Raw genomic sequence first — 70,355 nt, 5'->3', positions numbered from 1 at the left:
TATGTTTTCTGCTCTGATGTTTGCATGTCTGGGATCTGGTTCAGATTGATCATTCTGTCTTCAAATCAGGGATATTTTATTTAAAATTCTGTGGAGAATAGGGAGCTTGAAAACTGTTTTATTATGGAAAACTCATCTACAATAACCCAGTACATGAAAAACCTCTCTATTCCCCAGTATGTGCAAAATGCAGCAAAGAGAGAAAAAGAGAAGGAACATGAAAATGTAAGGAAGAAGATGGAACAGAATTGCTAAGCAGGGAAAAGGTGCTTTGGGTTCACAGTTTGAGATCTGTTGCTCTTGTCAGCGAAAAAGTGGCTGTTTAATTTGTATTAAAACTAAATATAAGATCCTTCTCACAGCAAAACTTCCAAAATTGCTGGGAGAAACAGCTTGCAAGAGAATAGAAAATAAAATGAAGGAAGCCTTTTAAGAGTAGCTGAACACTGAGCCTGTGAAAATTGTGTTTAGCACAGGCTCCTGTTTCCCTGGTTGGCAGCAGCTGAGTTCTTGGTCATGTTGATGAGCTCCAGGCTGATCTTCATTGTCATCTCACAGTCCTTCATCTCTTGAATTTCTCTCATTTGCTGCCACAAGCAGCCACCTGTTTACAGCTGCTGTGCATGAAATTTTTGAAGGTGGTAGCTTTGGTGACAGCAGACACTGTGTTTTTAATACAGATATTTAAATCTTGAAACTCTGTGTTTTTTTCCCAAAGTGAGTTTGAGAAATATTCTTCTGCCAACATCCAGCAAAAGCACTAACAGTCTTAGAAAAGTAATTTCTCCTATACTGAAAGCCTCAAGTATCCTGATGCCACCTGGTCATCCATACAGATACTTATCAAATTATATCCATTAAGAATTAAGGAATAGATTGTCCTTAAATTACACAAATTTTGGGGCAGTCATTTTTTTCAATTAGTACCTTCTCAAGAGAAGATGAATATATGCCACTTCCCTAATAAAAGAATATTATTGCTCCCCATAGGTACGATACTGGGAAAATCCTATTATCAGGGATCTGGGGGTTTTTAGCACAATGAAGAACAGAAATATTATATGTAGACGGGTCATGTCTAGTAAAGTTTGCAGACAAATGCATCACAAAGTGAACTTTGCATTTGTTGAAGCAGAGAAAATATATCCTTGCTCTTCAGAGGAAGAGAAACAGACTTGCTTTGTATTCAACCTGCTGTCAGCACGTTCATAATTTAGGAAAACCACCTGGAAGCTGTGGGATTGCAGCACAAGGAGCACTTGCTCTGGGATGGAGGTACAGAAATTATCAAAACAGACCAGAAGCTCAGCTGTAATTTTAGTGGAATGAAGTACTTTTGTTAGAATTGAAGATATTTGGCTTAAAGGGAAATTTGTTTAATTGTTTCATAAGGGAAAAAAAAAGCAATCTGGTTACACACGACAATATTTTGAAATAAAGGTTTCTTACTCTCACAGTTTATGTCCTGTTAAGAATGCAGGTCATGAAGTTTATTATTGTAAATACACCCTGAACTGGCTTCAAAGTGAATATATTTCATCCTGCCTCATCTCCCAGGAGTCCTACTCTGGAGAGGAGAAAACATTGCAAACTGAAATCATCCCCAGTGCCTGCAGTACAGGAATCCAGGGATTCCTTTATGGCAGAGTTTCAGGGGAAGAATCCGAAAATGTTTTGCAGGACAGAGACAGAGTTACGTTTTCTTGAGTAAGAAAATCCAGCTTAATGCTGCAGATTTTAAATTCCCCAGCCCCCATTACACACTGGAAAAATCTGCCTTCTTAAATTACCTTATACAGGGTTCTTTTTAAAGGTTATTTTCATATAATCTTGTCTGGAGAAAGTCGTGGTCAGGCGCTTCCAAATATTATTTGAGTGAAAAAATCACCACACATTTGTGCATTCCTGTAAATTTGAGTTCACAGATGCATTTCTTATAGTTCTACTCTGTGACCCCATGATGAGTGAAGTTAAAAAAATGTAAAAATTCTCTAGTATTTTATCATTTCTGAATTGTTTCAACACTCATTGGGTTGTTTCAGGCCTGGAAGAATACGGTGTATCCCTGTAGAAATCCTGGATTTCAGAGATGTCTTAGTCCTGCATTTTGTTATAATTCCCACTTGAACAGAAATCATATTTCTGAGGGATGAGATGTCTTTCACTGATCAGAATCCTAAAAAGAATTTCAAGTCAACTCCCAAAGGTCTGTTTTTGTTGGGATTTTTTTGTGTGGGTGTGTGGGTGGGTTTTGATGGTTTGCTGTTGTTGCTGTTGGTTTTCTAATCTGCCTTTGTTTTTCTTGTGGTGAAGAGAGGAAAATAAAAAATGGAAAGATAAATAAAAAGTACATAAAATCAAGTATGGTAATATTGCCACAGTGTGAAAGGCCTTAATGTATCACATGGCTAAAGCCAGTCAAACTCTCTCCTGAAAATATGAGAATGAACTAAAACATCAGCTATTATTATCTCTCTGACATCCACTGCATGTTGCAAGAGTAGTTTCACATTTTAAAGAATCTTCCTTAAAGAAAAGGATGTGAACATTTTAGAAAATCACCAGTAAAGCAAAGCTACACCTCTCTGCAATATTTTCACTGAAAGGGAAAAAAACAGATGGATACTGCTGATGTTACAGAACATAAACCAACATATACAGCTCAAACAGGACTTTAAAGATAGAGCTTTTATTCATGGTTGGTGAGGCAGGGTCTGATCTCTGCTAGAACATCTATTTTTTTTAAATGGACTCTTCAGAGGATGATTTTCATCTCTGTGGGTTCATGGCATTTGTCTGTTAATAGATGTAGTATTTCAGGCAAGTCATTTCCTACCCTGAAGACACTTACAAGAAGAGGACACTTAATGTGTCAAAAGTGATGGGTCTTAGGAGGATTTTTACCTCTACCTTACCTTTATCAGTGATCATAAAACTTGCTTTTTCAGCACTATTTCAAAGGCAGATCAAATATTGATTGTACTTATGGGAAACATTTACATAAGCTCTTTAAAACCTGAAATCTCAACAGTAACACACCACCACAGAAAAAGTATTAAGACTTATTTGATTTCTTTCCTTAACGTAGTGCCCCATGAGGGAGCAGTTTAAAGTGTGAAAAACAGCCCTGGCAGGAGTCAGCTGTACTGAAGAAGAAGCCCTGGTGAGTTCACTGACCACATATTTTTCTCTTTCCCCTGGTTCCCAGGTTCTGGACTCTTCTCCACACTGGTTTGCTTTCAGAGCCTTTTCCAGAGTCATTTGTCATCCTTTAACCAAATCTCAAAGGCCATCTGTTATTCTTTCCTCCAGGATGCACCAATGTCCTTCCTCTGCACGCCCAAGAGCCACAACCTGTAAAGCACCATCAGTGAATCAACTTCAGAAGCTGATTTTTAAAATATTTGTATTTAATATTTGGGTTCCAGCAGCTCTGTAGAATCACTCTCTCTCTGACACAAATCTGTATATTTTTTTCTGCTGCCAACATACAGATTGCATAGATGATAATTTTGTTCTGCCAGACTGCTGCATGATTTTCTGGTTCTTAAAGACTGGTTCCTCGGTGATCATTTTTTGTTTCATCCACAGTGGAAAAGTGGAAAATCCCAAATCGAATTGACTGGGAACTCTGGTGCACTTAAACCTTGTGTTCCAAAAATCGCATCTTTTCTTCCTGTGATCAATTTATAATAACTCCAGAGGAAAAAGGTCCATACACAGCTAGAGGGGAGTCACAGGTCATCACTGTGCTAAGAGGAAAAGCAAGCTCTGTGCATCATTTTCCTTGAATTTTCCTGGAACTTCTATGTCTTGCTTCTCCACTTAATATTTATCAGTATTTCAAAGAGATCAGAGCATTTTCTGAGTCACTTTGCAAAAAAAGAGCAGTAAGGTTCACCAAAGAACCCAAATCCCACGGCAAGACATTTTGTAACACTCTTAAAATTTATTTTTTTAGGAAAAAAGAGAAATTATAAAGCTGCTTTTGGCACTGAGTATGTAATGGCTTATCAGAAACTACTACCTGAAGCAGTTGACACCTCTCAAAGGGACTGGTGGGAACACATCCATAACCTGGAATAGCAGGGGTCTGTATCCAGCCAAGGAACTGCCAGGAGGAACATCAAAGGTGAGGAACAAAATCTTATTTTAGTGTCACTGTCTGTGTGTTAATGCTCTGTGTTTACACAGGGACTTCTTCTTTCACAGGTCGCCTCAGCCTTTTATTTGATTCTTAATAAATAAAAATTTATAAAGGTTCTTCATAAAATTTATAAAGATTTAAAAATGTCTTTGATTCTTTATAAATCAGAGCAACATTTAACACCTCTAGTTTCCCTCGAGCTTGTAAGAGGCTCAAAGTTCCACAGTCTCACTTAGTCATAAACCATTAGAGAACAGAATTCACCCCCAATTTTGGGGATGATCCACACCCCACTGGTGTAGAAATCATCATGGTTCAAGTAGCTGTGCTGCCAGGCTGTTTTATTCCTTGGCACATGCAGATTGTACTGCCACATATTGGATTACACACAGTTATTTTCCATGGATCTTATCCATCTAAAACCTTGAAGGAGGGCCACACTTTGTCATTGGCTGCCAAACTTCACTGGACACTGGAATCAAACAAGTCCTAATATATAATTTTCCAAAGAATGTGAAATTTCTTTAAAGAAAATATTATCCTCATGAAATAATTAAGGTTTGTGCACTCATAAGAATAATTTTTGGGCTGTATCCGACATTAAATATTAATGTGTAGGATATATTACATGCAGATATTAATAACACTTCACTGGGTATTCATGGTTACCATGGTTTCTTGACATTTAAATTTTTGAATTTAGTTTAAAATAACCTGCACAACCCAAAACATTAATAACACGGATTAAAACTTTTCCCTTCCATTTATTATGCAATATATATGAGGACACTTCTATTTCTCAATATGCACTTTATCAAATTCAGTAAATGACTGTGTTCACAATTTCATTAGCTGTAGTCATGAACTTGTAGAAGGCTCTTAAAATCAGTCTTTACTTCATTTCCCATTATTTTTTCATTAAGGATATCTTCTTAGAGACTTCTTCCTCCTTAAACATTTATGTCATGGAAGCCTAAGTTGTCAGGAACACTGATTGATTTATCAGTGTTGAGTATACTGCATTGTTTCACAAAAATTTCAAATCCCAGCTTCACATCACTGTCACTCTTATCCTGTATCTTAGAGCAGAATGTGCTGACGCTGATAAATTACTTATTAGCTACAAAAAAACACTACTTCATTACATACCTAATAAAATAATAAACAAATGCTTCCTCAGGTTGCTAGGACACTTCCAAAGCTCTGAAATACTTCAAGCTTGTCTCCTTTAACCCATTCCTTGGATTATTTAGTGGTGTGGGTATTTATTGCACGGTGTCCAGCACCCCTCCACACTTACCTAGAGCAGAGCCAGGGGCTGAGCTCTAGCAATAGTCACCACTAAAAAAAGCTCAGGGTTCTGTTAGTGGAAATTTTGATTTCACTTCTCAGCAAAAAACCCGATTTTTGAAGCCAAATCAATCAACTGGCCACTGGATGTGGCTACCTGGGATCAGCATTCTTTGTTCCCTCTTTGTGTCTGAGAGAGATCACACATATTTCAGGTCTATGTCTGTTTATCTGCTGTGTCTCTCAAGGGGTTTTTGTACAGGATACCACAGGATTGATGGGTACACTGTTATTCCTTTGCCTTACTGTATTTACATAGGGCCTCTAGGTTGCAATTAAACTCAGTGCTTCCCTGAGTTCTGAGCACCAGATGCTGTACAGCTGCAGAGTGACTGAGTAACCCTGTATCAAGACCTCCTAAAGTGAACAGGTAAGAGAAAATGGGAAGAAAAAAGTGCTTCCTTATCTCATACTGGGTGGGACTTGAAAAAAAGAGATGTAGATTAGATAAACTCACTCTCCCTGGGCACTGTTTAATGCATGGCACTGCATCAGTGGCAAGTAGTTGGTACAGCTGGACTGAGCTCTCTGTCGTACTCATCAGCCCTCTCTTTGTTTTGTTTAAGTCTTTTCTGGCAATGTTTCACTAAATTATAGAATAATTCAGGTTGGAAGAGACCAGGTAGTTCCAACCCCCCTGCCATGAACACTTTGCCTTGGACACTTCCAGGGATGGGGCAGCCACAGCTTCTCTGGGCAACCTGTGCCAGGGCCTCACCACCCTCACAGGGAAGGATTCCTTCCCAATATCCAACCTAAACCTGGCATCTGCCAGTGTGAAGCCATTCCCCCTTGTCCTGTCACTACACGCCCTTGGAAAGAGATATTTTCAGAAAAAAAGAAAAACAGAACAGCAGACCACTTGAGAGGGATTTCTTTTGGTGACACTTGTTCAAAACAAAATGAGCCTGCAGGCACATCATCAGATCTCTCTTCATAGTTTGCTGCACCACCTCTGAGAGTTTAAATTTACATGACCAGTGGAACTGGATTATGCTCACTTGGAGGAGAGTTTCTGGATAATTTTAAACTTTTGAGTTGAAAACATTTGGGAAGGGAAACAAGTATTTGAGTCTTTGATTAAAGCCATCTGGTTTTGCATCAAGCTGATAGAGTTCTAGGTGCTAAATATTCCACACTCTGAAATTCATATATTGATTTTATTTTTATGTTAATTTTAGCAGAACTCCGAAGTCTCAGAAATAGAAGCTCTTTCATCAAATCCACTTATTTAATTTTTTTTCTGAAAATACAACATGGAATTTAAAGATCCCTATTAGGATTTTAAAGTTAGACTGGGATTAAATGAATCTTTACTTTAGATACACCTCCCTTTGCAAATATAACCATGGCCCATAGCAGGTATGAATTGGTTATACACCCTGATTTCAAACTGGGGTTTGTATAATGGAATGCAACACTGCACAGGCCCAGAATGTGATGGTTCACCAGTGGATCCCTGGAGCTCCTGGAGCCATGGAAATTAAAGAGGTCCCAGAAGGTTTCACAGGATTATTCCTGCAATAATCACTATGTAAAAAAGAAACCTAAAAGAGGGAGACATCTCTCTATTTTGGTTCCACTTCTTGTTCAAACTCACAGAAAAATTATTTACAGTCATGAGCCAAAAGCTAGATTATTAACATGTTTTTTACATGATCACCCACAACTTTATTCTCCATGTGTACTTTCTCAGGACCACTGGAGCTCAAGCTGTCTGGAATGAAGTCTCTCCCACTGGGTTTCATATCTTGGACATCTGCTAGTCCCAGAGGTTTTCATGAGTTTAATGACATTACTGACTACATAATTAAACAGCTGTAAGCTTAATATTTATTTTTCATGCAACAGGCAAAAAATTTATCACTGTATTTACAGATGAGTGAGAGGACTAAGTGCTTTGATGTATTTTTGCATTCTTCCTCATGTCCTCTCCATCCCTCTGATGAATCTTCAGTCTGTATCTGTCTGGTTTACACCCCTTATTTTCACCCTACTGTCTGAGCCTGAAAACCAATCTTAAATTCTTAATTTTTCAGCAAATTTGGTGACACAGCCCTCATTTCGTCTTCCCCCCCCCCCCCCCTTTTTTTTCTGGTATCTGTCTTTATCTTCAGCTACCTGAAGTATCTATTTCTTTTAAGCATTTCATGTATCTCTTGTTTTTCTGATGTCAAGAAAATGGACAGAAAACTGTTGAGAAGATCCTCTGGTTCTATTGTGCAATGAAACTTTCAAAGGACCATTCTCAAAAAAACCCCCAATCCAACAAAGCAAGATCTCAAAATCCTCCAAAAATATGAGCAGCAGCAGCAGGTTGGCCAAGGACACTGAATAAAAACACACAATTAGCAAAAAATAACTAAAATCAATGAAGATGGTGCCTGCTTGGGCTTTCACAAAGTTGAACTCTGGAGGTGTAGATCATGTTCTGAAAAGATAACAAAGGAAAGGGAACAAAAAAGTCCTTTACTTCTCCAAACAGTGAATTTTCAATGTTAAGAGTAAAGAGAGATCTTTTGGGATGAGACGGTTTTGAGAAATTAGTTCCAATGTTAAAGTGACCCAAAAAATGGTACTGAGCAATGTATTGTGTCTCAAGAGCAGCTTTCTTTAGAAGAGAGCTGGAAAAGGTGTCAGCTGCAGGTTGTTTCTTGAGTTCCCACTCGCACAAATTCAACTGTGATTAGAATGAGAAGAGGAAAAAAGAGGATCAGTATTACCAAATCTTCTGTGACAAGGTGACACTGCAGCATGGTAAACATGTGTGGCTGGCATTACATTCTTGCCATCTTTGGCCATCTAGTGGCATCTTTTTCTCTACAAAATATAACAAGCAAATAATTATTATTATTTTGAAGAGAAACAAACCCCCCAACTGCACACGCATTTTAAATAACACGCCCGGAGCTGCATGATCCTGGTCGTCTTATTAATGTTGTGGTACAGAAAACTATTTTGGAAGCCTTACAGAATCAATTAGGTTGGAAAAGGCCTCTGAGATCACCGAGTCCAACCTCAATGCTCTACAGCCTGGTGTGCCCAGTGCAAATGCTCAGTGTTCTTGCTCAGGGATGTGTTACCCCAGGTGGCTTTTCCTGGCACTAGTGACAGCTTGGGGACAGCTGGAGGACAGGTTGCTTAGGTAGGGCTTGGTGCCTTGTGGTGCTGCAACACAATGAGTACAGATGAGGACAACCTTCACTGTCCAAGCACCTGGAGATGGGACAGGGAACCCTGTTCCTGCTGAGGTGTCTCAGGTGCACAGCTGTCCCTGGAGCTGCTCGGCGAAGGCTCACAGGGGCTCTGGCATCCCCACGGTGCCTTTCCCTTCCCATCCGTGTGATGTACAACCAACACAGCACCCTGTCCCTGGCCCTGGTGGCTGTTCTGGGGTGTCCCTGCTGTGTCCAGTTTGGGGCTGTTCAGTACAAGAAAGAAAAGGAGCTGCTGGAGAGGGTCCAGCAGAGGCCACAAAGATGATGAGAGGTCTAGAGCATCTCTGTTATGAGGAGAGACTGCTACAGAGCTTAGTTTAGAGAAAAGAAGACTGAGAAGGGATCTCATTGATGCACTTAAATATCTCAAAGGCAGGTGCCAAGAGGATGGTGCCAGACTCTTTTTGGTGGTGACCTGTGACAGGACGAGGAGCAACGACCACAAACTACAACACAAGAAGTTCCACCTCAACACGAGGAAGAACTTTAAGGTGAGGGTGGCAGAGCGCTGGAACAGCTGCCCAGGGAGGTCGTGGAGTCTCCCTCTCTGGAGACATTCCAACAGCCCGTATTCCTGTGTCACCTGCTCCAGGCCACCCTGCCTTGGCAGGGGAGTCGGACTGGGCGATCTGCGGAGGTGCCTTCCAACCCTAATTATGCTGTGATTCTTTAACCGGGGTGGGCGGGCTGGAACCACACACCCCAGGCACCTCATACACCTCACACAAACACCCCGGCCGGGGCAGGGGGCGGCGGCGGCCCCGGAACGGCCGTTCCCGAGCCGCGGGGCCCCGGCGGAGGCCGGAGTGGCGGAGGAGCCGAGGCGGCGCTTCCTGCGGGGCGGTGCCGGGCAGGGGCCGCTCGGCAGCGGCAGCCGGGGCTGGGGCCGCCCCACCGGGCTCCGCTCCCCGCCGGGCTCGGCGCTGCCGGGGCTCGCCATGCAGCGCTTCACCGTCAACATCAAGCTGCCGGCGCGGACCCTGACGGGCGCCCTCAGCGCGCCCAACCGGGGGGCTGCGGACTGGTGAGGAGCCGCGGGCGGGCGGGAGGGGGGTCCCGGTTCTTCGCCTCAGCTGCGGGTCCCCGGCACCGGGCTGTCCGCAGCCCCGCGGCCCCCGCTGGCGGCTGGAGCGCGGGGATAGCGGTGGATCCCCGGGAGAGGCCGCAGACAGGAGCCCGGGGAGCTGCTGGTGTCCAGCGCTGTGCAAGAACAGAGCCATGGGCGAGCACGGCCCAGGCCCTCCCGGGTTCGGATTGGAGGAGGTTTAGGTTAGATATTAGGAAGAAATTCTTCTCTTTGAGGCTGGGGAGGCCGGGGCAAAGGTTGCCCAGGGAAGCTGTGGATGCCCCATCTCTGGAAGGGTCCAAGGCCGGGGTTTGGAGTAACCTGGGCTAGTGGAAGGTGTCCCTGCCCATGGCCCATGGTGCCTTCTAACCCAAACCGCTCTGTGATCCCCTTCTCTGGGCGGAGATCTTGCTGGTGCGGTGAACTGTAGAGATCAGAGCAGCTTCTTCTGGTTTCTGTTCCTGTTGCCTTCGAGACTTGGTGTACAAAGCCAGTACCTGTACTCTTGTAAGCATTGCTGTGAGCAGTGAGTTCACTCAGCTGGGCTGTAATTCATTGCCCCAACACTGCTGGACGCCAGGCAGCCAAAATGAATGAGCTGGACCAGGGCATGGTTTAAAACTGTAGCGTTTAGGTTCGTCAGCTTACAAAGCAGTGAACATCAAAGTACTCAGAAGTGCTTAGATTGAAACTTTTTCTGCTTTGACTGTTGCCAGTTCACCAGAGCTCGTAGGTGTCATTGGTTACCTGAAGGGAACCTGCAGGAGAGCTGGAGAGGGACTTTGTACAAAAACAGGTAGTGACAGGACAAGGGGGAGTGCCTTTAAACAGAAAGGAAGTAGGATTGGGTTAGATATTAGAAGAAATTCTTCCCTGTGTGGGTGGGGAGGGCCTGGCACAGGTTACCCAGAGAAGCTGTGGCTGCCCCATCCCTGGAAGTGTCCAAGGCCAGGTTGGATGGGGCTTGGAGCAACCTGGGCTAGTGGAAGGTGTCCATGGCAGGGAGTGGAATGAGATGGTCTTCAGGGTCCCTTCCAGCTCAAACCATTCTCTGATTCTGTGATAAACTTCTGAAGTCACACAGGCCTCAGCAGATTTTTGCTGTTACTGTAATAAATGTTTTACATGCTACTTTTTAGTCTCAGAATAAATGAATGAATAAAAGAAATGCAGTTAATTATATAGTGGCAAATATATTTCTCACCTGTGTTCTTACATGTAAAATTTGGGAATGCTCTTCATGAATTCCTGTGCAAAGAGGATTTTTGCAGATGGGCACAAAGAGATGCTTTGTGGTGGCTGAGGGTTCTGTCAGCAAGTGGTTCAGCAGACATGCAGTGGCATTTTATAGTGCTTTTATGTTATTAAATGGTATTTACCAGCTGCTAAACATCAAATATTGTGTCCAGTAGCATACATTCAACTCAGCAAAAAAAAAGTCTCGTACTTGATGTGCTGAGCTTTTGTTGTTTTTCACTTGTTGATGATGATATGTGCTTTTCCAGGGGCTGGCAAGGTTTGATTGCATATGGATGTCATTCCCTTGTGCTGATAGTGGATGCCAATACTGCTCAGACTTTACAAGTTCTGGAAAGACACAAAGCTAGTGTTGTCAAGGTGAGATGTGCATGTTTTAAGGTATATTACTTGATCCTGTTGAATATGTTATTTTTCTAAATCACTGTAAATACTTGACATGATACTGCACTCGATTTTCAGATAAAATGTGTTGTAAAATACCCATATTTTACAAGAACTCTGTTACAGCTGAGTCAAACCATACATGCTGAAATTTGAGCTGAGGTTTATAGAATATATATTCTCTTTATAGAATATATAGAGGTTTTTGAATATCAAGAAAAATTTATTAGTGTTACAGAACACAGAAATGTTTTTAGGAAAGCTTTTAACATGAGAGAATTTCAAATGGACGTTACAAAATATCAAATGAAGCTCTTTGTTGATGCCCTTTCTGATCTTCCCTGTGGTGGGAAGTGCACCATTTGTCTAGAAAATTACTTTTAAGCTTTTTTTTCTGTTCCTACCTAGAGAACAGGAACAATAGCAGACAAAACTGAACATTTATTTTAGTGATATAAACTGGCTAAAATTTAAGTTCAAGTATGGGGCACCTGTACTTTCCTTTCAAGGTCCTTGACTTGAAATTGCAGAGTTTGAGTCAAGTGTGGAACAGGATGTATTTCTTTGATACATCATTTCTTTGATTGTGGGCAATGGCAGATTCAGCTGGGGTTTAGAGGGATGTTTGGCTGGCACATGTAATGTTTAACAGTCCTTGGCACAAGTGCTGTTTTAGAAGGCAGTCAGTAATGTATGAAGAATAATAGGTTCTTAGATAGGGGGATTTTGGTGGGGGTTTTTTGGTAGTAAAAGGTTGAATGTTCCTTCTGCAAACACACTATTTTCTTTAATATCTATTTCCATATAGATACACTAGTACTGTATCAGACATGGCCACTCTGGTATTTTAAAATTAAACACAATTATTTTGTCTTTAGGTTTGATAATTTACTGACTTCTGAGGTATCATGTTATGATGATTTCTTTTTGCACATTAAAGTAATTTAGTGTACAGGAAAAGATTTGCCAATTTTTTGGTGAATGGCTTTGAAATTTCAGGATATTCAGTAGTTGATGTTGTTTATGTATCTTTATATGGTATAATGTATATTTTTGTGCTACAGAGTCCAGTCAAGTGAGCTTTTGAATAATAATAAATGGACTGTTCAAATCCTGAGTGAAAATTTTGTGTAGGGCAAAACTGATACAGGTCCATACAAAGTCTTGGCCAAGAGTCATACAGATAATGACATTGTAGCATTTAAAAATGATTGTAAAGTTCAGGAATTATTTTTGTTTGATTAGAAAGAATTTTTAACTGACTGGCAAAAAAAGGAAGTTATAAGGGTTAGGTTTCAAAACAGATCCTTTATGTCATTTTTTGAGACTTAGATAATAAATTGTAGCACAGATAGTTTTTTTTTTTTATCCATGCATCTTAATGTGTTTTGGTTACATTCACTGGCACTGAGGAGTAACATCATTTCAGTAGGAAACCAAATGCTGAAGTCCATTAATTTTTAAGATAATTTTTCAAAACCACTTCCTGAAGCTCTAGGAACAGAAACATGCTGTAAGAAAATGACTAATTCATGAGGTGGAAGAGTGAAAAGAAATTCCCTTCTACTTTAAGAAGTAGGCATTATATAGGAAATTATTATGAGGTCATGATCACTGCAGATACCTTTACACCTGTAAGAAATTTTCTTTGATTCCTAATTTTTTTTAAGAGTTTATAGGTGCTAAGAGTGTAAATAAGCTGGAGGGGATCTTGCAGAAGTCTGCAGTGTATGTCTGACAAACTCTTTGTAGCAGAGGCTCACACCAGCAAACTCAGTGTTCCAGGGATCTTCTCCTCAAGAACCTGTGCTTCAGTACTGAAAAATGTCAAAACACACACCACATCTGTAATTTAAAAAGCAAAGAATAAAACAATTGGTTCATAATCCTTCTGCAGTGCATTTTACTGGTTTACTTTAAATACTTCCTGGCCTTTGGTTGTCATAACTGTGCCTGGAATAGGTAATGGATTCACTGAGAACTGATCTGTGTTAGTTGTCCATCTGTACAAAAGGTGTTTGCAGGAGACTGATGGCCTTGTACAGAGTGGATTATATCTGATTTTACCTTTAGGAAGAGTACTTGAAAGCGTGCTTCTACAGAGGAAAATCTAATTACAAGAGAAAGGGTTTGATCTGTCACTGGAATGAGAGGATTGACATTCCATTTGTATCCTTTTTGATGTATTAATAAACAGAGATAATAAGGCATTATAAATGAGATGAGGTAGACTGTGAACATTAAAAAAAGTCACCTCTGGTTGCTGTTTCTGACTGATGCTGCTGTATTTTGAAGTCAGGGTAGACAGGCAGTGACCAATATCATAAGAAAATAATTTGTTTTAGCAGAGGGTCAGGTCCTGTGTTGGACCTTGTTGGAGCAGAGAGAAAAGAGATTTATGTCGTGAGAGCACAAGTAAAGATCTCCTTTTTGTTGTTCATAACTTGGTGACAACTCCTCCCCTTGAGAAATGATGTCTTCTAGACTTGGAATTTGCTTTGAAGTAATAAGTCTTTAACTGAGGAATAAATGGCTTTGTAGATTTTTACAGTTACAGTAATTGCAGATATCCTCATGGGTGATTCTTTTTTGAACAGCAGGGAAGCAGGAATTGCAAAAATGAAATTTGTAGGTAGAGAAGAGTCTCTCTGGAATTCTTTGTGTTTCAGGTAGAAACATGCTTTGAGTTTATAACTAGAAAAGGTCTGTGTTTGGCCTCCCCCCTTCTCTGTCAGGTGGTGTGACAGCACACACGTAGTGGAATTTTTGTAGCAGGTAAATTCCCTTTAGCTTTGCATTAAATTTTCTTTATTCTTTCAGTGTCCTCAGTCTCTCCTAGGGACAGAAGTTCACCTTAAAACCAGGTAGCAAAACAACTCCATATTAAAAAGATAAGGGAGAAATCAGTGTTATCTGTGCCCTTTTAATCTGGGAAGACTTGAAGACAAAATATTTCAGATTTCAAGACACAGAGTTTTCACAGGTGTTGCCAACTTGCAAGCCCATGAAGCTTGAAATCCCAAACCAGAAAGTGGTGTGTGGAAATCAGTGGGCTGAAAAGGACTGAAAAGTTAGCAAGTGTCAATAATACCTTCTTTTTTTGATTATTTAGCTATGAGACAACACAGAGATGAAAGACTTAACCTTCTTTCCTCCCCAGTACCATATTACACCTATATTTGTCAGATTACAAAAATGACATGTTTTAGGGCATATATAAAAATTGGATTATAATTTTTCCACTTCCATTTGTTTGGAAATCAGTAGGCACAGGTTTGTGGGTGCCCAGAGAACCATAAATATTGCCACTTAGTTTCCTGTAAATATTTGAGTAAACTGTTTATATACATAAGGTGTATGTTTGGGTTGCTGTAGTTACCTTCAGGAGCAGGGATTGTTGATTTATGTGGTTGGAGAATATCAGCCATGCAGTCATGCAGCTAAGTTGGGACCTACCTTAAATTTATTTGCACAAGTGATGGAAGCTTAAAGGTATTTTACACAGGTGCTGTTGACATTAACTATTACAATGCTTTTTATTGAGTTATTCTTTGTTTATCCATCTGAAAAAATATGAAGTGTGGTGTCTGTGTTATATATGTTTGTCTCCTTTAACCAGTTTCCCTCTGTGTGTTCAGGTTAAATGGGCTAAAGAAAATTACCATCACAACATTGGCTCCCCGTATTCCCTACGTTTGGCTTCTGCTGATGCCACAGGGAAAATCATTGTGTGGGATGTGGCAACAGGAGCAGCTCGCTGTGAAATACAGGAGCATTCCAAACCAATTCAAGGTAATGAGAGTGGATGGGTTTCCTATGGAAGGTATTTTATGGAGCATTTTGTGTACAAATCCATCACCTGTGTTTTATAAACTGTGCTCTGTTCTGACAGTGAATTCTGCTCTTGGCATTGCCAGCCTTCTGTATATTTGCTTGCTCTTTTTATGAGGAAATGTAAGATTTACTGTCTCCCAGAGGAATGCTGTGAGATTTAATTCATTATGGTGATGTTTTCCAAGACAAAAAGTTAGCATCCATTTTTATGGATGTTACTGATTGCAGTAATAACATTTACAGTGTCAAGTACATCTTCCTGCTTTTCAGTTGGGGTTGTGGAGCAGTTTGAATTGCACCTGAGTGCTGCTGCCATCTGAGGGGGTGCAGTGCTTTAACAGCATTACATCTATAGAAATTAAAGGTTTTGATTGGGCACATATATTTTGACAGTTATGTAGATAGCTCATTATGTAGCTACTTCTGATCAAATAGATTGGTATGATAACATACATTTGCAATCTAAGCAGAGAGAGAAGGTTTTTTTGAGCATTTCAACTATTTCAAAAACTTGTGATGATGCTTATGTTATACCCAGTGGTTTTTTTAAACTCCTATTATATAAAAGCCTGCTTATGAAAATAAGTTGTTTGGTTTTTGTTATTCTGGTTTTATAATCCTGTGAAAGAAGATATAATATTGTAAGTCTGATAGTGAGTCACTGCAGTTAATTTTATTAGTTTTATTACTTTTTTGTTTGTGTGTGCAACAGAATTAAAATTCTGGGTTGTCCTCAGTTGCTGATTTGATTCAGCAATAACCTCTAACAAAAACAGCTTCTTTTCCCTTCCTTTCCATGTGTTTCTGAGGCCTCTGACTTTCTCCAAGCTGTAGAAAGTGGTGCAAATACAGAGATTGAGCACCAGAGTGATCTGGTTCTCTGGGTTATCTGCAAGAGCTTTGTGGGATGACAGCTGCAGCCTCAGGAAAAAAGCCTCACACTTTTCTCCTCACTGTTTCAGGGAGGAGGAAAGTGGTGCATCAGTATAAGGCACTCTCCTTTTATTTGATGCAAACTTTGCATTCAGCTGAGAAGGAGTTAAACCTTTTGTTAACTTCCAGTGTAATAGATTTGGACACACCTGGCTGCTCTTTGTCCCTCTTTTCTTCTCTGTGAAACCCAGGGAAAAGCACTTACCAGCTCTGAAAAAGTGTTTGAAGTGGAGAAGACGTTTGTTTCCAAGTCCAGTACTGATACCATCTCAAATATTAATTTTAGATGGTGTTATGGCTCATGGTGTCTTCCCAGATATTAATTGGGATGGTGTATGGTGCTCTTAATTTTAACTCTGCAGTGGTTCTGTACAGTACAATGGGTTGTTTCACATAGAAATTCAGTGGCTGAAAACGTGTGACTTCTTCAGGTAGGACATGGATTTTGTGCATTTGTGTAGACATGTGCAACCCAGTTTGTTGCTGATTGTTAAAAACATAAATTCAGGCTATAATAGGAACTTAGGTTTTGGAATGGTGAAATAGAAACATCCTGTTGCTAACAAACCACTATTAATTCTATTAAAGATGAGGCATGGAAGAAGAGTAGTTTTAAAATAGAACAACTTTATTTTTAAATGAATTTCACTGTTGTTCCTTCTTTTCTTTTGACAGACATGCAGTGGCTGTGGAATCAAGATGCTTCTAGAGATTTGCTGCTTGCAGTTCACCCACCTAACTATATTGTACTGTGGAATGCAGACACAGGCACCAAACTTTGGAAGAAAAGTTATGCTGAAAACATCCTGTCTTTCTCATTTGACCCCTTTGATCCATCACACTTAGCTTGTAAGTTTATCTGTATAAAATACTGTGACCTGGTTACGTGTGACCAGGAAAAATGTTAGGCTAGAATGTTAATATTGAGGTTAAATGTAGTGGATTGGAGAGAATAATGTCATAAATGCCATGAAGGAGTCTCAAAGCAAAGACAGGGAAGTCTTTGGCCGATGTGAAATGTAAAAAGTGTAAGAGGATAGCTGCAGAGGGAGAATCCAATAAGTAGACCAAGAATAAATGTTATTTTCAACAGAAAGGATTTTTTTTTTAAGGAATACAGCGTGAGCATCAGCTTCAGAAGCAATTCAGATGTCAAGAGGGGGATGGAGGGAACATTTATTCATTTTAGCAGAAAGAAACTGAGAGAAATAAGAGAGTCACCATTTTCTTCTGGAATTCAGCTCCATCAGTCCTGATCTCTAATGAGACAGCAGAGTTTGATGCTTTGTAATTTTGGGTTTTTTTCATCTGCAATACCACTCAGCCTTCTGTAGACATCTTAGTTATTCAGCTGAGCCAAAACTTTATGCTGCAGCATAAATAACATGAGTTAAGAATTCTTTGAGCTGTGCTCTGCATGAGAACAAAAAGTGGTGATGCAGCCAATGTGCACAACTCTTCTATTTGCATTGTGAAGCTTAAAGGAAAACAGTTTATGGGAGAGAATAACTGAGTTTCTGCCAGTAATACAGTATTTTTTTAATATAAACTTAATTTTGAAAGGGGAGTTTTGTGGATATTAATTAATTGTAATGTGCCATCTGCTGCTTTTTCAGTAGAATGTGCTAATGGTCTAGAATGATGAGTTTTCTCCCTGATAGAGTATTATTAAAGTTATTACCATTTCTCCTCACTGAGATGTCATTAAACTTGGAATGCCAAAATCAAATTGCAGATTGAATTTTGCTTTTTTACTTTTTTCTTGTTACAGTGCTCACCAGTGAAGGAATAGTGTTCATCTCTGACTTCTCTCCTTCCAAAGCTCCTGCCAGCTCAGGGAAGAAAGTTTACATCTCTAGTCCCCATTCCAGTCCTTCTCACAACAAGCTGGCTGCTGCTACAGGGGCCAAAAAGGCCCTTGATAAAGTAAAAATCTTAATCAGTAATGAAAAACCGAGGTAGGTTGCAAATATTTCTTCTCAGATAATGTTTTGTATACCTGTATATCTTATGGATATAATAGCCTATAAGGTAATTAGTTTAAAAAAAGAAGATTCACTGGGGTAGGCAGATGTGAGGGTAATATTTAGGAATATAACATTGACATCCAGTTCTGCTCATAAAACCCACCATATCATCTCAGCATATTTTATATAACTCAAATGGCATAATTTTCTCCTTTTGCTGACAGATTTTTATGCAGGTGTAAATTCAGAAACAGCTTTCTTAGTGGAAAAAAAAAAGATGAAAATGAGCTCCCATAATTCATTTTGGTTGTGGATTGAGGAGTGATATAGCTAGAGAATAAAAATTATGCAGGTACCTGAGAAGAGTTGTCATTCTAATGTTGTACATGATACTGCAGCAGGAGGCATTTTCTAAATGATTGGTGTATAAATAAAATTAGAATTTATGATTGCATTCCTATTTGTATATTTTCTGCCCTTCTAAAACTTAAGTTGTTGCATTTTGAGATTATATTTTTTTATTAGAAATTCTCTAGGCCGTTTTCTTCCGTAATAATTATCTTTGTATTTTCTATTTGAGCATTAAAAGTATTTCTCAAACCTATGGCAAATATGAGAACCCACTAATCAGGTTGTATCAGTTAGCAACTTGTACTCTGTTATAATAGGGAGTTTAAATTGCAAACTGAGGAGAAGACTTGACTGAGGAGAAGATTTTTATATGAAGTTAATGGGCATGATCTTTTCATTTTCTGTTCTATAATGCCTGATTTGCAAATATTGAGGCAATACATAGGCTGCTGCAGCCCTATGTGTGCTCTGCATTAGCAGCAAACCATCAGAGATACCATTTTTGTGCTTTCTCTTGGTTGCATTTTAATTTAAATATGAATGCTGTCAAAGGTATGACTGGCTTCTCTTTTCTCCCTCCTTTTCAATCCAGAATAGAAAGACTAGAATGAGAAAAGAAAATAGGAAGAAAAATTGTAGCAGCAAAGATTTGTGGGGTTTTATATGAGTTTAAGGAAACTCTGAGGAAAGAGGAGCAGGAGATTGTCAGGAAAGTGCAGACAAAAGGGGACTCAGAGTCCCAAAGGAAGGAATGAGGTGCAGGAAGTGTGTGAAAGGGTTTAGTGTGTGGTGGAATGAGATTAAAAACAAAACCCCTCAAAGGGATCATCCATTAAATGAGTTCAGAGGCTTTGAAAACTGAGCATGGGATGAGGATGATTTTCTTCACCATGACCCAAGTTCCTTGGATTCCATGTCCCTCAGGAACTCCTTTATCTTGCAGCTAATCTCCTGTTCACCTTTCATAAAATGATAAACTTTCCTCTCTTTGCTACTTTCTCTGAATATTTGAAGACTGGGATTCTTGCTACACTGGTTCAGTTCATTTCCAAATAAAGTAATATGCATAACAATATAAAAATTGGAGTAAGCAATATGTTTAAGGGTAATTTCCCATGAATGTCAGTAAATGTCAGGGCAGCCAGCACTGTTCCTAAGTGAATTGCTTTGTATGTGAGGTGTGCAAGAATTACACTTGTTCCATTTGAATGAAATGCTATTTTTAAAATTGCTCTCTAATCTTATTTAGACAAAAGCCAACAGGGTGTGTTTTTGGAGCTCAGTGATGCTCTGCACTGCTGTAACAGTTAAATGGAAACCTGCAGTTGCCTCATGATCAAAATAGAGGTTACTTGAAACAAATGCAGCTGCAGGAGAAATCGTGCTGTTAATTTTATTTTGACAGAACCTGATAAATGTTTATGTGTCTGACATTTTACAGTGCTGAGTCTGTGACACTCAATGACTGTCTCCAGTTGTCATATTTGCCTTCCAAGAGAAACTACATGCTGTTATTGTACCCCAGAGAAATTCTGATTCTTGACCTGGAAGTGAATCAGACAGTGGGTGTGATTGCAATTGAAAGAACAGGCGTGCCTTTCATACAGGTAATGAAGATTTGATGGGTTTTTAATCATTGAAATATTTTATTAAGATCATAGATAAGTTGGTGATCCTCTGAGAGTTGTTTGGTTAGTTCTAGAGAATGAAAATAAGTTAGTTCATCGGGGGGAAAACGTCCTCTGAACCAGCAAACAATTCAAACAAAACCTTTCAATTAATTTTTCACATTAATTGACTTCCTCAGTCACAAATCCTGTACCTAAAAAAAAAAAAATCATGGCAATGTTGCATTAATGGTGACATTTTTTATGACTCGCTTATAGATCAGCAATCAGTGTGTTGTATTTGCAAGTGCCCTTTGCTAAGGTTGAAATTTTGATAATGTGATATAATGTCTCTCTCTCTCTGTGCAGGTAATTCCTTGTTTCCAGAGGGATGGGTTGTTTTGCCTCCATGAAAATGGTTGTATAACTCTGAGGGTTCGCAGATCCAACTGCAGCATAACTGGAACTCCAAGTGAAGAGCCAGGTAAGTTTTGTGTCAAAAACGTCCTGAAATGCCTTTTAATGTCCTTTGATGCCTTTTAATTAATAATTTAACACCAGTATTAACCATCATGCCTCGTATAGGATGGTGAATTACAGCCCTTCTAGTGTTTTTTCTCCCTGTGCATTGAATTTAAATTTAAATTTGTGCTGCTTTTTCCCAAAATGGTTTTTGACTTCTCTGATGTTAAGTGCAAAATAGATTATGTTAATATCCTCAAAATCCTTTTATCACTAAATAATACTTTAATTATAAGCTGGCTTAGCAGTCACAGATACAAGGATGTTATACATAAAAGATGAGTAGTGTGTTCTTTTTATCTTTAAGAATGGACATATTTTTCAGGCAAGCACAAGGTTTTGGAAGTCATTTGGTCAATTGGAAGAACTGATTTTAGAACTAAGATATGGGGTTTAGATTAATATCTAAATTATTAAACTTCTGTCTCTTTTATGAAATATTACTAAGGATGGTCTTCTAAATACAACGGAGCAGATTGGAAAAAAGGGAAAACATAGTTCTGTAAATGTAAATAAGTGATTTTTTTGTGGTTGTTTTGATTTGGGCAGTTTGCTAATTTCTAGTGAGCTACTTTACTGGCCTCCAGGTCTGCCAGTAAACCTGGAATTTTAAATTGTGGAGAGCAGATGAACTTTGTGCCCAGATATTAAACAGTTATTTTTTAGATTTTGCAAGATTCACGTGGAAGAAGATATTTTAAAGCCAAAGTTACACTTTGGAGAACTTTTCAGAGCTGTGCTGTGTACAGCAAGATCAGTAGTTTTTGATTGCTTTTCCCAAACATGGATTTCAGTCAGAGAGCTTCAAACATGCCTCTGATGATTGATCCCATCCCGTGTTTTTCACTCTAATTCTTTGTCCTGTGTGGGACCATTGATGTTACAGATCCAGAGCCAGTTCAGGAGCTGATTTATGATTTAAGAAGTCAGTGTGATGCCATCAGGGTGACCAAAACAGTGCGACCCTTCAGCATGGTGTGCTGCCCAGTGAATGAGAACTCTGCAGCTCTCATAGTCAGTGATGGCAGGGTGATGATCTGGGAATTAAAATCCAGTGTTTCCGGCAGAAATATTCGGAACAGGTAATGGGATTTATTTTTTCTTACCGTGGTTTCAATCTGTTACGTTTATGGTGATGTCCTTCAGTTGTTTTTTTGGTATTGTGACACATGAGAATGAAAGGAAGAGGAACAAAATGTGTCATCCAAAAAGATTAGTTCCCTTTCCTTGGGGAAGTGAAGGAGCTGTATTTCCTCTTCTTTCTTTAAGAGATAATTCCATCCTAAGTGGTTGGAGTAAGAAAACAAAAGATAGAATGAATGTTCACATTATTTTAGGGGAATGTCACCTGAGTCTTTAAAGAACTACATTTCCAGGAGGGGAAGGGTTTTCTGCTTTGTTTGTGTGAATTTGACACTGAACAATATGAAGCTGCACAGCAGGTGACTGGAATATGGTGGTATAAACAATGTTTTTGTGTACAAAGCCTCTAGAATTTTAGACTTTGAGCAGTTTCTACAAATACTTGGTGAAGGAATGTAGTTCTTTGAGCATTCAATGTGTTAAGGTCATTCTGCTGCAATAACCCTTGAAAGTACTGTTGAATAACATAAATAAATAAAATAAATAACTAAAATAAATAACTTACTACTGTAAAATAAATAGATTTCTTAGTACACTTTCAAATGTCAGTAGTACCAGATTTTCAACTTAGACCCTTTTGTTGCTCATCAGTGATTTAATATTTTTATTCTTGGTGTTCTCAAAAATACTGCTGGTTGGATTCCTTGTGCTGCATATCCAGGAAAGCTGTTTAGAATCCATATGTTCCTGGGTTTTACTTCTTGTGTCCTTAAGAGTAATTTCCAAAACATTGATCCTTGTCATAATTATATAACCCCCCCAAAAATGTAATAACATTAGAAGAGCCACTGAGCCTTGGGGATTGTGGGTATAAAGCATATTTGTAATTGGCACAGAGTCTTTAATGGATTTTGAAGGAGTCTTCCTTCATTAGCTCTTGATCCTGCTGGATTTCATGGTCATCATGAAAATGTGAACAGAAAGTGTTTTGCAGTGAGATTTTAAAGAAAAACATTTTGTTTTCATTCCTTTTACAGCAGTTCAAGTGCATCACCTTTGTATTCCCCAGTCTCCTTCTGTGGAATTCCTGTAGGAGCATTCCAAAATAAACTTCCAGACCTCTCATTAGACAACATGATTGGTAAGAATTGCTTTCATTAATATTACAGGGTTTTTTAAATGGTTGTGCATTTTAGCTTGAGAACTGCATTTGTTAGAATTGTTTTCTGTGCAATTTAAATAGTAACTCTGAAATTAAAGAATTCCTGTTTGCTAAAGAAGTTATCAAATGAATCCATTTGAGGACCAATGCTTCAAGTTCATTTTCTCTGAGGAAAGAAAAAGTGTTTTAAAATGGAACTTGGCCAAAACTCTTTCATTTTTTGATATTAATCTCAAACGGATGAAGCCAATTTATGTGACACATCCCAGCTATTTGAAATCTACTTCAATATTGAGAAATTTCCCATTAAGATGCTTAGGTTTATGTTTTAAAACTAATTTCTGTTGGAAAAGCCACTCGTGCTGCTCAGAGATAGAAAGGTGCAGCTTTGGAGCTGCATATGTTGAGAGGTGTCTGCATGAGCTGGTGTGGGTACCTTAACATATATTCACTTTATCTCATGTTTTTAAAGATGCCATTTAGGGCATGAATTTTTAAGTCCAGCCTGGAAAAGGCTCTGAGCAACCTGGTCTAGTGGAAGGTGTCTCTGCCCATGGCAGGGAGTTGGAATGAGATGAGCTTTCAAGTCCCTTCCAACTCAAACCATCCTGTGATTCCATGAATTTTTCTTGTACCTGCATTTCCTGTAGTCATTGACATCACAGCTAATGTTGGTTTTGTTCCTCACAACATTTGGACTTGTTCAGCTGGCTGCAGAAGGTACACAGCACTGGAATTACATCTTTTTTGGGCCTCTCTTTATTGCTGTGCCTGAGACAATTCACTGTATTTCTGGAGGTAGATTGCACTTTACTGTCTGGGGTTGAATTCTGGAAGAGGACTGGAATTATTGCACTTGCTTTCTTTTCTTACTTTTTTTAATGTCCTTCTTAGTGTTAGGAGAGAAAGTTAGTACTGGAGAATTAGTGGAAGTGCAGTCTTCCAAAAAGTTTCCTCACACAGAGCTAAACAGGAAGGAACGTGTCTTGTGCCTTATTTGTAATATTTAATGATATAAATTTCTGTGTCTCATAACTTTCCATAACATCTCTGATTAAAACAATCCTAACAAGAGCTTTAATTTTTAAGCAGGGCAAGGTGCAGGTGCTGGAGAAGAGCAGTTAAGGAGCTCATTTCTGCAAGAAGTGCACCTCAAATTCCTGCTGACTGGACTCCTCTCAGGGCTCCCTCTGCCTCCGTTTGCCATCCGCATGTGCCCACCCCTTACAACAAAGAACATCAAACAGTATGAGCCAATCCTGGCTGTTGGTAAGTCCTTGAATAGCTTATTCATTGCTCTGCAGAGTAGATATTAAATGCAAATATAGTTGCTAATACAGAAGAGAAAAATCTGTCTTTTGATCCCGTGCGAGTAATTAAAGATATCGACCCTTTTTCAGCTGTGATAGTCCTTGGATTCTTCTTTCCTGCCTTGAGTTTAAGCAATGCTACCTGAAAAATTGCAATACAGTAGCAAGTTTGTATTTATCCTTTCATGTACTGTGATGCTGGTCTGTTGATACACTCAGCATTTTACATGCTGCTCTCGCTTCATTTTAAACATCAAGAAACACGGATTTCTGCAGTCCTGCATTCCTGGAATAAGGAAATGAACTTTACAGAGACTTTATTTTTGCTCTGATTTGAATATTTAAAAATACACTCGAAGCATATTATTCTATCTTATTCCAAATGTAGTTAAACTCATCTGGGTATTAGAATACTTGCCAGTGAGCACCTGATTTATTAACTCTGAGTTCTCCCTGTTTAAATCTGATTTTTCTAGTGTGCTCTTTCAGACCACATCAGGGATCTCACAGTGCATCCACGCAGGCTGCTGCCTCTGCTGTCAGCAGACTGGAAGAGCAGACACAGAGATGCTGGAATGTAAAGATTGTAGTGCATTTGTAGAATTAGACCTCGGGATTTGGGTTCTTCTAACATACTCTTAGCATATCTAAATATCAGTCCAAATCTGTGTCTGTCCTAAGTCAGACTTGGGAGAGTCTTGTTATTCCTGATGTTACCTGTGCTGTAGAGCCTTCCTAGATTCCTGGATGGGGTGGGGGAATTATTACAAAGATGAATGTTGGGCAGGAGCTTGCAAAGAGGATGTCACTCCAGTGACAATACATGTTTGTGTGTGTGCAATTCTCATAATACTGGTATTTACTGAGCTAAAATACCACCTAGAATTGTGCTCTAAAACATAGGCAGGCTCTCATGACATGATGTGATGCTGCTAAAATTGGATTTTTATAAGCTGTAATTCTTAAAATAAGTTAAATACAAAGATTAGGAAACAGGTATAAAGTGCATTTATAGCAAGGTCTTTCTTGACTTAAGGTACCTGAATTGCTCTTTAGGTATCCCCTGCTGTATTTTGTGAAGTGATCTGAGTATAAAGAAGTACCTGATAGAAAATTGTAACTTTCAGTGTTTCTGAAGGTTTTTGATGTAGTTAGAGCTAATAGCTACCAAGTTATTGATTTCTAATTTGGAAGAGGTCATTATTTCAGGAATGAGAAAGCAGAATTGAATTCAATAAAATCTGCCCATGATTCTCCCCTGGCATTATTGGTGGATAACAATTAATAAATTTCCTTGAGGCATTTACTCCTCTCCAGCAATCAAACCAAACAGAAACACTCCTTTCCTCTGCAGCTGGGTGGGTATGTTGTGAAAATGCAAAAAGAATGAGCAGATTTTCTCCAGGCTCTATAAATAGGTGCAAGAAAAGTCTTGATCCAAGTGGATATCACTGGATGGCTTTAATATTTGGGATTTCAGTGCTAGAAATCAAAGTGCCTTTTCTAAAATTGTAAAATGTAATAGTTACAGGAATTTTTTAAAAAAGAGAGGGAGAAATAGCTGTAAACCCTGCATTTTCACTAAAGTGTAGAAGAGAAGAATAAAATGTGAGTCTGTATTTTTTTTATCACTTTTTATAGGTACAAGTAATGGCTCTGTCCTGGTGTTTCACCTTACAAGTGGAGTCTTACACAAAGAGTTAAGCATCCATTCCTGTGAAGTCAAGTAAGATTTTCATTTTAATTCCTACTATAATCCTTCTAGGAAACAAATCCTAACCCCTCTGACTGGTGTTCCAGCAGAAGTGTGGGTGTCCTGCCTTGCTGTTCATGACACTCAAGGAAACTTCCTGTCAAGTCTTTACCCCATCAGTGTCTTTGCTGTGTATAAGCTGCAAAACACTGACAAAATTGGAATAAAAATGACATTGAAACAAGTATGTGCTGCTGATCTAGGATGTATATCAGCTCCTTCCAGTCTCTTTAGTCACTGGAGTACAAAGGAGTCTTTTTAGGACAAGAAACCTTTTTCCAGTGTAACAGTCAGGACTCATGGATTGTGTCCTTTGAAATAATTCGGATTTGTGTGTCAGGGTTTATTTGCTTTGTCCCCCTGGGGCTGAAATAGCTGTTGAGACAGATCTAGTCCTGACTGAAGTCAAAATAATTGTTTTGTTGAAAGATTTTAAAGGCTGAATATAGGAATAAGTATTTATCCATCCTAAGAAGGAACAGAATAAGTTTAAGGCTGTTGTGCTGTGTGTTTGTGTACACGTTGTGCACACCATGGCAGAAGTTTCTGGATAACTAATGGCAAAGATATCAAAAATGGTGCTTGCTGGATACATATTTCCAAACAGGATACATATTTCCAGACAGAATTAAGCATGAAAAATGAAATATTTCTAGTACTGATATTAGTAAAAATTTATTGTGTCATGAAGTCTTTATCTGGTTAAGGGCTGCATTTTACTGTGCACTCTCCAAAAGGTAAGAAAAGTAGAGTGACTGAGAATAGGTAGCTCTGAGAGTTCATTATGGAAACCTGCTTGGAATCTACCACAAAAATTAGGTAAGTTTATTTATGTTTGTAGTATGATTAGCTGGCACTGTAAGAATAGAATTCCCCTTTGTGTTCTGAACCATTTGAATCTTTATGGTTTCATCCCATCAACTACTTATGAAAATATTTTCATTTTATTTTCTGTTCTGCAGCACAAGAGGATTGTCCTTTCTTTATTAAAGTGATTATAGAATTCAAAATAAAAACTGCTACTGACATTTCACAGATGAAAAAAAAATTAAGATAGAGAGGAAGAAATAAATACACTTCTAAAAAAAAACTTTGTGTATTATTAGAAGTATTGTTAGTTTGGGCCTTTCAGTTTGTCAGAAGTTTGCAGCTTTTAAGAACCTTCAGGACTACATTGTCTTTCTTGCAACTGTCTTCAAAAAGTGGTATTTTTAGAAGTAAAATAAAATGTTTGTGAATTCTATTTAACCATAAGCTGGTATCTGGGTAAATCTTCTAAATATTTGTTCTAATGTCCTCAATCCCAGCCTTAGTAGTCTGAATGACTTTCCACAGAATTTTTACAAGTTTAAGGGAATGCTTCAAGCAATGTAGTCTGAGGCACAGGGGTTCTTTTTGATTTTAATTAATTTTCATGGAGTGCAACAGTTTTTCTTCCAGTGGGAATTCTTACTTTACCTGTAAAATGCAGATAGATTGGATAATGCCTCTGTATCTGAAAATATACCTTCAGGGAACATCATTATTTTAGTATGTAATTGAGAATACCCTGGAATTATAACTCCAGGCCAGCAGAGTTTTCAGTGCTCTGTAGTTTGAGAATGTAATAAAAATAAGGCAATTGTCCTTTACAAACCAAGTGTGCTAAAGTAATGAGTTCTTTGGGTGTTAACAATTACTATTTTTTTGAGATTAAAGTGTTCTTTTGTAGAAGCTACATAGGTATTCACAGGCTGATTTTTTTGTTTTGATTGAATTTTTGTTTTTATTTAAACTTTGAAAATCTGTGTTGTGATTAGGAGGAGGAAGAATTGTCTTTCTGTCCTTTAAAGATAGTTCATAGTTAGGAGTAACCTTGAATATTTATTTTATCTGTGATTATTGCTTGGCTGTTTCACTGTTTGTTTAGAGCAATGTAAGTAAATAATAGAGAGAATTCCAATAATTCTTATTATGGAGGGGAATTAGAAGAACCATGAAATACCAAAGTCTGATCCCTGTTCTCCATGGACCAGTCTAAGCTATTGTGGCAAAACAGGAGATGATAATCCATCTTCAATACAGAGAATATATTTGGGACATGGAAATAAAATTCCTCCAATGTTCTTCTGGTCCAGTGGCACATTTGCACCTCTCAGTGCTGCTTTTCCTTGTCCTGATAGAGAGATTGCTGTGACTGGAGCAGTGCTGCTCATTCTTTTTCACTGAAGCTCAGCAAGTTCAAGGCTGAGCTTTTATTTTTAAATTTAAAATCTCACTGATTGTAACAAGAATGTTTATGGCCTGCAGGCAAAACGTGGGAATTATGGCATTACATCCGAGTTTTAGCAGTTGCTTCAACATTTGAATTTAAGCTGAGTGCCCTTTGGGAAACTGCTTTGCAAACATTCTACACCTCCTTAAAAAAAACTTCCCTTGAATAGAGAAATTAGAATGAAAAATATCTACTGTTACTTTGGTCCCACATATGGTTTTATTTCCCATTTTATCTTGCTCTTTTTCTTATAATCCTTAGATTTAAGTAGCAGCTGCCATGTCATAAAGTCACAGCAATCCATTCCCAACTAGAAAACTAATTTATGTTTTTATCCACTTCAGTACCCTCTGTAATTTGTTTGCATTGGAAACATTAATCAGAACAACTGAGCCTCACTTTTAAGTAACTGAGACAAGCTGAATGTATAGAATCCCTGAATTTTATAATTTTAAAGAGTGGATTCAGTCTGAGCAATAATTGAGAGCTGAATGTAACCCTTAATTCTGGTGGGCAGAGATGTCTTTTATGAGGAAATGGAGCTGTTTCAATAGGGAAGGCATTACTTGTTTCCTTCATTGGAGTTTAAACCACTGTCTTCACATTCTCAGTTTGCCTGTGTGACAGTGACAAAGATGATATTGTTTCAGGTGCAAGCAGTTAGCCAAGCTAAGGTTTCCTCTTGCTGATGAGTGTCTGGGGTTTCTGTAGGTTTTTATTAGTATTGACAGATGGCCAGGCAGCAGCAGAGAAAAAGGACTTGCCCCGTTAAACCTGAGCTGATGAAAACTAAAGAAAATGCTTCAGGTCTTTGAAGGAGAAGGGTGAATAACTACCAGCAGTAACAAGGCATTATGACTTGCTGGGCTTTTTCCAAAAAACATAGTGGAGCAGTAGATAAAAAAATGGAAAGGTGTCAGAATTCCCATTTCTTCCATTTCAGAAAGCTCCCTGTATTTCTGACCCTTTGGAGACCTGCAATGTCACACATTACCACGGTTACAGATTCCTGTTCAATCATTCCTGCCATGTTTCAATTAATCATCGAGTACTTCTCATTTGGATTGAAATTATTGCTTGAACTTTCATAGGTCCTGCTGGGAAAAAGGCTGGGTCTTAAATTTTTAATTTTTCTTGAGGGCTTAGGGATAAAGCTCCCTCTATTTTTAAAGCTTGGACTAAAATAATAAATATGGCCGTAAATTATATGTGCAGAATATTATGGGAGTGCTTTTTGTTTTCACCCATCTACACTACATTTGGGGAACTTCTACTTAATGCAATGTGAATTGGATTTACTGACATTAAATCATAAATACTGGTATTTATCTCCCTCATATTTCACATATATTCTTGCAAAGCACACCATGATTTTACAATTGAAGTAACAGAAGACTTGGTTGTCCTGGAAACATTTCTTAAATGATCTGTGTTTGAAAGATTTGAGGAAAACCTAAATCCTTTTATCCATGTTAAAATTAAGTTGGGCATATGTTTGTGTTAAGAACAGTCTCAATTTTCTTTTAGATTAGTTCCTTGATTTATGTCAATATAATGTCAATGAGATAAAGCACTCAGCAGGTTTTGCAGGCACAAGGTGTGTGAGTGAAATGGGGATGGAGGATGATCTCCTTTTGGAACAGTACCACCTAGTGCCACTTTTTGTCTTCTTTGCTCTGGGCTATTATTCTAAGATATTGTGGATTCTAAGAGTTTTCTTAGAATCCATCTGTGCTGTGTGCAGTGTAACTTCACATCCTTGCAGCACTGAGGTAATTTGGTTGGGAGCTGCCTTGGAGTGAGCAAAAAGAATAAAAAAAATCACCAGGTTTTCGGTTTTTTAATGATAGCCTTTAAAATCTCTTCAGGGCCTTTCTGGTTTTTATCATCTTTATCTCTCCTCTCTGTGGACTGAAGGAATGAAGTCCTCCTGCCCTGCTATCCATATCAATATTTCTCTGTATGTTGGCTAATTTGAGTTGTTTGATAGTAACCACTGACTTAATCAGAGCAGTGCTTTTAGTCCCCTGTAGAGCTGACTCTGTGTGAGGGATTTCTGCAGAAGTTGACAGTGCTTTTAACTGAAATTTTTGCTTTAACCAAAGAAGAACTAGTGTGGTCTGAAAAGAAAGCTGCTCTTTAATTTAATTCAGTAACTTTATATTTCCATTATACTTGTAAAACTCATACCTTATTTTTATACTTAAATATGATGTTTCCACAAAGTGGAGAAAATTACTTCTGTGCTGTTTTCTTTAAAGAATATGCAGGAAAAAATAGATTAATTGTACTTCAGGTTATTTTATTATTATCAGGCCATCGAAATATTTTGGCTAATGTGCTCCATGTACTCCCTTCTGATCCCAGGGGGATTGAGTGGATAAGCTTGACTGGATTCATTTCCTTTGCCACATCAACACCCAACAATCTGGGCCTGGTCAGGAATGAGCTGCAGCTGGTGGACCTCCCAACAGGTGAGTGTTTCCTTTTTTTATTCCTCCTGTTGTCATGAAGAAATGAAACAGTAAAGAAGAGTTTTAACTGGTTTTGCTCTTCTGTCCTTGTGAAGCCACGTGATGTGTTTTGTCTGGTGCTCCACAGACAGACCTGAACCAACAGGTTTGCAGAAACATCTGTGCCTTGGTCTGATTAAAAAATATGAATAAGTGTCAGCAGGGGGTTTAGAAGGAGTCAAGGAGTCACAGAGCACCAGTATTAGTGGTGGATTTTGTTCACAAAATGCATTTATTTCTGAATGTGTGTTGTCAGAGTGTGCACCCACTGATTCACATGCACCTGAAATAGTGTTGAACCATTTATTGTGCTTTCTGTTGGCAACAGATAATTTTTCCAGGTACTTCAGGCCCATGGCCAGAATTTGAGTGTGTGAATGTGTGTAAAATAAGTATTTCAGTGATAAAATCTGATACTTTTAGAAAGAATTGGTAACGTTAAGAAATAAATAACTTTTTAAAAGATACTGTTGATAGCAAAATGAACAGGTTGTGTGTGTTTTTCAGCTATTCTGGCCTAATAATGGATGACAAACATATTTGTGATTGAACTCAATATTTGCACAATACTAGGAGGTTTAACTGGGGAAATTAGCCCAAAATAGGAAGCACTTCAATAATTTTAAATTTATTTTTGAATGTAAAAACCTGGAGCCATTTAATTTCTAATTGAAGAGCCTGAATCTGGTAACACATGGCTAATTCTGAATTATTTTATGTAGCATAAAGCAATTTTTTTTTTAGTGTGGTTTTTTAAGCTGATGGAAAAAACTCAATTGTTGTATTTCCAGGATGCTGCACAAAGAGTTTATTCTTGTAACATGACATTATTTTATTTTTTTTGATATAATGTCTTTTGTTCATCTGTTTAAAACCAAACCCAAAAAGATACACACATTGTGATATTAATCTCATATCAAATGAGATTTTGCCTGGGCACTCAGCTTGTAAATCAGTGCTGAACATTTATAAACAGAAGTGAGACCTTAGCATATGGTTTGCTTAAAAATGTTACATTTCCTCTTTACAGCTTTCAAGAAAGGCATAGCAATTTAACTGTTTGCTTGTTGCTTCTTCCATCACTTGTGTGCCCAGCCTTCTATTTTAGGGCTAAGAAAAAACTGTGCTGATTTGTGTTTACTTTGCAAACACTAAGACAAAATTCACATTTACATTTCTGAACCAAAAAATGAAAGAAAATTCCTCCAGTGCTTCATCACAAATGAGGAAGAGCTGGAAGATTTCCTGTAGCCTGGCCTCTGACATGAGAGCTCTAAGCAGCATTCTTGATAACCAGATTTATTCATTATAATTAGTATATAGATTTATTCATTATAATTAGTATAAATAACTTAGCTACAGGCAGCCACAAGAGTAGCTAAAGTTGAAAAGCTTGAATTTTCCTTGAAAGCTGAGGAGAATGAAACCTGCAGAGGAGATGCTCTGGTACCCCTGTGTTTGTAGGTCATTATTTCTTTTAGTGATATGTGTAACATCTATAATTCTGCAACACTTTGTGCAAGTGGGTGAAGATTTTGTTGGGTGTAAGATTATAAATTCTTATGGGGATAAGATTATAAATTCTTAGGGTTTGTTCTTTCAGCTGGAAGGAAAGAGAAGGAAAACTTCGACAGTGACAAGAGCGATGTAAGAGGTGGCAGGTTACTTGGGGATGTTCTGGCTTGGTTTATAAACTATTTCTGTTTGCAAACAGAATTGTTGATGAACTGTTTCCATGTTTATATCTAGTTTGGTAACTCTTTCTCTTTTCCCTCTGCTGCGTTTGTGTTCCAGGCAGGAGCGTTGCCTTTCGTGGGGAGCGAGGCAATGACGAGCCAGCCATCGAAATGATAAAGGTGTCTCATTTGAAGTGAGTGCAGCAGCCCTGGGAGGTTTATATTTTTTATTCTGCTCCATGAGGATCCCCTTGACACCAGAGATTGTAGGAAAAAAAGCACTTCAGGGTGAATAGAAAAACATACAACAGTATCAAGAGAAAAATACTTCACAATATTAATTCCGAGTGCAAAAGCTGTGAATGTTTCTGGGGTTGACTCTGTAACTTCAGGATCCAATCACACTGCAAGATCAGTCTTTAATATTTTATTTCTTATAAAAATTGTGTTGACTGAACAGGCATTTTGATAATATTAGGGAGAATAAAAGTGCTGAACACTTTGTGTCGACTTTGAGTTTGTTATGAGTTAATTCTCTTTTCTGTAACTTAAACCTAACTTAAAACTAGGAAGTTTGGTATTAAAAATTGGATGATTTTTCACGTTTATTAGTTTTTTCTAAGTATTTCACACCTTTATAATAATTGTTTACTGGAAAACCAGATGTGAGATATAGTTGTTTGAAAAGTCAGCTGATAAATGACCAAATTGTTTACTATCAAGTCCTCATTATTTTTAGCTCAGGCCTGTGACAGGAGATGCTGGTCTTCATTGTATCAAAAATAATAGTAGTAATACTCTGGAAGATTACTTCCCTTTCCTCTCTAAATGAAATTAAATTGGTGTTGAATTTAATAAGGTGTTGTTTCTAAATCTTAAAATTTTTTTTTCTTTACAGTGGAGGAAAAAAATTAATGTCCTCTAGCTTGCTTAGGAATATTTTCAGAAGTATGTATACATTTCAGAGAATTTGGAAGAGTTCAAGCATGTAATGGTCTTATTAACACATTAAAAATTAAGAGCAGTCACAGGCTTAGATGAAGAGAGCAGAAAGTGCTGAGTGAGAACAAGAAAGAATAGAGATAATTCATTTGAATAGAGGTAATTGCAGTGGCAGAAAGTATATATTCTGCACACCCTCTCTATTTTCAAGTTAAATGTGAAAAGTGGTAGATTAAAGGTATTATACTTGTGTAGCTCCACAGATGAACAGTCTGAAGACATAACTGACAAGTGGAAGGTGGTTTTATGTTCATTTATTCCTGGATTAGGAAGTGGCTGCATCTGGAATAGAGGAAAAAATGTGTCCAAGCTACACTTTGGTTTGTCTTTCTGATACCTTGTGCAGCCATCAACTCATGGCCAAATCAGAGGTGCTGCTGCTTTCCCTGATCTCCTTCACAGTAACTGAGCAGAACCACCTGACAGAAATTTGTGTTAGCTTTGAGGAGAACTCTTTTTCAGATGTTCTTTATCTCTTCAGTAGCTCAAGGGAATCACAAGCTTCAGAGGGGGATTTGAGCTGAATTAGTTTGCTCTGTTTCCTCTTGGTTTTTGAGGATTTCCAGAATGCTGATATGAACAGTACACGTGAAGTAAAGTGCTCAAAGTAAAATGGAATGATTACTTTTGCTCTAGTAAATTCTCATTTGTTTTAGGCAGTATCTGGCTGTGGTATTTAAAGACAAACCACTGGAGATCTGGGATGTCAGAACCTGCACTCTGCTCCGAGAGATGTCTAAAAACTTCCCTACAGCAACTGCTTTGGTAAGGAGTAAATTCTGTTAATGCTTATCAAATGTGGTAAGCTGAGATAGTATAAAAACCTTTGAACAATTTTGTAGCAAAATGTCACTGTATCTGTAGCATATATGTATATATAAAGAGCTTTACCATCTCATCTCTCACCATTTTCATTTCTCATCATAAAGAGGCAAAAGGGAGGCACTGGTGAAAAACCTGATCTGTCCCTCAGGTGATGGAGGGAGGGATCATAGAAAACAATCTTCTTGCAAATCAAGTTGAGGGAATAAACATTTGTCTCTTCTGTTTTTCTGGACAATTTTTCACAGGAATGGTCACCTTCCCATAACCTAAAAAGCCTGAGGAAGAAGCAGTTGGCAGCCCGGGAGGCCATGGCCCGGCAGACGGTGGCATCAGACACCGAAGTGACCAGCGTGGAATCCTCTGTCATCAGGTCTCTGTCACTCTGATCTGATGTTCTTCTACAGCACTGGTTGTTTTTCCACCCTGGGCCATTGTTCTGTGGAACAGAATATTTTTGAACTGATTCTTGAGTGCGTAACAGGCAAAGCAACTTTATGGTCCTCCCTTCAGATTTTATATGTGGGACTTTGATGTGCTTTGAAGTTGTTCTCAGGTGTGTCTGTAGCCCCTTGGTTACCTGGTTCTTGAAGTAAAACTGTTATTTGACTCCAGACATTTTCACTCTTGCTTCTAGATAATTCGCTTTAAGGGATATATGGGATTTTTTTGTGCTGCCTGTCTGCACTAAATAGAATTGCAATCCTCGAGAAAGAAATAATTATGTCTCATTGTGTTCTTTTTAAAGCTTGTTACAGGAAGCTGAAAGTAAATCGGAGCTGAGCCAGAACATTTCTGCCAGAGAGCACTTTGTGTTTACAGGTGCTGATGGGCAGGTTTATCACCTCACAGTAGAAGGAAACTCAGTAAAAGACAGTGCAAGAATTCCTCCTGATGTGAGTCCAAATTTTCCATATCATTGATGCTTTAATTTTTTTTCTTAGCTATGAGTGCCTGAAAAAAAAATCAAGGATATGCCTTGTAGCAACAGGTGTCCACTAATGCAGTAGTTTGAAATCTGAAATACAAATTCCAACTTCAAAACCAGAACAATTCTGTTTTCACAATCTTTTTTTTTTTTGAAAACGTTATTGAAATAAATGATTTTTTTTACAAGTTGGAATCTTCACAGGTCCTGACTTGCTTTCTGAATAAATTACTTACTGAATATATTTTTAAGAATTTTAGTAAAACGTACACAAAATGTTGAATAACAGAGGCAGTTGTTGAAATGTGATTCTGTTCTGTTAATGGATTTTGTCTCATAAGGAGAACTTAAGACTGTGAGTTTTAAATTTGTTCTTTTCCCAGTTAGTCTGAAGAATTCTTTCTCTTTTAAATTGTTCTTGAAGGCTTTGATGCTTAGAAATAGGTGTTCTGTTATTTTTGTTTCCTGTTGTGATTAATGAGGTGCTTCCTTGCAACAAGAGGCAGAGGAGTGATTTCTGTTGCTATAATCCCAAAATTTTTTACAAGGAAATCTATTTTGAAGCAAATATGACGGACTTGATAAATGTTTATATTTGATAGAACTGTTTCTGTTTAAACTGAGTAGAATTTGGTCTTTCGTGTCATATAATATTTTTTTTAAATGTTGAAATGTTTATTCATATGTCTGTCTCTATTAACCACAAGATTTTGTTCTGCTTCTTAAATATTTTCAGGGAAGTATGGGTAGCATTACATGTATTGCTTGGAAAGGGGATATACTGGTTCTTGGAGATGTTGATGGAAACTTAAACTTCTGGGATTTGAAAGCTAGAGTGTCCAGGTATGAATGCAGATCAAGTCTGTCAAACATGAGATAATGAGTGTTAGAATTTGGGCTTCTTTCATCCTTCCTCATTTTTGTTCTTCACTGTAGGAGGTGTTTGAGGGGAAAATTTCAAGCATTTTGAAATAAAAATTCAGAAAATGCCTACTGTGTTACAGTTCTCTACATTTCAGCTTTTGTGTTTTCAGAAGAAGTAGCATTTAATGAAAGTTTTAAAACCAGCTAGGTATCTTTTTTACATTAAGTATTGTAGTATTTATTTCAAGCATTTAATCATCTTAGTTTTAATAATCTGTATAGCTGTTTGTGTGTGCACATACAGGTAGAGAGATTGTTCTCCTCCTCAGCCTGTGCAATATCAGGGTCTGCAGAGTTCATGGGAAGGATTTTATTGCCCACAATATGAGGTGGAGAGTGATTGATACTAATATTACACTTCCCTTTTCTCAGGGGGATCCCCACACACAGGAGTTGGGTGAAGAAAATCCGATTTGCCCCAGGGAAAGGAAATCAAAAACTTCTTGCCATGTACAACGATGGGGCAGAAATTTGGGATTCCAAAGAGGTGAGTGCCTGTGGATTTGATATTATTTTCAAAGCACACCTCTTACTTCTGAAAATCAGGGATTAAATTTTACAGAGTCATGATTTCTTGCTGACTGTTGTATGATGGAGTCCTACAACTTTTCTCAGAAGAATTTTACTTCCTATAAAGTGTTTTTAAACTGCCATCAATGAAAAGTACCTTTCACTCATAAAGCTGACAGTGTGTCTGAGTTCCTCTTTGTCACTCTCTTGGAATGGGTTTGAGGCAGACCTTGAACATTTAATGGGGAGTCCCCAGTTTTAGAATTTAATCTGTGGACAAGTGATTACTTTTACTACAGGTTTCTTAAATTCTGTGCGTAAGCAAGAATAGATTTAATTTGTTAGGGAATACCAGAAAACCAGACATTTTGTTCATTAACATTGTCTGGCTTCTCACCTTACTCTGAAATTCTGCAGTTATGTTCACAAATCTTTTGGGGTTTGGTTCATAGGTCTTTCAGGGGATGATAGTACCATGGGGGAGGAAAGATAATTGTAGTGTTTTAACTGAGCCCCCTGGACTAAGTTCAGGGTATGAGGGTGTGAAACAGGAATTTTATTTTTTTTCTTCTTGCTGTGTGATGAGCACCAGCTCCAAACTCAGGTACTTAATTGGTGCAATGTGAAAATCTGTTGGTGATAAGAGTTGGACAGCAGATATGAACAACTACTGTGAATTACATAAGCAGAGTAGAGTATTATCCCAGGAGTCTCTCCTTGAAGCACATTTGAATAGTTTTGTTGCCATAAGATGTTCCTCCCTCTTTTTTTTCTAGGCCAAAGGAGTTTCCTACATGAAAGCATTTAAAACTAAAATCACATTTTTCAGCTGATTTTAACTGAAAATCTTTCAGAAATCTGTAGTAATATTTTATGATCTCAGTCCTATTATAGATGTAATCATCTCCTTAGGACTTCAATTTTTGCCTACAACCAGTCCTAATTCTCTCACTCATGAAAATAATGGTGTCCTGGAGCTGTTGTACCTTGCATCTCTCTTACTCCTTGCTTTGCTCTACAACAAGTGAAAGGAAACAGCAGAATGTTGATTGCAGTGGAATTCTTGCTACTGTTTCCTTACATTAACAATTGTCATGTCCTGTGATGCTACAGAAGGGTTACAAAATGTCCAACTATTGTCCAGTTAAAAGGACAATTTAGAGTGTTTTGTTTCTCTGTCTTTTGTTTGTGGACAATGAACCATCCCATTCCCATAAAGTTCTGTTAATACTACGTCTAAGTGTATTTCTAGGCAGATTCAGTATTTACCAAAAAGGTGTATGTTAATGAAGAGCATGAATTAATTAGTAAGAACCTCACTCTGACCTTGATGCATGTGCTGGATCAGGGGACTGGAATTAAAGAGGGAATGTAGATTCCCACCAGTTCACCATGGAAATTTTAGGTCAGAAAAGACAACAAAAAGGCAGCTGTACAGCTGTGCTCAAAAGGATCTTTTCTCTCACCTCTAAATTGCGAAAAGTATTGTTTCAGGGCAACCACGTGACCTACTGCAAGGTTTCTAAATTCCCTGCTCTCCAGAAAAGACCATTATTAAAATGATTTCCAACTAACTTCAGAAAAGACCATTATTAAAATGATTTACAACTAACTTCACCTTTCAGTGTGAATTTTGAACTGTGCCTCGTGGGTGTGTGACACAGCCTTACACTGAGTGATGGAGAGCCTCCTAAAAATGCCAAATAACTTCCCCAGGTACAAATGGTGAGCAGTTTAAGGAGCGGGAGGAACGTGAATTTCCGGATCCTGGATGTGGACTGGTGCACGTCTGACAAGGTGGTCCTGGCATCAGATGATGGATGTATCCGAGTCCTGGACTTGTCCATGAAACCCTCCTGCTTCAGGATGGATGAACAGGACCTCATAGGTATGGTGATTTCATTTGGCTATCAGCTGGTAGGTGAAATGCACTTGTGATTTGAAAGGGGACCATAAATATGTTCAGCATTTCTGTTAGAACAGAAAATTGTCACATGTAGAGATTTTGATGCCTCTCTAGTGGTTTTCAAAGAAACAGATAAATGTTTTAGGCTTAGTTCATATGGATGTTTTTTAAACAACTCACACTTTTGAATATCTGAATTAGAATGAAAATGAACAAAATAAGAGCTTTTTGTGCAGAAAATCTGGGAAGGTGACTTAAAAAACATTGGTACATCACTTAGGTATCAGTACCTACATCACTGACATTCATGACATGATTCTGAAACGTTTGTAATGAGTGAAAATGTCTTTTCTGAATTTTTTTCAGGTATCAAAGGCAGTTTGTAGACTGATTCATTGCATTTCTCACATTGTTCTTTTACTTTTTTGCCATATGTTTAAGAAGGGAAATTAAATATTTAACTAGTTAACTAAGCTACTTTTTTTTTTATTACTAATGTTCCAAATAACTGCTTTTGTTGTCATCTTTGAGTCAATCCTACCTTTACTCATAGAATTTCCTTAAAACATTAGATTCCCTTAATGTAGGTTCTAACTGAGACATATTTGAAAAGTTGTGATGTGGGGAGCTGTGGAATGCTTGAGAGAACATGTAATTTATCACAGCTATTTTTGCTATCAAATGAATGTTCTGTAATATTAAGTTGTAAAGATTAATGTTGTAAAACCAAGCACACTTCAGTTAGGATGTGCCAGCTGTCAGGTTGCCTGTGATTTAGCTGTCCTGCCTCTACACTACTGGTAATCTTTTAATTACAGAATCACATTTGCTGGATTCCTGCATCATTCAGTGCATACAAAGTGCAGGGAATTTCTGAATATTTAATAATGTTGGTGCTTGTTTTACTCCTCAGTCACTGGTTGCATTTCCTGCACAGTCACCCAAACCTTGTACTGAATACAGAGTTACTGACTTTTAAATTTGTGTGACAGCAGTTAATCCTATAATTTTCATCTTATTTCTCTGCTAAGACAGACAGGTATTAAACATCCCAACATCCTTTCCAGATGATGGGTGCTAATCTTGTATTCTACTGTAGAAACCACAGGGGCAAAGCAGAACTAACCATGCCTTTGGGCACAGCTTTCCTTGTTTTCCAGCTTGCCCCTGTAGTAGCAATAATCATTGTATAAAGCTCTACTTCATGGCACTGAAATGTATTCCAGGAGTCTGTGGCTAAATCCAGTATGGAATGTCCTGAAATTCTCATTAGAGGATGGTTGATAACCCTGTCCCTCCTATGAAATGTTTTTGCCTGAGTGTACAGATAAGCTTTTATATCTAGTAACCTGGGCTGAGTATATGAAAAGACTGTTATTCATGATTTTCTTCTGCTGGCAAACAAGGTGGGACATTTTCTGTTTCCTGAACACAGTGTTATTGCACATTAACCACTCCAAAATGAATCTTTTCCTTTTGTTTCAGAACCTGCCTGGTGTCCCTATCTGCTTGTTCCAAGGGCTTCATTAGCTTTAAAAGCATTCCTGTTGCATCAGCCATGGGATGAGAAATATTCTCTGGATATAATGGACGTGTAAGAAGAAATATTTGTCTTATTATTTTTTAAATCCTACGTATTTTGTTGGTCTTTCTTTGCAAATAACTATCAGGTATATAAGTTTTCTCAATCTTCAGGACAGTCAAAAGGATAAGTTCAATATTTATTGCTAAAAGTAATAAATAGAAAAGGCTTTAAGGTCAATTATTTTATTTATTTTCGCTTTCAGTAGCACTTGAAAACTGCCTCAGTAGCTATAGAAAACTGCTCTCTGCTTTAAGGTACGGGCAATATTTTGGTCATTTGCAGGTTATTTTAATAACTGTGTGTTCTCTTTGTTCTCTAGAAGGTAATATAGTGGTCAGAGTTGGTTCCTGAAGTGTAACTGGAAGTGATACTCTGATAATCTGATAGGCCTGTCTGTACATCTTCACAGGAGCACATTTTGTATCCTATATTGTGTTTGGGTACTGCCTGTTGGCACAGAATGATGCTCCAGGCATTGTCATTTTCATTAATTTTAAGGTTAATGAATAAAAGAAAAATGGGAAAAGAAAGATTGGCACTGGCTCTGAGAGTGAGAGAAAGCAAAACCAATCTTGCATTACTGTTTTGGAACTAGGAACCAAAGAATCTTTCATGAGTGGCTTACCATAAAAATGTGAAAGATTGTTTCCTTATATGTTCTTGTGTTTTTTCTACTACTTCCATTTCAGTTAATTCTGTCATTTTTGTAATATAAGAAACCTTTTTCTTTTTTTTTTCTTTGTTTTTTTATCCAGAGATTATCCAGAGAATGAAAATATTAAAAACCTTCTTCAAGAGCAGTTAAATTCATTGTCCAAGTAAGAATTTTCCTATTATTACTTGAGTAATGTCCAGAATTCTGAAAAGGCAAAAAACCTGAAGTTTTTGGCAATTCACAGCTTTAAGGAGAAAGAATGCTTTTTGTCTCTCTAAAGATGAGCTTGAGTCATGACAAGTTTTTATTTTAAACAAAGTTAATTTTTATGTAACTCTTAAAATTGGTGCTTCAAAGATGCTGATTAGTGTCAATATATATTTGGAGCTGACCAGTGAGCATTTGGAATTTTTTAAGCAGTACTTCCCAGGCATGTGTGGTTCTTTGATGTTGGTCCAGGCACTGCTACTTAAATACTTCAGGGTTTGTTAGGATATTTAATTCTTCTCTGAGGAAGAAAAGACAAACAGTTCTAAAAATCCTTTATTGAAGATATATTTCAGAATAATATTCGTGCACATTGCTCTGCTTGCACAGCAAACAGATTTTGACATTCCATTTAAACCATGAAAACTGTAGTTAAAGCTTCCTTTAGTAGGACAGAAAAGGTAACAGCATATTTCTACCCAGTCTGAAACATATGTAGGAAACTTAAATTCATGCATGTGTATCCTTTATGAATTATTAGTAATTGAATTAATGCTGGAATTAGTAGAATTACTGCAGACTAATTTATAGCTTCATGTACATCCTTGTGCTGTTTCCCTTTATTGCAAGGACAGGGAGTTCCTCATGGACTCACTGGACTTTGCTCCTTGACATCAGTTATATCTCAAATTATATATAACTGTTTTCACAGATTTTAATTCAGAAAGGAAATTGAGGTTTGATTTTTTTTTCAGTTTGCGTGTGATATAACCTGTTAGTGTTGGAAACCAACCAGCCAGAAAAACTTGCACAGCATTTTATTGATTATTTGTGGCCTTCTCTTTTGCAGTGACATAAAGAAACTTCTGCTTGATCCAGATTTCACTCTCTTGCAAAGGTGTCTCCTGGTTGCCAGGTAGTAGAGATTCAGATAATTTTACCAAATGTTTTCTGGTTAAATCTTGATGCTCTTAATGCATATGAATGAGCTGAAGTTTAGGAACTCAACCAAATCTTAACTCCTAAACTTCTTTGTCACTCATGTATTAGAGTGTTTTTAGAACCAAGAATGGAGATTTTACCTTACTGAAACATAATTTTATTTGCTTAATGGATACAGAGAACTTCCCTCAGTCTTGGTGGTACTTTTAGAAATGCAGTTCTGCCAACTGTGTTACATTTACTTGTGCAAGGCCCAAAAATGTGAATCAGAACTTTCACAACAGATTATATGCAAACAGGGGTGGGCCTGATTTTTATTTCAAATGTGTTTGTTCCCTGTGGTTCTTCTGCCTAAACTGAACTAATTTTAGTCTGTCTGTATTGAAAGATGTTTTTCAAACTTAGTAACTTGTGGTTGAAAGAAGATACTAATGATTAAGTATAAAATAATAATAAATATCAATTTCCACTTATTTCTGTGCTGAACATTCCCTGAGCTTAATTGCTAATATAACTTTCCTTATTCTTCTCTTGTAGTTTGTCCCATTAATGCAAAGTACTTGTGATCTCCACAAGAATGCATTGATTTTGTAAAAAATTAAATGTGTCGTATTTTTATGTGACAGATAAAAAAAATACAAACTATTTGACATCCTGATTTGTGTCTTCTCAGGCTGTATGGGGATGAATCTGAACTGCATTTCTGGACTATTGCTGCCCACTATTTGCACAGCCTGTGCCAGGAAAAACCTGAGAAACCCAGAGACACAGTAGTCCCTCAGGAACAGCTGGTTAATCCTTTGGATATCTGCTATGATGTACTGTGTGAAAATTCCTACTTCCAGGTATTTCAAAAAGTCCAAAAACAAATTTAATAAGAATGTCATCAGCACAATAAACACTCAGTGTTGTAACCCTCTTATCCTAGAGCATTTTCTTGGACATATTTCACTTTTCTTAGTGACATACCACTCTGGATTAAATAATTCCCTGTTACTTAAAAACAGGTGATGTTACAAAAAGCTCTCAAAATACTTACATGTCTTTTAGATGCTTTTTTTATTTCTTACAGTAGACTTATATTTAAAATATTTTTTCCTCCTTCCTCCAGAAATTCCAGCTGGAAAGAGTAAATCTCCAAGAAGTGAAGAGATCAACGTATGATCATACCAGGAAATGTGCTGATCAACTTCTCCTCTTGGGCCAGGTTTGTGGGTAATATTTGAATTTTTTATTCTTCTTCTTCCCCTGTCTGTTTAAATGTTTCTCTTCCTTTTATAACTCTACAAAAGGAAATAAATGGCTATAAATAAAAATTAATTCCACATATTAATTTACATTATATTCATGATGGGTTTTAAGTGCTATCCTTACTTTGGATGCTTTATTGAAATTATTGCTACACCAGTAGATATTTTTATAGTGTGGTTTAGAATAACTTTCATTTGCTCCAATGTCTTAAAAAGGGTAAAAATTGAAAGACTTTTAAACAGAAGTGAATATGTTGTGGTCAAAGTTCTATTTTTTCTCTTGCCAGACTGACAGAGCAGTGCAACTGTTGTTAGAAACCAGTTCAGAGAATGCACATTATTACTGTGATTCACTCAAAGCTTGTTTGGTCACAACTGTCACCTCATCAGGTCCCTCTCAAAGCACCATTAAACTGGTAGCAACCAACATGATAGCCAATGGAAAGCTTGCAGGTAAAGTATCACTTTCTATTTGCTTATAAACTAGTAATTCTGATCATTATTAAGGTTGCCAATAGAAACAGGAGAGCAGAGAGTCCTGTTGTAGTAGATCTATATGCTGCATATATTACAGCTTGTGCTACCTTTTTTAGCTAACACAAGTTAACCCAAAAATAATCAGTGACTTCTAAAGTTCAACTGGTTTTGATTAATTTTCGTTGGAAAAGTTACTTCTGGAGTAAATCTTGTGGTAGTTGTTTGCAGAAAAGAGGCTGAGCACATCAAGGTATGTATTTTCCACTTTTCCAGTTAAAGAATTGATTAAAATTTGGTGTCCTGTTACAAAGATGAAATATGGCCTTGGTTTCCTTTTTAGTTCAGACCTTGTTTCAAAACATGTGTTTTCTTACAAGTACAGGTTAATTTTGCTTCATGCAAGAGCTGTTCACCATATAACAATTGACTGAAATGCTCAAAGATATGCAGAGAATGTACAAATGTCTGTACTTGCCTGGAAAAATACTTTCCACTCAGTAGACAACACTTCACTGTCAATACATTATGGACAACATTGTAAATTAAGTAAATACATTTAATGGCTAATCCTTTATTTTAATTTAAAGACCATTATCCCTTTATGAGAGATAATGTGAACCCCTTGTCATTTTTATTTAGAGCAAATACAAATGAGAGCTTTGTGTGGGAAAAGATCCAGTAGCTGACACCCAGAAATTAGGAGTTTTCAACATCTTTCTGTGCTGATAAGGAAACAGAGATGCTTTTTGGGGGGGGATGAATGACCTGATCCCACTTTTTTCCCCCCTAACTTACTCTGTGGAGTGGTTTTTTTTCTCCAGAGGGTGTCCAGCTGCTGTGTCTCATCGACAAGGCTGCTGATGCCTGTCGCTACCTGCAGACCTACGGCGAGTGGAATCGTGCAGCTTGGCTGGCAAAGGTGTGTCATTCCCCAGCTTCCAGTTTGCCAAACTACCTCCTCAGCATATGTATGAAGGCTGATGAGGGTGCTGAAGTGCTCCAGAGTTAAATAACTGAAAAGTTAAATCAGTTTGAAATATCATCATCAGTTCTTCCCATGTCTTAAGCTCCAACGAGCCAATCCATTCAATCAGCTTTGGCAGGTTCTTCAGCCTTTTAACTCCACAAAAAGGGCCTAAAAAGGGTTGGAATACTCAATTTTCTAATTTTTGAGCAGTGGTTTGTGAAGTTGCACATAGCTGCAGCAGTACAGAGTTTGTAATGATCTACAAATCCACCTCTGGAAGTCAGTAAGCAACGAGGCAGTGGATTTGTGCTGAGCTCCGTGTGATGTGTGCTCAGTTCAAACTTAGCACCACTCATAAATTTGCATCACCACCTGTTTTGGTTTGCAGATATAATTACAGTAAGACTACCCAGACACAGCATTACCTCCCCACGTTATAATTGGCAGGAGTCAGTAAGGATTTTTCATTGTCTCTGATGAAGTTTCTGTTATGTTTCCTGAAGAAAGCATGGCAAATTTGTACTTAGATTTTCTAAATGAGTGAATCCTGCTTTTAAGAAAAATTAAGGTGTTTTGTCCTTAAGTCTTCAGTAAGGGGTGAAGATTTCTAACTTCTTCATACTTGGGACTTTTAAAAACTTGGGGTAAAAATAACGTTAATCACATGTAAAAATTCAGTGACCCGAGGGGAGTACTTTTATACCTAGATATTTCTCAACTTCCTTTATGTTGTATTAATTCAAGGGATAGGTGTACTTTTTATTAATAACTGATAGTTTCAGCAGCTTTTCCTTCTGACACCTTGGCTTTCCCACCTCCCCAAGGTCCGTTTGAACTCGGAGGAATGTGCTGACGTGCTGAAGCGGTGGGTGGATCACCTTTGCTCTCCACAAGTCAACCAGAAGTCCAAGGCCATTCTTGTCCTCCTGTCTCTTGGATGCTTTACAAGAGTGGCAGAGATGTTGCACAGGTAAAGATGGAACAGCACAACCTGTGTTTAATTTTGTCCAAAATCAGACAAGATGTAGTGACTCAGATGTCAAGGGGGGCTCTGCAGTTCCTGATGTTTGTTTCTCCTTTAGCATGTTTTTCTGGAATTAACTTCAACCTCAGCATTGCATCATTTCTGTGGGCTGCAACTGATACATTTTTAAATTTACTGCAGGCTTTAAGATTGCAAGCACCCACTGACCATGCAGCAATGATTTGTAGTAACTGTGATTTTTTTCTGAGTAATTTGAGCCTTGATCTTTCAAACTGCATCAAATGCGAGTTACTTGAGTGCAAGGGAAGATGTGAGAAAGTTTTAGAAAACCTCTGTGCAAGTGTTTTGGTGCAATGTCCTGGTTTGTATCCTAACAAATGATTCTCTCTTTTTTTTCCCATTTCTCAGCATGAGGTACTTTGATAGAGCAGCTTTATTTGTAGAAGCTTGTCTGAAGTACGGGGCATTTGAAGTTAATGATGATACAAATATCCTTTTCTTTGAAATCCTGTTTGCATCTGTGTGGTCATACACAGTGAGTATGTGTGAGCCAGTGTTAGATGAACTAGTCTGCACAGAAATAGGAGTTCCAGCTTTTATTTTCCAGGTTGTGCAACTTGAGGGAAGTATAAAGAAACAAGTGAAAAGGTGCAATTTCCATTATTACCTTGTCCTGATGGCCTGTGAGGTCTGGAATACAAACTAAAACTGAAAAAAATACAGTGATAGGAGAGAAAAGAGGGGATGATAAAATGCTCTTGGAAATAATTGCTGCAGCCTGTGTAGTGCAATCAGTGGTTCAGTTACCTTTTAAACATTTTATATCAGGGGAAAAAACCCCAACCTTTATTGAACCCCTTTGTAGACCATCATATTGTTTCAGTGGTTGATGAAAGGAGTCAGTTCTGAGACAGTGCAAACAAAGAAATTAAAGGTCACTATCAGTGAACTGAAAATGCAGTAAGTATCATAAAAGGTGTCTGAAGAATTGCTCAGTAAAATCTGCACATCTGACCTGGTGTTCTGGAAACACTGAGCAGTGTCTGAAATGTTTGTACTGTATGCAATAAATAATAATGCATAATAATATTACATATGTAAGTCATACCTGATCCTGGTTTGTGGAGTCATCACTGATGTCAGCTTGTAAATAGAAAAAGACACTAATAAGTCATGTAGATAACTCAGAGTCTAATTAACAAACAAATCCTATAATGTGACCTTAATTTATTTTTTAATTTCTACTCCAAGTTACACCATTGTGTCATGGTAGGTATTTATGCATATCTGAAATATATCTGTTGTAGTTTATATGACTCTACACATTGCTTGATATTCATTCAACAGTAGGATTTAAAGCAACTTTGTTCTCTTTATTTGTGCTGAAAAGTATTGGATTAACACAACTGACAGCCATTTCACACTGGGAGGGCAAAGGAGTAAGAAGGAAAAAAAAGGATTCTGAGTTTTTTCATTGTGCTGTTAATTTGTGTTTTCCTTAATGCTTCATTTACATAAGTTGATCCATGCTGTGTATGCAGATTATGCCAGAAGCTTGAAGATGCTGGGCTTCAAACAGGGAGCTGTTCTCTTTGCCTCCAAAGCAGGAGAAGCTGGGAAAGAGTTACTGACTGAACTCAAACAGCCCAAGGAGGAAGTGACTCAGGAGTAAGAATTTCATGTTTGTCAGCTGATCTGGCTTGTCAGACTGAGATTCCACTGTGTGAAAATACATCTTTCTCTTGGATCACTCTAATAGCTGATTTGTGTGATTTGAGCCCATACTGTTAAATGTGTTTGAAGTCAGAATTAAGAACTGTGGCGTTGTTTCTTTTTGGTAAAATTGTCTCCACTTTCACAAGAGGGGAAAGAAGCCTGTGATAAAATTATACAAGAATATTTCAACTTCTTCAACTGTAGCAGGAATGAGATTTTAAAGTGTGCTGAAAGTGTTGCATACCTGTGTAAAAGTCCAGTCCATTTACTTCTAAAAATCAAACCTTTATAGGACTTCAGTACTGTTGTATTTATATGTATAAATGATTGAGCCTGTACTATAAAATTATAAATATATTTAAAAATAAACACAGATCACAAAGCACATGGTTCTTCCCTGGAACATTGTGTTTTCTCAGTCCAGTTTTTCAGTTTAAAATTCCTGTTATTTCAGATCAGTTCACTGTACTGTCATTTCATAACTGTCTGGAATGGAATCTGTAACAGGTTCACTTACCAATGTTACTCTCCTGACATTCCAAAAATCCATGAGATGTCCTTTTTTTTCAATTAAGGTGTTGTTCTGTTCCATGTTAGTGTTAAGTGTGCACTCCCTGCACAGCTTGGGAACTAAATTCTGCCTTGTGTTGCCTGGGTCATGGGATCAAAGGCTGGGAGAAGTATCCCAGGAGCAGCAGGGTGGGCTCCTGCAGGACAGGCAGGACACTGCTGGTGCTGCCCCAGTCACTGTTTTGTTTGTTATTTGAATGTGTGATTAACAATATGATCCAAAAAGCCAAAATTCTGGCTTTTTCATTAGATCCTTCTAACCCTAACACATCTGATGATCCAGATACTCGAGGATGCCACCAAAATCATATCCTCCCATTTGTCTGCCAGCGTTTCAGTATTTAAGTATTTGTTTGCATTATTGTTTCTTGTGTCAGATGTATCTTTTCTGTGTGTTACTGGTGAGGAATTTTACAGCTGGGGAGCTGTAAAAGTGACATTGCCCTTGCAAATTGAAGACTGTGGCGTGGGAAAAATAGTCTGGGCTAAAAAATTAAGTTCTTCCTTTTCCCACCTTTTTGGAGCTACTGAAGTTTAATATGTTGTAGTGAAAAGAATCATGTAAAATGTCTCTCGTTTGAATGTAATTGGTGGCTTATCTACTTATCTAATCCAATCTACACTGGATTCTCCTTATGTTTGAGTATTGTGGATATGTGTTCTACATTCCTTCCTGGAGGAGCATCAGCTTTGGGACATCTCTAACTGCACAAACTTTTTGGTTCAAATCTAAAATAACGTTTCCAATAAAACTGGAAAAGTTGGACTTGTCAATAATCTTGTGGAATATAAATTGAAAACGTGAGTTTCATCACTCTGAGTAGAAAAGTGAGAGTTATAATTGCAATGTATCTTCTTTTTTCCTGCCACATCTTACATAGATCATAAAATACTTTGTTCAGTGTATGGTGAACTGTGTTCTAGTTACTGTAGCTTGGGAAAATAAGTACACAAGAAAATTTGCCTTAAGTATTAACTGGTGAGAAACAGAATTAAGTAAAATTTGACTGTCATTACCAGTGGCCTAAATTCTGTCTCACATTGACCACTCCAACACTCCTCAATCTCTGCTCTTATTTTTCCCAGCAGTGCTCGTGGATGGGGTTACTCCAGAGTTACTGTGAGCACACACAGGCTTGTTCTGTGACAGATCAAGTTCAGTTGTTTGTCAGTGAGTCTCTGGAATAAATCTGCTTTAATATACAGTTGGATTTGTAACTGATGTTTTTAAGGAAACACATTTCAAAGGCCTTTTAATACTGAATGTTTCTATAAAGTGTGCAGGCTGCAGAATACTGTGTGACATCCCCTTGATGATGAAAATGGAGTGTAAAAGTGAAAAGTTTATTTAGATAATGTTGCAGTCTCACTACAATAATAAAAAGATTTTTAAAATATCTGTGTGTCTTGATTTAATACAACACCATCATCTGCTGCCCTGGGATTGAATGTTGATTGTGTAACCATTGTCATTGTGCTTTCAGGACAGGAACAATGCTCAGGGCTGGGTTTAACAGGGGAAGTGATTATCCTTTGTGCAACTGAGTCACATTTTCCATATTAGTACTAATGAAACATTGTGTTTGTGTAGTATTAATTCCCAAGCTTTACTAGCAAACATAAAATTTGTGTGGGTTAAATTAGAGCAGGACATGGGCTGCACATCCTGATTTTTGAAAAGCACGGAAATAAGTGATGAAAGAAAATCCCTCCCTTTCTGTTTTTATGCTGCCCCATAAACAGTCTTAGAAAGGAAGGCAAGTTGAGGTTTTCTTTCAGTCTTGAAAATCTTAGATGAGTGATTATGATTATGTGATATTAGGTTTATTTCCATGCTATTTGTTGAAATTGTCGGGCCCCTTTCATAGGTTAAAATTCCCCTTCCACTTTTCTGTTTTCTCCTCCTTCCCTGTGAATGCACCAGCAGAATGTGAGATCCAGGATGATGGGAGAGGAGCAACTCCTGAGCAGGGAAACCCAGGGTTATCTGTCAGACAAACTCAGCAGGTGGTAAAGGCAAGGTTGTCAAATACTTCTTTATTGGCCCAACTTAATGGTTTTCTTTTTGAGAATCACATCCCCAAGTTGAAAATACCTTTTTTTCCCATGTCATTGTCACTGCTACTTCATTTAGCAAATGCTCCTGCAGGGTCAGTGCAGTTCCCACTGACAAACTCCCTTTCAGTGGCTGCTTTCCAGAGGGTTATGGAGTGATAATATTCTGCATTGTTCAAACCAGATGCCAACAGGTGTTTTTTTAAAAAAAAGGCAGTGTTATTACTTTTCACCCCAGTGTGGCAGGAGATTAATAGAGTTATATTGCACTTGCCTGGCTCCTATTTCACTTGCTGTAACTAATAAAAACCTATAGGCAACAAATCTCAGTTGCAAGAAGAAGAAGGTCATCTTTGTGCTTTTTTTTTTGTGAGTGGTCACTTTTTTCAAACACTTGTTTTGTATTATGGCCCTCATAAGTCAGTCTTTTTTTTACTCTGAGCCTGCTTTTTGAATCCAACCACAGATTCACAAATAATAGTGTATTTAGGTGACCCTTTAAAAATTATCACAGGGTCTGTATCCCATCTGGAATTTACTATGCAGTTCTTTTCTATTGCTTCAGCTCTAGCATTTTCTTGTGTTAGGGAAAATTAGCAAGATTGCTGCTGCAGGTGTCGTTTTCCAAGACCAGCTTTTGAATCGTATCTTCTTGTCTCCTAAATGAACTTTTTCCTGATGTTTGGTAACCAGCTCCTTTTCTTTTTGCAGAATAGAATTGCCTTGGGAGCAAAAGAACATGTGTTAAAGCAATGGACCCAATGTTTGGAGAACAACTGGGGATCCTTGGGGTGGAAAATATGGTGGTAATAATAATAATAATAATAATAATAATAACTGTCCTCTTTAATAGAATTTCATTTGCCTTAGAAAGTCCTTGCAAAGTAGCTATTCCAAATGAATTTCTGGGGGATAAGAGCATCCTGGGCACTACTATACAGCCATTAATACAGCAGTTTGGATTCTTGTTGCACAAGAATTCCACTTCTTTTCCTGCCAGATAAAGTGTCTTTATCTAAACCAGAGAATTATGAGTGTCGAAAGCCATATGAACATAAACTGATATTTTAAGAATAATTTGATCTTTCTTCATAATCAGAAGGACTTCTGAGTTATTTTTGGCCTGTGTTGACTTGAGAACAAAATCAGGAAGCCTTTTCTTGGCCTCTCAGGAGGACCAGGCAGGGATTTTCTAATTAAAGAGGTCCTGGCTGGAGAGGTTTGTGGCTGGAGAGAGGAGACTTGGCTGGACTGCCCTGGCTGGAAGGGTTTCCACCTGCAGCCAAAGCCACGTGCTGAAGGAAGGTTTCTCTGAGCATCCACATCTCTGCTGAGCCAAGATCACCCCTGTCATTACTCTGCAGCTTCTTCTGAACAAGTTAAGGTAAGCTAGTTCTCCTCTCAGATATCAGTAGTATTAATTATTTTTTACCTTTGACTAATAGGAGAATTCCCCCAAATGCCTTTTCTGCTCTTAATTCTTCAAATTACCTGGCACATTTTTGCAGCTTTTTGGCTGTCCCTGACGTCTTTTTTTGAATAAGGGAGTGTGTGCTGTCCATCTCTCAGCTAGGACCTCTGTAGTTGCACAGGCCCAGGGCTCCTCCAGCCCCTCTGGAGCTTGATCCATGTGGGATGTGCTCTCCTGCCCTTCTTCACCTCCCTCACACCCACCCTGCTCTCCAACATCCCCACTCACGTGGTGCTGGTGCTTGTGTGGCAGAGTCAGCAGCAGCAGGAAATCATTAAAAGGGAAAAGACAATCCCAAAACACACACAAATACAAAACCAAACCAAAATCCAACCTAACCAACCAAACAACAACAATAACAAAAATACCCTATGTGCAAATTGCAAATATCTGAGTCTTTTCTATCCTGCCACATTCTAGTTCAGTAATTTCTTGCCCCTGAAATTTTAACTGGTACCTCCAGTCATGGCAATACTGTATATTGATATCTTCTTGCTTGCATGCCATCCTTCCCTGGCACAACTGATTGGTTTGGAGTACTTGTTTGCTTGTTTCTTAGTTCCTGACAGACCAGAAATTCTATTTCCACAGTCTGAGAGGATTGATTTGCAAATTATCAACGTCGTTTTTTGCTTTTTCTCTGTTGCACAACTAAATACTGCAAAATACTATACAAATAACACCTGCAAAATACTATACAAATAATGCTGGCAAAATACTATACAAACCAGCTCTATTTGTGAAAAGAAGGCAGGCACAACCATTTCTCCAAACTGGAACAAAGTGGAGTATTTTCTTTCTCCCTTACCTCTAGAAAAATAGTTCTTAAATACTTATCAAGCCACGGAGACTTTTCTTTCTGACTGTTTCTTCCAGTTCTACTCTGTGGTTTACCTCAGCATCTGCTTTCTTTTTCCACTGCAAAGCTAAGGCTGGCTTTGATTAAAAGCCAGCTGAAAGGCAGATTAATTCATTGCAAGGAAAAGCAGCCTTGCTAATAGGAAAAGAGAGCAGGAAGGTAATTTGTCAGAGATCGCCTGGTCCTGAATGTGATGTTTTCTGGTAGCAGCTTTTTCTCCCTGTAGGACTAAGCCAACGTGTGGGGAGTTTATTATTATTCTGTGCCACAACCATCTCATCAAAAAGCCAAGACACATTCTTTGAACTGAGCTGAAATCCTTTCTGACTGCTTTGCAGGCAAATTCCTCAGCCACGAGAGTGTTTGCAAAGTATGTTTTTCTCTTTCCCGTTCCACTACATTTTCACGTTTGATGGACTTTTGAAGTGTTTGTGTTTCTGTGAAATTCCAGTGCTTTGTGGTGATATCTGATGTGACTTCAGGAACACAAGTCCTGTGAGGAGCAGCTGAGGGAGCTGAGGTTTTTCTGTCTGGAGAAAAGAAGGCTCAGGTGAGACCTTGTGACCCCCTGCAACTCCCTGAGAGGGGGTTGTGGCCAGGTGGGGTTTGAGCTCTTCTCCCAGGTGACAAGTGGTAGGACAAGGGAAAACAGCCTCAAGTTGCACCAGGGAAGGTTCAGGTTGGATAGCAGGAAAAATTTGTTCACTAGAAGAGTCTCCTCAGTGAAGTAGTGGAGTCACCATCCCTGGAAGGCTTCAAAAAACAAGTGGATGTGGCACTTCACAATATGGTTTTGTGGGCATGGTGGTATCAGGTCGAAGGGTGGACTTGATCTTGGAGGTCTTTTCTCAACCTTAATGATTCTACAATTATTTAATTTATTACCATTATTATTATTGTTGATATAAATATTGTTGTTAACGTTATTTGTTTATCATTATTTCCCCCTTACTGCCCTCAGTAATCTGTCACGAGCAGCTTCCCTCCACAGCTTCAGTTTTCCCTTATCCTAAGACTCCTTCCCCATCCCCTCTGGCTTTAAACTCACCCTTAACAGCCCTAATAACGTATTATTCCATTAAAATCCTAGAAGGAGAGTTTCCAGCTCCTGCAGGAGAGGGCAGCAGAGATCAGCAAATGGAGAGGTTTGGGGCAGCCACTTGCACAGGGAAACAAACTGAACCAAAGGCTCGAGTTTTTCCTTTCCTTCTGTTCAGTCCTTAAGGAGTGGAAGCTTCCAGGCACTAACCAAGCAGAAACAAGCAGATATAGATTTTAGTGGCAGCTTTAAATAGCTGCAGACTGTTGGGAAAGGAAAGAAGGGCGTTGAGGTTGTCCAGTTTTCTTATAAGTAGGAGTTCAGGTCATTATTAAACAAAAACACTTGAAATCTGTTCTGATTTAGCAAGTAAGAAATGCTTGAAAATGCATTAATAAGTATGATTTAAAACATTATTTTGCATCTAATGCCTGAAGGGTAGGGTTTGCTTTTTTTTTGCTTGGTGGCTTGTTGTGGTCTTGTTCAGTTTATTTTTATGCTGAAGGATTTCCTCTCAATTATTTACAGTAAAGGGGAGATTTTCTTCCTAGAAAGCACTGAGAGAAGATTTAATGCACACACAGAAATTTCAAAGTGTGTCCTATGTTCAAGCAGCAGAAGTGAACTGTTCTTGCAGTTACTTGGAGGATCAGAGGATGGTTGTGCCAATAATCCCCAGTAACTTCCTGGCAGCTTTTCAGTGATCACAGGACCTTGTTCTTCGTGTTTATGTGTAGGAAGAAGAAATGAGCAGAGAAAATTTATGACAGGAAAAGATCTCTCTGATGGTTTTCGAAGACATCCCTCAGCACTTGCTGGTATGGCTGTTCCTGGTGAGCAGCAAATTGTTTGTGAATTTTAGTATGATTTTAGCATATTTAAGTAAACTAAAAAGCACTGGGAGCACAATTGGCCAGAGGCACTGGTGTTGGGACAACAGATATGCTGGAATAATCTTTTATTATTGTTATTAAAGCTTCTAACTCTTGACTGACAGACGAAACTCTCCTATCAGCTTCAGAGCATCCCCTCTGAGGGGATACCAAACTGAACAATTTCTTTTTCAATGTGTATTTGTCATGGTGCTTAAAGCCCTACTTGAGATAATTCTGAGCCCAGAGCAGTTTCAGTTTAGCAGGAAGCAATCTCTGCATTTTCAGCTGGAAAACAAACACAGAAAAAGGTTGTTTGATGTTTAAGGTCCCTTCTAACCCAAACCATTTTATGATTCTATGACTCTCCCACCTCTCCTGAACTTCCTCATTTCCTTACTCTTTCTGTATTGCAGGTTCATGAATTATATGGGTTTGTGGACCAGGAAGGTATGTTTGTACCGTGAACATCATGGACATCATTTGTCAAAAAAGAGCACAGCTTGTCAGGAAGAAAATGCACCAAAAACCCTGAGGACACACATTGTGCAGTGTCTTTACAAAAGAAGGGTTTGTGACAAACAGGAAGGTGAGTATTGGCTGATGCTTTCTTCAGATACAGATGATGTATTTTATGAAGCAAACAATTTTATTTTAAAACACGGGCCTGCTCATGCTCACAGCATGAACCTAGGGATTTAAAAAGTGATTATGTATATATAAGGAGCTCATAGTCCTTATTGAATTGGTCCTCTCCCAGTTTGTATTTGGCTCTGGGCTCCTGTTTGCTGTCTGCCCCAGGGCTGAAGGGTGGCAGGGGGCAGTGCTGGCAGCTTCTGAGCTTCTGTGGTTGTTGGCTGGAGCTGCCCCAAAAGATGCCCCTGTGCCCATGGGTTTGGGGGCTGCTTTGTCTCAGCTCCTGGGAGCTGTTCTCACTTTGGGCTTGTTCTCCCAGGAGTCTGAGCAGGTAGAAAGGTGCTCTGAGTGATGAGGGTTATTGAGCCTTGAAGGCAGCTCAGCCTGACAGCAGCTGCACCCCAGGACAGGGATAAATTGCTTGCATAAATAAAGATGATGCAAGCACTGGCAATGCCAGGGGAGCTCCCTCCCAAAAGCAATTCTGTGTTCACTAGTACAACCTTTGCTCAGCTCTCCTGTTCTAAGAGGTCTGAGAGGTGATTTTTCCTCTCCCAAAAGCAAAGTTGGGCCACAGAGCAGGGCTACTACACCAGTTTCCCTGCTCTGTGCTTATAGCTCTGGCTGTTTCTGGGGGTTTTGTCATTTATCCTCATGTGAGTCAGGAATATCTGTTTTGAGAGTCCATTTCCTTTTCTTTTTAAAGTATCTCCTTCTTATGGTTTCTTGCTCTGCTGGTGGGTAACTTCTAAAGAGGCCTTTTTGGTAGATTTATTCACAAGTAAGCAAAAATGTCACTGTTCATCCTTGAGTGCTGGAAAGGCCAGAAGGCTCATGAAAACAACAGCTTGATTAAAAATCAGTTACTTACACTTCCACAGAACTAATTAAACCAAGTTGGAATGTCCGTATCTGATGCTGGATGCATGGAACGGGTTGAGCACTGTGTCTGATGCATGGACATGCTGGGACAGTGGCAGAGGAAGCTGAAGCAATTTTCTCTAAGGCTTTAAGTAACTTTTGTCTTTTTTCTCCAACCCTCATCCTCATGGATATCCATGGAATCATGGAATCCCAGAATGGATTGGGTTTGGCTTGGGAGGGACCTTAAAGATCATTGAGTTCCAACCCCCTGCCATGGGCAGGGACACCTTCCACCATCCCAGGTTGCTCCAACCCTCATCCAACCTGGCCTTGGACACTTCCAGGGATGGGACATGCTGGTAGTCCAATGTCCTGTCTCTTTAGGTGGGTTTCAGAAAGGTTCTATGCCTGTATTGTGTGAAATTTTTTTGTTACAATCTGCAGTGCAGCTACGTGGTGCTTTGCATTAAAATCAAAGGAATGACTACCAAATTCTGGATTTACCCATATGCCTTGGGATCATGTTCTGAATACTGAGAGTCAGAAAAGTGGGGGGACAAAAAATCATCTATATTGTCTATATTGTCAGTATTTTTTTATCTTAGTAGAGTATTTTTCAGGGTAACTAAATGTAACTTTTAGAGAACTACCCCTCCGTATATCAAATATTTATGTGACTTCTAAAGTATAAAATTAGACTTGATAACAAAAAAAAAAGGAAAAAAACCCACTAAATTTTTTTTATTTCTCTTTTTCAACAGTTACATACAGAGGGGTAGTTCTCTAAAAGTTACATTTAGTTACTCTGAAAAATACTCTACTAAGGCAAGAAAAATCTGACAATATAGACAATATAGATGATTTTTTTCCCCATTTTTCTGACTCTCAGTATTCAGACTGTTTGATTTCAGTTTTAATCACCTTATTGCTGAGAAGTGTCTCAACTGCTTTTCGAGATCCACTTGGTTGCTATTGATTTTTTTTTACTCACTGTTTTTTTATGAATAAGAGGAACTGACTTTCTCCTCGCAGATCTTCCCCATCCTTTTCCTCTTTCAGTCCCCTTAGAAATGATAACATGTTCTCACAGAGGAATGACTTACACTGAAAGGCTTGATTCCCTCCAAAATCTTTCCTTCTTTTCATGTCTCTGTAGGATTTCAGCCTTGCCAGCTCTTCTCTCAAGTTCCATGCTGCTTATGTATGTCACTGTTGAAGACAGTTTTCTTGTCACTGTCTCTGTGGCAGAGGGTTTTTATGGCAGCAATTATCTCAGAATGAATACTTTGTTGGGATTAATGATTTCAATTAATGTCCTTTTAGTTTGGTTTTTTGTTTTGTTTTTGTTTTGTTTTAAGTTTCTGTGTGCAAATCGTGGGCTGCTGTTTAATTTTGTCTTCCAAACTTTTAATTATTCTAAGTTTTGCTCTGTTCTCTTCTACTAACAGTGTCACAGGTTCCCTGTGGGAGTCCAGGTCAGGATTCAGTAACAAAACCAAGTGAAGAGTTAATTGCTTGGGCTCTATCCCATCCTATTGTCTGTCCTCTGACCTAATAGTTAAAATCCTTAAAATGACATAGCTGATGGGAACAGTTGCATTCACACAAGGTGAATAATCTCCAAGAGAGCTTTTCAAATTCTCTGTGATGCATCTTCAGGATGTGACTGAGCAGAGCTTTCCAATTGCACACCAGCTGAGGGTCTGCCCAAAGATTCCTTGTGTACCACGCCTTCCCTAAATTCATCCAAGTTATTCAAAGAGAATCAAATGGCAATGGATGTAAAAAAAAAAAAAAAGTCAGCAAAGAGAAGTCATATTTGCTTTGAAAGTTTGTAGAAAAGGGTTGGATTCTTTTCTGTGAGTTTGGCAGGTTCTGATTCAGCTCTGGTAGGAATTATTCAGGAAAAAAAGATGGATTCTGTGTGAGAGAGAGAGAATATACACATAATTCCCAGGGAGTCTTGACAGTCTGTGCAATTATCCTGATTTCTGACATCTCTGGACAGTGGGAGAGGATAAAAATGAAGTTCATATTTGATATACATGAATTCTTAAGGCAGAAAAGCCAGCTTGTCTCCTGAGATGCCATGTGATGTGCCCCACAGTCTCTGGGAAGGCAGGAGGTCAGCTCTTAGATGCCCTCTCCAGATTTAGAACCTCATTTAAAATTACAACTTCTGCTAAAAATCCACGTGCCGTATTTCCAGACTGAATTGGCCCAAATTCAGCTTTTAGCCAGTCACCATGAAGGCAGACTGAGGGTGTTCTGTGTGCCAGAGCCAGGGGGGAGCTGCTGGGTGCCAGCCAGGTCCAGCCCCTGGGCCAGGGGGATTGAGTGGGACAGTGCCTGGCACTGCCAGGGTCCCCCAGCTCCCTGGCAGAGAGGACACATCATGTGGGCACAGCAGGATGGACCCACAGCCCAGGGTTGTCACTGCTGTCCCCCCTGGACACACAGTTTAATAATTTTACAGTATCAGGAAGTTACCTGCCCAAAGTAGAAAAAACCCAGACATGGATATGGTAAAAATATTTCCCATGCTGCTGATGGATAAAGAGTGATCACCAACATGTCTTTGGCCACACATTTCAGTGTCATTTCTATACAGAAATAACAGCTTCAGCTCTTATTTTTAATGGGTATCAGGGGTTATAATACAGCTCAATTCAGGCCTGTGATGTTGCTCTCTATTTCTGCATGGTCTCCTACAACAATATTCAGGGGCAGCAACTTTCACTGCTCCCTTCTATAAGGCAACAAATATGGTGTTCAACACCACTGGACACAGAATAAAACCAAACATCCAGTGGCAGCTGTGACAGATATCCCTAAGGAATGTGATTCACTTTAAATATTGTTTACAGACTGATTAATGGAGACTCTAAAGCACATTTGGCATGATGCTGCAAGAACTCACTTTGTCCCGTGCTATCAAGTGAATCCAGAGCATGAATTCAAATTGAGTGGGAACATTATGATCGTTAGTGTTTGCTGATGGATTTGTTTGGTTGGTTGGTTTGGATTTTTTTTTTAAAAGCAGAAGCTGCCATCTTTTCTAGCTGGCAAATCAGCAACTTTTACGAGCTATCATATTTTCCCATCTCGTACCCAGCAAAATCATTCTGCCGTGGCCATTTTGCAAATTAAACTTTGATTTTATGGGAGAGTTGTAACACGTGTTTTCAGTCAGATGTGAAGCTATAACAGAGGGGGAACACTCCTGGTGCAGTGCTTGGTTTCTGCTACAGCACAGAGCAATGTCACCTGAAGGGCTGCACTGATCCATCTTGGTTCCATTTAATAGAAGAGGAGTTAAAGTGAGGAAAAGCTGAGCCAGTAGCAATAAACAATTTACCATAGAAAGGCTTCTCCTTAGAACTGTTGACTCTACAATCTCAAAAGTGATGGCCCTGCCTTTCCTCCTGGCAGGAGGTTTGGATCCTACACCTTTCTCTGCCCCTCAGCTACCCTGTGGGCAGGTCACTTGATTTTTTTTCTCTCCTGTGCAGGAAAAAAAAAAGTGAGGGTGATTTCTCTCTTCCTATAGCAAATTCTCTGAAACCAATAGATTAAAAAGTGCTACATAACAGACTAGGAGTTTACAGAGTGCAGATTCAGCACTGAAAAGACGAACAAGGCAGGTGGAAAACTGTATCATGTATTTTATTACATATTCAGTTATTATTATTGCAAAATCATGAGATGAGAAAAGTCTGCAGTGATTGTATTTTTTCCTGAACCTTTGCTGAGTCCTGCAGTGGCATCTCTTGTGAACATGATGTTTGCTCCCACTGATTCACTCACAGGTTGCAGTGCAGACACCTAAGGCTGCCCAAAACATCCCACGGGGAAGAAATTAAGGTTTCATAACAGACATAATAACATAATAACGAGATGTCAACACTCCCCAAATATACGACCCATTAGTGGCAGAGGAGGGTTCTTGTGACCCAAGTGCCCAAAGCAGCTCAGATGAGCTTTCCAAAGCAGGAGGGATCTTCTGGGAATACTGGTCAGGCTCTTCCAAACAGACATAAAGCAGGTTGGTTTCCTGAAAAACAGGATTTCACTAAAAATAAGCAACAGGGATCGTCTTAGGACAAGGCAAATGAAGTAGTTGGAAGAATTTGTATCCATAAAACTGTCCTCATCCTGATCCTTCCAGTGTTGTCTGGCACAATTTTGTTTAAAAACATGCACAAAATTCACAGAGATTTTCTGTGGAGTAAAAGCAGCAAGGCAATTTTCCAGTAAAAAAATTCAAGGTGATACTGATGAAATGCAAAGTTTGCATTTAGTGAAACACCTTGTTCTAAACTGGGTCTGGTTTCCTCTATTAAGCTCCAGTTTTTCTTGCTGTATGTAAAATTTCATTCATACAAAGAAAAATATGGGTGGAACATATTACAGTTGTCGTGGATGATCTTTATAGAATCAAGCTTATTGGGGCTTGCTGCTTATAATTTTCCTCTGACAGCATTTTGAGCCCAAATTTAAAATCCTCTAAACAAAACCAAACCATGAGCTGCTTGAGGTGGTGACTGTTTTAGATTTTCTTTGATCCCTCTGCAGACCCAGGCCTAATTTAATGAATTTGTTCATACATTTCAGTTCTTTGTTTATTTTCTAAAAAGGTAACAATTTGGAATTAAAAATAATTGAAAATAGAAAAAAGAAGTCATGCTGATGCTTTTCTCCTTTTAAATCCGTTCAGATACACGGTGGTGACACAAAATTAACAGAAATGACCTCAAGTTGCACCAGGGGAGGTTTAGATTGGATATTAGGAAAAATTTCTTCACTGGAAGAGTGGTCAGGCATTGGAACAGGCTGCCAAGGGAGGTGGTGCAAGTGAATGAAACTTTGCTGTATTCCAGCCTTCCCTGTCACATGAGGAAACAGAAATAATCTCTCCATTTATGATGGTAGCTGCAATATTGAGGAATGATGCAGCTGTTTGATTTACAGTGTTGTTTTATACTTCATCTTCTAAGATTAGGCAGGACAGAAGTTGCAAGACCTTCAGACAACTTCTGGCCCACAGAACACTGAGAGTTTTGTAGAGTCTGACCAAAAAGTGAATTTTCAGTTGGCTAAAGTTCTGCAAATTTATTTATCATCTTCTGAAAACAAATTTATCTCTTACATTATTCCCTGAGAAGTATTCAGTACTTCTGATCAGTCTATGAGCCTGCAGTCAGCTGATAGGTTTGTTTGATCCTGTGGACCAGATAAAGGAAGAAGGGTCTTTCCTGTAGCCAAACCTCGCCTGGGGCTGGTCTCAGAAAGTGAAAGCTGAATAAAAGGTTTCATTTTCCCTAGAAAATGCAATTTGTTAGGACTGAAATTTTCATAGAATCATAGAATAGCTGAGTTGGAAGGGACCTGAAAGATCACTTCGTTCCACCCCCCTGCCATGGGCAGGGACACCTTCCACTAGCCCAGGTTGCTCCAAGCTCTGTCTATCCTGGCCTTGGACACTTCCAGGGATCCAGGGGCAGCCACAGCTTTTCTGGGCAACCTGTGCCAGGGCCTCCCCACCCTCACAGGGAAGAATTTTTTGCTAATATCTAATCTAAACCTACTCTCTCTCAGTTTGAAGCCATTCCCCCTTGTCCTGTCCCTCTCCATCTTTCCTGCAGGCTTCCTTCAGCATCTGATTGCAAACCCACATCTTACAGCTAACATTTCCGTGTCTAGGAAGGAACCTGGTCCAAGAGGACATCAGAGTCAGGTCAGCAGCCTGGAGGTCACACGTGCCTGAATACCTGGACAACCAAGTTGTTAAATCCCCAGGAGTATTTGCTTTCCCATTGCATTTGGGCAGCAAAAAACTACAGGTAACTTTTGTCTTTCCAAGCTACTGCAGAATGAATTCCTGTTGTCTTGTCACTGCCAATTCAAAGTTCTTCCCTGACCTCTCTCTCCCCACTCCCATTTCCTCCAGCAGCCTCTTTGTAGCTGGAATGGTGACTCAGGCTCAAGCCCTGCTGCATCTTTGCTGACTCAGTATCTCACAAGAGACCTTTGCAATGTTTGGTTATATATTATATATACATATATATATATATATACATCATGCAATAAGGCAAGCAGGTCACCAGGTTCTGAGCTGGGCCAGCAGGTTAAGGTAGAGAGCACAAGGCATTGGCCAATACTGCTCTCATCAACTCCAAAAAAGTTCTCTCTCAAGTGGTTTATTCCTGCTCCAAATCGGAGGAAGCCAAAAAGGGAGTGATGACTTGAGGGCATCCACAGTGTGTATTTATTAAAAAGAAGCTTTCAAGAGAGGAATGTGTGAGCTAATGCAGTCCTAGAGCAACAGTAACTCGTGCTTCAACACGTTGGGTGCATTTTTGTGTCTGTGGCTGATTACTTGCCCCTACTTGTCAGTGTTAATGATCTCCTGCTAAATGAATGTTCAGCTTAGTGGTCAACAGACAACAACTCCCAAGCTGTCAGAGAATAGGTTTCCTCACACCTCTGGGCCAGTGAGGGGGAGTGTAAACACATCTATTTAGCACAAGGTTGGTTGGTGTCCAAGCATGTGACAGAAAAAAACCCAAAAATTAGAGCAAAAACAAGACACATTTCAAATAACAAAAGCCCAAACCATCAGAGCATGTCATAATGTCCTTGTCACTTAACATCTTGAATCAAAAATTGCTAAGAGAGATTTTTGAATCTATATCAGAGATGTTTTATTTTTAAGGAAACTAGGGTGCACATATGCTGGGAACAGCACAGATTGATTGTCCAAGGGCAGAAGGTTAAGTGACTGGCATCTCATGATCTCTTACACTCTGGTTTTATGTCTGCAAAATATATTTTCACTGCCTGCATAAATTACACTCTCCACTTTATCTTAAGAGACGTTGCCTTTCGAGTTTCAATTGGCATCCAGGTATCCCAGCCATGAACTCCTCCACACAGATCACACGGCTGAACTATTAAAAGCTTTTGTTAAGAGGGGGAAAAAGTATGCTCCTGAGCTATTGGAAAGTTCAGGAGGTGAAAAAACATTTCCTGCTTCTATAAATGACATGTTTGAAAATCAAGTGTCTCATCACAATGGTCATTTGGAAGCTGCAGCTGGCAGCTCTCACTTTGGGGAGGAGAATGGCTGTGTCTTTGACAGTAGTGAAGCAGCAGTGGATGTGTGAGATGGCTGGCAGTGTTCATAAAGATGTGATTCTCTCTAAACTGAACTTTTAATTTAGTGTCAGCAGCTTTCTGAAGAAAATATTAAGGCACAAATGAAAATATTTCTGGAGAAAGCTTGATTTGGGGGGGGCAGAAGGAGTACAAGGGAGGGAGGGAGAATGATTTCTCAGCTCTACAGGGTAATTCTGGCTGGGAGGGACCTTAGTAGAGCTCTAGTCCAACCTTCTGCTCTGAGAGGATCAGCTCTGGGATGACAGCAGGTTGTGCAGGGCTTCCTGGTCTGGTCTTGGAAACCTCAAAGGATGGAGACTCACAGCCTCTTGGGGCAACCTGCTCCACTGGCCTCACGAGGGAAGGATTTCTGCCAGCATGTGAAGCCACTCGAGTCTGGGTATTTGAAATCATGAGACAATGTGACCAGTAGTGGCCTTTGAGACAATTCCCTTCCTGTGAAAAGACAGGAATGTACACCTGTGGTTTTTGGGGGCAGAACTTTGTCACTAGACCACACTGTTTTGGGAGAGTATTTATCCCACCTGTCCCAGTGGAGCTACTCCAACTGATGTGGGAGGTAAAACAAGTAGGGTTCTGTTGGTTGGACCCTGTAGGAAGGCAGCAGGCAGGAATTCTTGCTGGTGTTTTCCTTTGCAGTGTTTCATGGGGTGTCTCACCTGGGAGGGGTGCTGCTGCCTGTTGGATGGAGCCCAGCAGGTAGGGCAGGGACAAAGAGGAGCTGGCTCATGGTGCCAGATGAGCTTTTGCAGTCTGGTCCCTGTCTAGACTCAAGGAGCTTTCTGAGGGGTGTCAGGTGCCTTCAGGACCACAGAGCAGCTGATCAGGGTGTTACAGGCTCTAAGCCTGGGCTTTCCATGAGCTACCAGCTGGGAGTTTTGGGGCTGGGTCCTGGAGCCCACAGGGCAGGACAGAGGAGAGGTTCCCTCTTTGTTTCACCTCCCCGTGCTGCAAAGATGCAGCAAGGGATGGAAACTGCACCCAGGTTTCAACTTTAAACCCTGAGAACAACTGAAGAGCAGGTGCAGAGGAGAGCAACAAGGCTGGGGAAGGGACTGGAGCACAAGTGCTGTGAGGAGAGGCTGAGGGAGCTGGGGCTGTTCAGCCTGGAGAAGAGGAGGCTCAGGGGAGACCTCCTCACTCTCTGCAACTCCCTGACAGGAGGGGGGAGCCAGGTGGGGGTTGGTCTCTTTTCCCAGGCAACTCTCAACAAGACAAGAGGGCTCGGTCTTCAGCTGTGCCAGGGGAGGTTTAGGTTGGATATTAGGAAGAATTTCTTTCCAGAGAGGGTGCTCAGCCGTTGGAATGGGCTGCCCAGGGAAGTGGTGGATTCTCTGTCCCTGGAGGTGTTTAAGGACAGACTGGATGTGGCATCAGTGCCATGGGCTGGGAACCACAGCGGGGTTGGATCAAGGGTTGGACTTGATGTTCTCAGAGATCCCTTCCAACCCAGCTGATTCTGTGATTCTATTATTCCATGATTCTATGAAAGTTGTGGTGTGGAGCAGCAGTGTGTAGTGCTCAAGTCTTTGGCACACAGGGTGTTCCAGCACCATTCCTCACACACTCCATTTAAGCATCTATTTAACCATTTGAGTGACCAAAGCCAAGAACTCTGCATATTGTATAACCACATCTCCTGTTGATACCTGTTAAAATATATGTGTGTGTGTGTTATTAAAACTGTATATCTGGAAGTAATTTGAGCTGTGTTGATAAGTCCCCCAGGGTTTTCTTTTTTTCCTTTGTTTATGCTTCTCTTAGAATTCAGTTTAGCAGATTGTATACAAATATCAACGTTTATTTGTCCATGGGAATGCAGGAGGGAGTTTGGAGTTTATTTACTTGCTGTTACTGACATCTTTGGGGTCTTTAGAAGTAGTATGTCTGTATCCAAAATAATTTTTTTTTAAATACCTAACAGTCATTAGATTTTATGGCTATTTAATAAATTATTTGAGGAGGTATTCTGAATATAAAGTGTTGCAATGTGATGGCTTATTTTTATGCTCTTCTCTATGCATAGAATATAATGATTTTTATTATTTATTACACAATAGGCTTTAAGAAAGACTATTGAAAAGCTAAATATTTACCAGGGGTAAAAGCTGGATTTATGATGGATTTTTCTCTGTAAATTTTGACCAGCTTGGAATGGAGACTGATGTTTTAAAACCTGTTTTTCGTATGAAATGCTATTGTAAATGGAAAATTTTAATTTTAAATCATTCAAGGGAATAACATCAGCCTCTAAAAATGTGTTTTCAACTGAGTGGTCTTTACCTTCACAGACCAGTTACTATGGATGAGACCTCTAATATGACTGAAGGTTGCAAGACTGGATCCAGAGTAAATACTTGATTTAGTGGGAGAATATTCTGAGTACTTTGAAATGTTATTCAAGATACCCTAAAGTATATTTATAATTTACTGGAAATGTTTGCTGTTCTCAGCTTATTTTTCTTTCTCTACTGGTAGTATTTGAAGTATACTTGTAATAACCCACCGTATAACAGATATTTTCCACTTCCTTTGAACACTGTCATGTGAAGTAACCATAGGTTAGAATATATTCTTTAAAAAAAAAAAATCAAAACAAACCCCAAACTTTTTCAATGTCTTTCATCATAGAGAGAAGGCTAAGGTCTCCAGATGAAATGTAAAATAAAAAATACTGAAGTTTACTCTGAGCCATGAAATGGCTTCTAATATGTTTCTGACTGTATTTCCAAGAAGTCATTTTGAAGACTCTTGAAGGCAATATTTAGGGGGAAATTTAGATACTTAAAATGGCACATCCCTGGAAATTAGACACCTGTACCAAGAAAGGGTTTGGATAGCCTGTTCCTGTCTATTGTGCCTTGCCCAGGTTCCGAAAATTAACTGTCCAGGCTGTCTCCATGGAGCTCTTCCCTCCTCCTGGGATGGCACTGTGTCTCCTAAAGCTGTGGCCAGTGTCACCAACACTCACCTTTTCCATGGCTGACTCATCATCACTGCACCAGGTGAGAGGGAGGTGAGCCAGCCTTTCTTTCCTGCACAGCTCCATGCTCTCCCAGAATTGTGCAGGTCCCTCCAGGCTCTTGACTTTTCTGTGCTGAGGTATCATCCAGCTCTCCTGTGGAAGGTGAATTATTGTGCAGCCAGGAACACAAACCTCCTGCAGCTAAAAGGAAAGGGGGAGGCAGCCAGGGCTGTGGCCAAGGAGATTTTGAGGGGAGTTGTTTGGTCCCCATCATGGTTGTTCCTGTCAGGGGAAATCTTAAAATCACAGAATGGTTTGGGTTGGAAAGGACCTGAAAGATCAACCAGTCCCACCCCCTGCCATGGGCAAGGATACCTTCAAAGGGCTTCAAGTCCTGTCCAACCTGGCCTTGGACACTTCCAGGGATGGGGAAGCCACAGCTTCTCTGGGCAACCTGTACCAGGGCCTCACCACCCTCACAGGGAAGGATTTCTCCCTAATATCTAAACTAAATCTACCCTTGTTTTATTTGAAGCCTTTCCCCCTTGTCCTGTCCCTCCAGGCCCTTGTCCAAAGTCTCTCTCCAGCTCTCTTGGAGCCCCTTTAGGCTCTGGAAGGGACTCTAAGGTCTCCCCAAAACCTTCTCTTCTCCAGGTTGAATGACCCCAGCTCTCTCAGAGTGTCTCCACAGCAAAGATGCTTCAGCCTTTTGAGCACCTTTGTGGTCTCCTCTGGACTGGCTCCAGCAGGTCCATGTCCTTCCTGTGCTGGGACTCTTCCAAAAGATGCAACCATTGTGATTTAGGTGATTTTGGCAACAACAATTTAGATACAATATGGAGATCTCTGTGATCTGCAATCATTAACTAAGGACCTCATTTCTGCCCCTAAATGCTGTGCTTGCTCTCAGCAATCCCACTGAAAGGTCTTACTAGTGAGTACAGTGTATATGTTTATATTTTCTGATCACATATTAACACAACCTACTTGGTGCTTGGCTTCCTAAAAAAATGTTTAAGAAACTCATTCCTTACAAACCCATCTTAGGACACTTCACTGAATTATTTACTTCATTGATAACATTTAAATTTCTATCTAAAGAAGGTCAATGGTTCTTGAGGGAGCTGGTTAACAACCAGCACCACAGTGCTGGGGCCATGCAGGAATGCAAGCATGTGTGTCCAGCCAGCATTTTTTTGGCTATACATGTGATTGATGTACTTGGGATATTTCTGCTTTAAGCTGGACTGAACCTGAGCTGACATATTTCAAGCAGACTTATCAAAGCAAAGAGGAGCCTGGTGTGGGGGAGAAGGCACAGGATCAGATCCTTTATCTTCATCTACCTCACAGAAGCCTCCAGAGATTTATTTTATTTTGACTGAGATGGTGAAAACATTCCCTGCTCATGCAGGTTGAGATCTTATCACACAAACCTCAGTGCAAGGCATGTTTCACATTCAAGGTATGAATGCTTGGAAACAGAGGCTTATAAGGACATTGCTGACAATGTTTGGTGTTGCAGTAGAGCTGATGGTTGGTCAAAATGATCTTGGTTTTAAGGTAAAGATTTGAATTTGATTTTACAGAGTAATATCCTGAAAAAAAAAAAAGAGGGAAAACATTACTTAGGATGAGTCATAAAAATGCTTTAAAAATGCTATTAAGATTTAAGGCATAATGTAGATCCTATAAATCTACTCTGCATTCTTTCACTAGGAATGACTGACTTTTATGAAAACTTGGGACTGTAAATCAAGACCCTAAATAAGGGGGGATTTTGACGTGTAAATATAGATTGTACATTAGCTGAGCCCAGACTTGACTGCCTCCCTGGTTCCATAGGGGCCACACAAAGCAGGCATTTATTCTCCTGAGCAACAGTTTTGCCTTCTAAAAGCTGGTAGGGAAAAATATAATTTGTCATTCCTCTGGGGAGAAACGTTTTTCCTGTTGATTTGGGCAGGGGATTTGCTTGCTCCCTCACTCAGCCCTGCTGTTCTGCCTCCCTGTTCATCCATTTCTTGTTCAGGGTTGTTTGTGTGTGTGTTTGAGGAGATGCCATCACTTCTGAAAGCACTCCTGAAGCTCTCCGGACACAAATGTTAACAGGAGGGATAAACCCACCTAGAAGGATAAACCCCACACACGCAGGCACCCAGCCCTTTTCAGTGTTCACAGGTGGAGTTTGCTGTTCCTAAAGCTGTTTTAAGAAGCAGCTTCCACTCTAAACTATCTTTCAAAATCCATTTCAATATCCTTAGGGAATGCCAACAGCCTTCCATGGCATTATCACAAGTATATTTGACCATTTGCATCTCTGGCCTCAGATTAATTTGTTTTCTCCCTGTCCGTGTGTCCCCCACCCCGTAACTCATCCGATGGGATCGTGCACATGGAACTCTCCCCATCCCTCCAGCTGCTCATGGGAGCTGAGCACAGACCTGGCACTTGCACAGCAGCCAGATTATTTAACCTTATCTGCTTTGAGCTTCTATATTTAAACAAGGAGGGCTCTTTGTCACTGAACTAATAGAAAACATAACTTGACTGGATGCCTGGCTTTTAAAGAAAGGGCATCTATCACTTTTATGTGGCATTTCAAAGAAGAAGGGATTTAATAATACTGAGAGACAAAGAAGGGAGTCTGACTTAATGTACAACTAGCCAGCTAATGATTAACTTCTCCTACTACTTAATAGGTTTATGATAGAAAAAGAACCCAACAAGCCCAGTGCAATGGTGTGGGTCAGTGTTGTGTGAAGGAGTTTGCTGCACTGTCTAAAGTGATACAAAACCTGAGTGCAGCTGGTGGGCAAGATTATATGATACATTTCAAAAAATACATACAAAGCTTTTAAAAAGCTTTTAAAACACAAGGGTGAGGAGAGAAGCAGGGAGCCTTCATGTTGCAGGAATGAGCAGTGAGTGCAGAACATGACTGAAAGAGAGTAATTTTAAATAAGATATTAGGAAGAAATCCTTCCCTATGAGGGTGGGGAGGCCCTGGCACAGGTTGCCCAGAGAAGCTGTGGCTGCCCCATCCCTGGAAGTGTCCAAGGCCAGGTTGGATGGGGCTTGGAGCAACCTGGGCTAGTGGAAGGTGTCCCTGCCCATGGCTGGGGATGGGATTGGATAATCTTTCAGGTCCCTTCCAACCCAAACCAGATCTGTATTTATGAGAAGAACCTGCTGAATATGTTCCCCTCAGATTAAAGAGTGAGAAGCAAACTCTTCATCCTCACTCCTCCTCCAGTGGAAAAATGGCTTCATATGTTCAGTTTCCTTTTATGAAAGCATACTACAAATGAGGGAGAAAAAGCTGTTTTTACTTTCAAGGCATTTCTGTGCAATGGTATTAAATTATTTCTTGCCAATGCGACCATCTGAGGATGGTTGTTATATGTATTCTCAAATAGAATTATTTAAGAATGAGTTAGTTTTGATAAAAAGTGGGTTTCTTGTCAACTGTAAGTTGACAGTAACTTTGTGCCTGCAGCTTGTAATAACAGCAATATACACCTAGTGATGTAGTCATGGTCCTGGGAATTCTGGATGCACTCCCCTCTCAAACAGAATGGAAAGCTTGAATTTAATGCCCCTGGATCCCTCAGTGGTGACCTGAAGGGGTATTTTTTGGGCACCTTCTGAGATGTGTTTGCACCTCAAGTGCATGGTGTGGGTCACTCAAAGGGCAGTTTGGACACACTTGCCATGATTTTTCCTGGGAGGGAGTCCCAACACTGTGCAGTCCCTGCTGCCATGTGAAGCTGCAGCTTCACTCTGGCCTCTTTACATTTTGGCCTGAAGCTCTTCAGAGGTGTGTGAACTCTTGTGAACCCAGCCTGTGCTAGGGACATGGGGCTCTGATTATTAAACACTTTTTCAATGTCTGTAACAGCTTTCACCCAAAGACCTCAGGACACTTGGCTGCACTGGTGATTAACTGCACACTCCACACTCTGTCCCTGCAGAAAACACCTGGTAAAGCCATGTCAGCTCTGAATACACTTTCCCAACATGAGGACATGGTGGAGAGGGACCTGGACTGAAATCTCATTTGCAGCACCTCAGATGACTTGGCAGCTCTGCTTCCCAGCTCTGCATTTTTGGTAGCCATTGTCTATGCCATGATTCAAAACATGATATAGAACAAACACTTCCAAATTCAGGGAAAATACAGATACCATGTACAAAAACACAACATACCAAATCTGTCTGATGATTATAGAGTCAGATGAAGGGCAGCCACATGTTTAGGGTATTGATGTGACTTCAAGTCCTGGTTTGCAGCATTTTCTTTTCCCATTACGAGGTTTTGGAGGGGGAGATTAAACCAGTTCTACCTCTCTGTTTCATACACATTTTTATTGCTTTATTAAGCTTATTGTGCTTGAAACAAAGTAGGTTTCTCATGCAGAAAAATGCACTAAAGAGTGAGCTCTTTAGTCAGGGACACAGTGGCCAGGTATGTGACATGGACAACCCATGTTCAACCACTTCCACTGAACTGAGAGCCAGCAGAGGGTAAAGAGTTTGCCTTGGTTCCCTTGCCTTGCTCTATGGACCTCCTGCACCACAG

The 70,355-nt window shown here is 39.2% G+C and overlaps 1 protein-coding gene across 2 annotated transcripts; it reads left to right on the top strand.

Annotated features, from left to right (window-relative positions):
- Positions 1-9,611: 9,611 nt before the first annotated feature.
- Positions 9,612-49,228, top strand: WDR11 (WD repeat domain 11). Of its 2 annotated transcripts, none has more exons than XM_027655264.1 (29): positions 9,612-9,739; positions 11,287-11,398; positions 15,061-15,214; positions 16,865-17,038; positions 17,961-18,147; positions 19,949-20,114; positions 20,484-20,598; positions 21,523-21,718; positions 22,757-22,860; positions 23,974-24,150; positions 25,833-25,917; positions 30,566-30,672; positions 32,506-32,581; positions 34,046-34,154; positions 34,460-34,584; positions 34,960-35,107; positions 35,876-35,982; positions 36,436-36,550; positions 38,290-38,461; positions 39,965-40,073; positions 40,820-40,882; positions 41,777-41,842; positions 42,542-42,713; positions 42,980-43,075; positions 43,406-43,571; positions 44,417-44,514; positions 45,387-45,532; positions 45,956-46,035; positions 47,062-49,228. In XM_027655264.1, the coding sequence occupies exons 1-29, from the start codon at positions 9,654-9,656 to the stop codon at positions 47,217-47,219; spliced, it is 3,669 nt and encodes a 1,222-aa protein (XP_027511065.1). In that variant the 5' UTR covers positions 9,612-9,653; the 3' UTR covers positions 47,220-49,228. The 2 variants fall into 2 exon arrangements, with proteins under 2 accessions (XP_027511065.1, XP_027511064.1); XM_027655263.1 differs by having other exon boundaries at positions 23,971-24,150.
- The last annotated feature ends 21,127 nt before the right edge of the window (positions 49,229-70,355 follow it).

Source organism: Corapipo altera, unplaced genomic scaffold, assembly GCF_003945725.1.
Source record: "Corapipo altera isolate COAL_440 unplaced genomic scaffold, ASM394572v1 180, whole genome shotgun sequence".
Taxonomy (NCBI): domain Eukaryota; kingdom Metazoa; phylum Chordata; class Aves; order Passeriformes; family Pipridae; genus Corapipo; species Corapipo altera.
Note: the sequence above shows the minus strand (reverse complement) of the source record. Positions and strands in the feature narration are given on the sequence as shown.

Bases quoted from the DNA above. Each gene is read 5' to 3' on its own strand.
- WDR11 (XM_027655263.1), top strand. From the start codon at position 9,654: ATGCAGCGCTTCACCGTCAACATCAAGCTGCCGGCGCGGACCCTGACG. The intron at 11,399-15,060 runs GTGAGATGTGCA...CTGTGTGTTCAG, and splicing joins ACAAAGCTAGTGTTGTCAAG to GTTAAATGGGCTAAAGAAAA. The intron at 45,533-45,955 runs GTAAAGATGGAA...CCCATTTCTCAG, and splicing joins GTGGCAGAGATGTTGCACAG to CATGAGGTACTTTGATAGAG.